This window comes from Chrysemys picta, chromosome 1 (genome assembly GCF_011386835.1).
Source record: "Chrysemys picta bellii isolate R12L10 chromosome 1, ASM1138683v2, whole genome shotgun sequence".
NCBI lineage: Eukaryota > Metazoa > Chordata > Testudines > Emydidae > Chrysemys > Chrysemys picta.
Window position 1 is genome coordinate 20,268,986 of NC_088791.1, and position 72,089 is coordinate 20,341,074.

Here is a 72,089-nt window from a genome sequence, read left to right on the forward strand (position 1 = left end):
TAACTACTTGCAGACCAGGCTACACAATTATGCCTGCTCCTTCTGAGACAGGCACACAAGGGAGGGATCTGCAATACACTTGGAGCCAAAGTAACGCCCTTCTCCTTTTGAGAATGATATCCATCTCCGACAGCAAATATAAAAGCAGTTGAAACGAGATTTCATGGGCCTCAATTCCCACAGCCTTTTCCGGGCATCAGATTTGATCACCATTATAAAACATTCTATGTAAGTAGCCTGGACACTGTAAAAAAAAAAATCCCAAACCTTTTAGTTCTGTATGATTTAGCAAGTAGAAAGAATCAATTTTGTGGAAGACATTTTGATGTGCACTGGAGAGCTTTCAAATCAGTTTTCCATAAGGTAAAGAAGGGACCGTATTTCTTTCTGCTGGGCTATTGTGCATTGGTTTTTTTCACCCTGATCTACCTATTGTGACACAATTTTCAACATTAATACAAAGGGGGAATTTTAAACAAACTATTTCAATTTATTTGCAATAATAAAAGTACTATAGAGTCACAGGAAGAAGAGGGCTGTTGAGGTACAAATTAGTGTGTGAGAAATAACTATATTGAAGCAATTAAAACCATATAAAATAGTTTCTTTCTTTAATGGAAATGAGATCCTCTTGCAGCAGCATTTTCAAAAGGGGAACAGAGATTAGATGTTCAAAACTGGACATTAATCTTTCTGTGGTTCTCTCCTTAGAACCGAGATTCTGAAGTTTGAGTCCATGAACTGCATATGTGTTTTTATTCTGGGGCCAAAGTTGCAGGTCACTTTTTATTATTAATAATAGATGGCTACTAGATAGTTAAGCCTCTTGTTTTTGTCCTATCACTGACAGACGTTTACATAGAAATCCAGTTAGGTCAGCACTACCACATTAAAAAAAAATGTTTCAGTTTACAATGTGCTATAAGCCATAGAATTTTCAGAGCAGATTCCTACATGAAATAGAAGCTACATTTATTGAGAAGTGCCTGAACCAAATACTTTCAACACACTTGGGAGGGGAAAGGGGGGATAGATTGGGGGGCATATGCATTTAGGGGGACAGATTGTGGCTGTCCCCCATCTGGGGACTGTCATGCAATGGTGGTGAAGAATTACAGAAATAATTGCTTTCATGTAACACAGAACAAGGAACTTATTGAAAGAAGGAAAGCAGTATTATCCCTGAAACTACTCTGTCTCTTCTAAACTTTTCCCCCTAGAACCTTCCCCAGACGCAGTACCGCACTCTGCTGTAGTTTTGAAGAACTATACATAGGAACTCAATGTGCAGTGAGAAAAACTGATGTTGTCCAGTATTTTTCCTCACTCAGTACAGGGTCTTCTGCTTATATTCCAATAATTAAAGAAGAAAGCCTGACACTTCTTAGATTAGGCCTATTTCAGCTTCTCATCCTTTAAATCGGGCCCACAAGCAGTGAAGCACTTCTAAAGTTGGCAGGGCTATTCTGCTCTGTTGACTCAAAATATCTGAGATTTGGGCTTACTTCAGTCACTGACATAAGGGTTGCCCTTTCACTAACAGAGTTATAGCATGTGGTCTTTTTGCTGCAGATTTCACTTAGCAACTGATACTTCTGTCCCTGCCATTTCATTCTCTTGTGGATTTTGGGGGCTTGAAATCATATTGTACCCCAAAAGCTTAGAACTCAGAGATGGCAAACTAGCCTACTGTCAGTGACCATGTCTTCTGGAATGCTTAAAGGAGAGAAAATGCCTTTTAACTTTTCTATGAACTATCAACTTGTGTGTCTAGCAAGAAGTAGAATTCCCATACATCTAGAAAAATAATCAATGCCTTCCAAATACCTATCTATCCATTCTCCTCACACAAGTCCTAATGTCATTCTTTCAGAAGACTGATCAAGAAATGCTTCATGTACTAGAGGCTTTTTGAGTTCCATCTATCTATTTTGCAAAACTTCAGTGCATGATTCCATGGGGCACTTTAGGCCCTGTCGTTTGCTGGGCTAACAGATCAACATCTAGGTTCCCTCCTGGCATCTCGTGAGGCCCTGGAGTCCCTTACATACTCTTTTTACTATGTCATCCCTCAAGGGCTGTGGGACTACAGTACAATTACCATAGGTCACCTTCAGCTTCAGAGAGTTCCCCTCTCATTACTTAGACAGGACAGGCAGGAAATGGGACTCCTGATAAGTAAATGATGATCAGGTTTTACACACTTGAATACAGGTTGCCAATGTATATCAACACTAGCGGCTATTTTCATCAGTTCTCATTTATGTTGGGAGACTGGCCAATCACTCCAACTATTATCCATGCGTGTTTCTATATTTTCCTGAATCTCTGGAGAAACTGGGTGTCAAAAACGGTCCACAGACTCTGATCCACCAGTAGTAGCTTCACTTGTGAGTAGACTGTGATAGGTTTAAATCTCACTGAATGCATGAACAAACTCAGCCAACTAAAATACCCCTTATTTAGGTCCTTACCGTTTATACAATGGTATGAGTGGCCTGTGGTCAGTCAGTGGCTTGAAATTATCAGTACTCTACAGATATCCTGTGAACCTGTCACACATCCATATACCAGCCAAATTTCTTCTCTCTAGTTAGGTGTACCTCAGCGGCTCAGCATTTGAAATCCAGCTGGAACAAAATGCTACAGGCTTCTATTTATTGCCATGTCAGTAGAGTAGAACCCCTCAAAGTTCATAACTGCTGGTATTAAAAGTGATTGTATCAGCAGACTTGGAAACCATTTTAAAATGCACTACTGGGAACGTGTTCAGTAGATTATTTAAAACTTCCTTCCTTTCCTGTGCTTTATGCCTGCTTGTTGTAAGCAGTTCATAAAGAGCTTGGGTTTCTGCAGACCATTTAGGTCTGAATATTTACACTTGTTCTAGAAATACACAGACTTAGAAGATGACAATAAGACTTTCCTTCAAAAATTAAATTATAGGGGCAAAATCCTGGCTCCACTGAAATTATGACAAGATATCCACTGAGGTCATTCTATCTATGTAAGGTTCTCAGGTGGTCCCTATTACTGTAGTATGTGAGCATGTCGCAGTCTTTCATGTATTTATCCTCACAACACTCCTGTGAGGTAAAGAAGTGCTATTATCCTCATTTTACCAACGAGGAACTGAGGTACCAAGAGACTAAGTGGCTTACCCAAGGTCACACAAGAAATCTGTGTTGGACTAGGGAAATAAACCCAGATCTACTGTGTCCCAGAATAGTGCTCTAGCAAATGGATGATCCTTCCTCTCAATGGAGCCAGTGTTGGAATGTTTTTTTTAATATTCACTATAAAATCTTATGCTTAAAGTTCTAACTGAATCTTGATTCCCAGTTTAAATTCTGAACCAAAATAAACAAATCTTTAAGCAGAAATATCCAACCTACAATGTTCAGATCTGAAGCCAGATCTGAACTTCTCCTTGGCTTGAAAGCTGGCATGGCTGGGGTTTTGGTCCAGCCCAGAATAGACATGACAGCCAGATTCAAAGCTTGGATCAAGTTCCCAGATTCAAGAGTAGATTTAGAGCCAATTTACACTACCCTGTACCAATGCAGCTGGGCCGCTGTAGCGCATCTGGTGAAGACACACTATGCCAATGGGAGAGCATCTCCTGCCAACATAGCACGGCGTGGACAGCACTTTAAGTTGATTTAACTTACGTCATTCAGGGGGTGTCATTTTTACACCCCTGAGCAACATAAGTTACATCGAGTTACGCGGTAGTGTAAACCAGCCCTAGGGTTTAACTTTGGACCCAACTCTACTTATCTGAGTATTGTAGCTCCAAAAAGCTGTGGGGTGGCATAGAGCTCCCAAAGGGACAGGGAAAAGGAAAGATATAAAGAACCACACACCTATAAAACATTTGAGAAACAGAAAAATAAGCTGTTATGCACTGTCTTACAGTGCTAGCTATTTCCACCAGGAACCTATTAGTTCACCTCCCTCTCCTGCCCATAAATCCATCCAACAGTGTAAAACATTATAATTTCAATGCTCTCACAAAGACAACAGGAAATGTTTCTTCCTGAATTACATATGCTTTTAACCAATGGCTCCGGGCGGATGTGTTCACCCCATCTACAAACCAGTGAAAGTTTGCTCAGAGGGAAAGAAGCTGAAGGATTTTTTTCCACGGTGATTGATAACTACAAACACCTGTATTTAAACCAACAGACATCTTAAGAATCACATGAAGTAATGAAGCAGCAACAAATCTTATGTTTGCCACTGTACTCCCTGACAACTTAATTGTACTTGACTGTATGATATTTTAATCACACGACTGGAGTAGACCCAGTCAGACCAAAATGAAGGACACATTTATCAATGTTTGTTCACCTGTTGGATCCAAACCAAAAATGCCAGTCCCTTTTCATCCACAGATGTATCTACATGCTCAGAGATATCTTATAGACTGAGTCAATTATTTTGACAGAGTAGAAATACAAGGTGGTCCTGTTCATTGTTTCTCTAGTTATTATGTTTCTCTTGTAAAACCGCAGATGAAAATTAAGAAATCATACAAAACAGAGCATGTGATTTTACAGAAGTCCAGGTAGCATTTCTGACTGTGAGCTGACAGCCATCAGTCAATAAGAAGCATACAGCTTTTTTGCTGTTAACACACATCCTGATGAGTGCTATATTGCTTATGTCAAATGAAATTTTAAGTACGGTATAAATAAGCCTTCTCTCTCCTGATTTTCTGAATACTTTCTGAGAAGTACAAAACCACAAAAAGATACTTTGAAATAAAGTACATATTTTTTAAAATATGAATGTTTGGGCCAATTTATTTCTGGGAAAAGGTGCAAGATGACAAAAATTGGAGAACAAAGGGCCAGATTTTTAAAGGTATTTAGGGCCCTAAATCCCAATCTAGCCCTACATATACTTTTTCCGACAGAACGGGTACAGAATGATCAAACTTCCTTCCTATGTGAAGGCAAACTCACCACAACCCTAGGAAAATGAGGTGCACACTTTTTACTAGGGTCAGGGTCATTAACCATTGGAACAATTTTCTTAGATTTGTGGTGAATCTGCCATCACTTCAGTCTTCACATCAAGATTGGATATCTTTCTAAAATATATACCCTAGTTCAAGAAGTTATCAGCTTGATGCAGGAATTACTGGTTAAAAATCACATGGAAAGTATTTCTTCACACAACGCACAGTCAACCTGTGGAACTCTTTGCCAGAGGATGTTGTGAAGGCCAAGACTATAATAGGGTACAAAAAAGAACTAGATACATTCATGGAGGATAGGTCCATCAATAGCTATTAGCCAGGAGAGGCAGGGATAGTGTTTGTTTGCCAGAAGCTGGGAATGGGCAATGGGATGAATCACTTGATGATTACCTGTTCTGTTCATTCCTTCTGGGGCAGCTGGCATTGGCCACTGTCGGAAGACAGGATACTCGGCTAGATGGACCTTTGGTCTGACCCAGTATGGCCATTCTTATTTTCTTATGTTCTGTGTTATACAAGAGGTCAGACTAGATACCCTTTAAATTATGCCCTAAACCCCATGAATCTGTGACTATTCTTTCCTTATTTGGCTTCCCTGCTGAGGATGTCAGCAAGTTTGCTACTTAGTACAAATTCTGTTGGTAGGATTTTTTGTTTGTTTCTTTGTTTCACTGTGTGGACACTTGCTCACAAACAGGGTCATCCAAATGTCCTGATTTTATCAAGATTGTCTCAATATTAGGGGCTTTCTCTTCTATAGGACCCTATTACCCACTCTCCCAGTCCCAATTTTTCACCTTTGCTATCTGATCACCCTACTCACAAAGAATTGAACTGAGACTATGAAACTCGTTTCCACATGGGCCTTTGACTAGCTAACAGGATAAGAAATAAGATAGCAAACTTTCTGATACTACTGAATTGGACTGGACTTGAATAAGTGCTTAATACATTAAATTACAAATTAAAAATGTATTTCATTTCCTCCTTGCCAGGTTAGAATTTATTATACATCTATTCCTCACCTATGATTGCAATGTCACAAATTCCAAAATCAATGACATTTTAGCCATAGTTCAAATATCATCTCAGAAATGAAACCAGTGATTTTGTTTGACAACCTAATTCAGCTGTTCCCCAGTAGCATTTATGGAGTCTTCTTTCTTATGGAGCATTATTATTATGTTCAAATTATACTTGGTAAGTGGCTGGTTTGGTAGTATTTTGAATAAGGCCTAAGTCCTATGCTCTGGAAATGAATGGTAGCTACTTCATTGGAAGTGCTGTTATAACAACAGGTGTTAATACAATGGCCATCTAAGTACCCACAAAGACACTCTGACTGCTCTGTTGTTATGGGCTAGTGTGAAATAAAACACTCTTTGGCAGTGAAAACTTTTTTGAAATTCCTTTGTATTACAGAGCAGCTGTACAAAAGAAGCGTTGATAGCCAGGCTACCTTTTCATGCCATGCAGTCCTAGATGAGCATCTTAGATTAGGGGCAGGTTAAATTTATTAGTCTCTAAGGTGCCACAAGCACTCCTGTTCTTTTTAGATTGGGGGTTTCCCAGGTAGAAAACCCAGGGGGGCTAAAAAGCAGGACCAAGGGACAGTGAATAAAATTTCCATGTCATGTAGTCCTAGCAGTTTGGACTAAGAGGCTTCCCAATGGGCTAAAGCAGGAACAATCTACATGCTCAGAGGCAGAGGAGTGAAATTCTGGTCCCATTGAAGTCAATGGGAGTTTTGCCATTGAATTCACTGGGGCCAGGATTTCAGTTAGTATATATTAGCAGTGAGTCCAAATAAAGACAGTAGCTTAATGAGCTGCTATTCTTGGTTAAAGGGCAGTGAGTCTTTAGCTGAGAACTCTGCAAGGCAGAGTTGCTGGTTCATGACCCACTCTGTTCAAGGAATCAGAACTTGGGTACATATGCTAAATAAACAAGTTATTCTAAGACAGGGGTTCTCAAACTTCATTGCACCACAAGCCCCTTCTGACAACAAAAATTATTACATGATCCTAGGAAGGGGGAACAAAGCCTTAGCCTGCCCGATCCCTGCCTGGGGCGGGGGCAAAGCCCTGATGCCCGGGACGGGGGACAAATCCAAAGTCCAAAGGCTTCAACTCCAGGCAGTGGGCCTGTAATCTCCGACCCACTGCCCAAGGCTGAAGCCTTCAGGCTTTGGCCCCAGACAGAGGGGCTTGAGCTTTGGCTTCAGCCCCTGGCCCCAGCAAGTCTAACCCAGCCCTGGCAAACCCATTAAAATGGGGCTGCGACCCACTTTGGGGTCCCAACCCACAGTTTGAGAACCTAAGAAATCTAAGAATACCCTGACTCTGTCGCTGATTTCTGCTGCAAGAAGGGAAATCCACTTGCAAAGACCAGCTAACACTCAACAAAGGAAGAACTAAAAGATGGCATCATGCTTTCTCTGAGGTGAATGGGTTCCTGCTGTGCTATGGCAAGACTTCGATGGGAAGGGGAAATGTGGTATATCATGTATTTGTAACTTTAAAGCTAAATGTCCCATTCTAACTAAGCCATAGATCCTACTTCATCAAACAGATATACCACATCTACTACTTCCTCCATCCACAAAGAAATCAAATTAGGTTGATTTGACATGATTTGTTCTTGACAAATCCATGTTGACTATTACCAAAGCTAAGATTTTTTCATGGACATTTTTAGTAAAAGTCGCAGATAGGTCATGGGCAATAGTGAAAAATTCACAGAAGCCCATAACCTGTCTCTGACTTTTACTAAAAATATCCATGACAAAATGGTCAGCCTGAGCAGCTGCAGGCAGGCTCAGAGCTCCAGGGTCCCCCTCCGCTGGCAGCTCCAAGCTGCGGGGTTCCCCCCTGACTCCCCCGGCAACCAGGAGCTCCGGGGGTCCCTCCTGCCATCTGAGAAGGCAGAGAGTTCCGGGTTCCCTCTCCCACCCACAGCATCCAGGAGCTCTGGGCATCCCCCCCGCTGCCCATGGAAGCAGAAAGCTGTGGGGGTCCCCCCTGCCAGCTGGGGCTGCTGGGTACTCGGGGGCCCCTCTGCCACCCACGAAGGCAGAGAGTTCTGGGGTTCCCTCTTGCTGCCTGCGGTGTCCAGGACCAGCAGGGGTCTCCCATGGCACCCATGGAGGCGAAGAGCTCCGGGGGCCCGGGAGCTGTGGGGGTCCTCCCTGCCACCTGTGGAGGCATAGAGCTGTGGGATCCCTCCTGCCGCATGCAGCAGCCGGGAGCTCCGGGTGTCCCCCACTGCCACCCACAGTGGTTGGGAGTGGCGGTGGGATGCCTGCCATCCTCGACGGCCAGGAGCTGTGGGGGGCTCCGGCTGCCTGGGATGGCAGGGTACCCTGCAGCCCCCAGCTGGCGCTGGCTGAAGTCACAAAGATCTTTGGAAGTCATGGAATCCGTGACTTCTGTGAACTCTGTGAATAAATGACAACCGTAACCATTACTTATCACCTTATTATCTTCTAGGTGTTTGCAAATTGATTGCTTGATTATTTGCTCCATTATCTTTCTTGGTACTGAAGTTAAATTGACTGGTCTGTAATTCCCTGGATTGTGCTAATTGCTCCTTTATATAGATTGGCACTATGTTTGCCCTCTTCCAGTCCTCTGGAATCACTCCTGTCTTCCATGAGTTTTCAAAGATAATCACTAATGGTTCAGATATCTCCTCAGTCAGCTCCTTGAGTATTCTAGGATGTATTTCATCAGGTCCTGGAGACGTGAAGATATCTAACTTGTCTAAGTAATTTTTAACTTTGTTCTTTCCCTATTTTAGCTTCAGATCCTACCTCATTTTCACTGGCATTCACGATGTTATACATCCAATCTCTACTAACCTTTTTGGTGAAAACTGAAACAAAAAAGTCATTTAGCTCTTCTGCCACTTCCAATTATTGTCTTCCCTCCCCCCTCATTGAGTAAAGGGCCTACCCTTTCCTTGGTCTTCCTCTTGCTTCTAATGTGCTTTTAGAATGTTTTCTTGTTACCCTTTATCTCTCTAGCTAGTTTAATATCATTTCATGCCTTGGCCTTTCTAATTTTGTCCCTACATGCTTGTGTTGTTTGTTTATATTCATCCTTTGTAATTTTACCTAGTTTCCATTTTTTGTAGGACTCTTTTTTGAGTTTCAGATCATGGAAGATCTCCTGGTTAAGTCAGGGTGGTATCTTGCCACATTTTCTATCTTCCCTACACAAAGAGAGTAGAAAGGAGGTGAGACCATAGTCCCACCTTCTCCCTCCACACACACCCAAAAAGCCAACCTCTCTGGTTAGGAGGGTATGCTGCTCCATCTTAAAGAATGGGTGTAATCTTCACAGTCCACAGGTGCTTTGTGAAGTTCAAGGAGGGCTTGTCTCTCTATGAAATGCAGTTCCTACAGGAGAATCCCCTTGAGCAGAACAGCACTGCTCCTCCCACATTTCAGGGCACAATCTAGCCCCCTATCCATACCTTTGTCTAGGAGGAAACATGTTGCCAAACCCTCACCACATGTCCATAATTCTCCTTACATACCTTTAACTGAATTGAGCACATGCTCAGAGAACTATAATGCTGATTCAGGAGGACACGTATCCTAGGAATACATAAGCCTGCAGGACTTAAAGGGGAACAGACAGGTTCTTAAAATATCAGGGTTGGAAGGGACCTCATCTAGTCTAACCTGCTGCAGAACTAATCCTCAGACAGATTTTTGCCCCAGATCCCTAAATGGCCCCCTTAAGGATTGAATTCTCAACCCTGGGTTTAGCAGGCCAATGCTCAAACCACTGACCTGTCCCTCCCCCCAGACAGGCCCAACTGCTAAACAGTTATTTCCAGGAACTGGCTTCTGAGTGATAGTCCTTCAGCACCTCAGCCATGAGGTATATATGACTTTTTGAAAAGCCAGAGGTTTATAAATGAATTTGCAAGTCAGGAGAATTGGCCTTTTCTTGACAAGAACAACTTAAACATCCATTTCAAGGACTGGTGGACATAGAAACATGTGTCTGTTGTGAGTGTTCTGGATCCTAAACTTAATTGAATTGAATTTTAAATAAAGAAACTAATTAGGGCTTTAGCTAAGTTTATATTTACTAGGGCATATTTAAAAAAAAGCTCTAACAGTATTGCAGTGTTAGGAAAAAGTCCAGAAATTCAGGCTTAAGATTCACAAGTTACCTTGTCCTTAACTCTGGTGCTTGCACATATTTATCCCGAGAAGGTCTTTCCTTACTGGATCACGTAACAAATTCACACCCCTATTCCTGCTAAATAATTTGCAACTGTTTGAACCTGAGCGTTTCTCACTATTCATATCAAGTTCCATGCCAGCCGGCCACAAGTGCGTGCCATATGAGCAGCTGAAATAATTATTGTAATGATGGTTGTGTGGCCAGAATGTACTCCCTATCACAGTGCAGCATGTGTCCTGCTTATGTACTCAGGCGCCTTTGTTTCTGGGATGTTTAGGCAGGTGGTTTGTTATGGTCTGTGAAGCAGATGTGCACCTATGACTAACAGATCATAAACTAGGAGAGGTTAATAAAGGGATAAGAGGTGTCATTCTCAAAATATCAGTGGTGAGGCATGCCCAACGGGAGTCCAAGGTGTAACCATTGTATAAGGTGTATTACATGGTTTGTGAGGCTTATTAAAAGTTAGAAGGTGTTTTTGTCTCTCTCGCACCTCTCCACTGTCTCCTTCCTCTCCCCTGTCATGCAGTTACAAAAATATTGTGGAAGTACGTTCTGTTATAAAAAAATTCCCCACTCTGATTTAAGGTGTCAAGCAGTTCAGTTTACCTGTTTGCATTTGAGTATTACAGCAATAACCCTGGAAAACAGCCAGAATATTTTTGGTGCTCCTTCTTTCTTTTTTTTTGGGGGGGGGGTAGGTAGGCAATGATTAGTTCAAAGGCCCAAATCCTGCAGTGTTTTCTCAGTCCGCATGCAGGGGAAAATCCCATTTTGTAGATTGGACTCAAATCATGAACGCAAATGTGTTACTAATACCAGAGCATTACAATAAGCCATGGGTTCAGGCCCCCTACCCAATTGATTAACCAGAGGTTAATAAAGGGTTAATACATTAAAAACTCTACATTAGAAGGGAAAAATATCACATTGTGGTGAGGGACCAATGAAAGGAAAGAGATGGAAGGGGCCAGAGTCTCAGCTAGTGTAAACTGCTATGATTCCATACTCAGAGAATCTGGCCCTGACGGTCAGAGCTCCCTTCGGCCTTCTATTATTCCTACCTTTGCCCTTCATTCACATTAAGACCTTCATTGAAGGTTTACCTTAATCTCTCTGCCTCTCTTTCTTCATCTGTACATTGGGTATAATGACACACAGCTGCTCCAGACAGGTATTGTGAGGCTCCATTTATTAACATCTATAAAGTGCTTCAAGTTCCTCTAATGAAAAGGGCTGTAGAAGTGCAAACTATGTTTGTATTATAAAATGAGATGGAGAGTCCTATGCTGTGTATTAATATCTCACCCAGAACAGCTCATATGCTTTTTTATAATGAGCCAACATACAAGGGGAAACTACAGATCCAAGATACTATAAAAGCAGCCATGTAAGAAAGAGGTTAGCTGTTAAACAGTTCACCCTTTCAGACCACACACTATATTAAACATGCATTTGGATGTCCACCTGAAAACACAAGTGTTCAAAGAATTGGGATTAAAACAAGAACCACGCAGGGAAAGTCTGATCTTTTGATAGCTTCTTAATACAGTGCTTCCACCATGAGAGTTTGGAACAATCTGATTGCAAGTTACCCCAGCTGTATTTTATTTAAGGTGGCGATTGAAAGATTTAACTCAGGGTATATCTACACAGCAATTAAACACTTGCAGTGGGCCAATGTCCACTGACTTGATCTTGTGGGGCTCAGGCTGCAGGGTTGTAAAACTCTGGTGTAGACATTCAGGCTTGGGCTGGAGCCTGGGCTCTGGGACTTGAGCCCAAACGTCTACACCACAATTTTACAGCCCAGCAGTCCGAGCCCCAGAAGCCAGAGTCAGCTGACTGGGTTTCATTGCTGTGTAGACGTACCCTCCGAGATGTGAACTAGGACCTTCCTTCTAGCTGAGTCAGTAGAGGCTGTACTAAACTTGTCTCAGCTGGAAGTCAGCCTTTGCATATTTTACCAACCCATTCATCTACCTCCACTAATTCACCAAACCAAAGAACATAACTCAGTAACTTTCCAACTGGCTTAGCAATGCCCAGAAATCTGAGAGATATGTGGCTTTTATCTCTCCTGTAAGAAAATATTTGATAGTACAAATATGAAGACTTCTAGCTACACCATCTAATGTTCAAAGCTTGCCACAATATCTGGGCATTTTTCCTCTCTGGATTATATTTAATTTAAAAGATCTGACATGCTTAGGGTATCAAATGGTGTGTTCCATTTAATATTCAATTACAGGAATTGACAGAGAGCTAGATCAGAGATGACACTGTTTGAAGTTGTCCTGGATTTGTTGGCTTTGACATGTTTTTTTTCATTGTTCAAATACCCACTGCCAATCCTGAAAACCTGAATGCTTCCCAGTGCTTCCTTTGGAGCATGCCGGTGACACCATACATGGAAAATGAGTTCTCCAAAATGCGCGCTTCTGTAGTGTTGTGGAATTAGAGAATGCGTGTAATGGAATGTCAAAGAAAATTTAGACATAAAGCAAACACACGCCTTCCAAATCTTGTGACATTTTATCCTGACTTGAATGATCTGGAATATCTGTTGGCAAACAAGCTGCATTTTCCAGGAAAAAACCAACAGCCACTTGTCATAACCTGGGAGCTATGGAAAATCTAAAATGATTTATGAGGATACACTCCAAAAGCTGAATATAATATGTAATCTGTAAGTCCCCCTTAAGAATATATGTGGCAATTTAGAGAGCTCCTTCTAATAGTGGGTGAACTGTTAAAATGCTGAGATAAGCCCTGAGCAGCAAAGTTCAGAAGTATTGAGATCCTGAGTTTTTATTTTGGCTATTAGAAAAGGGACATACAATTGGTGTGGCATTTTCAAAATTGCTGAACCTATTTGAACTGATTTCAATGGGAAGCTGAGTTAGATCAATGCAGAGTGTTTTTGAAAATCCACCTTTAGTGAGGCATCATGCGGCAGTTTTGTTCTTCAAGGGCAAAATTCTACTCCCATTTACCCTCATGCAATCCCCATTGATTTCCAAAGGATCTGCAAGGCCCTCTAGACCACTTAAATCCCATTTAAACTCTTAACATAGCTCTTAAGTTGAGAGTAAGGGCACAATTCTTTTCTCCTTTGTATCTGTCTAATACAGGGGTCTCAAACACGCAGCCCACGGGGTTATTTCCTGCAGCCGCCAAGCTCCCCGCGCCCCTCCCCACCCCCCAAAGTTATTTCCTGCGGCCGCCAAGCTCCCCTCACCCGCTGCCCCCCCCCCCAGCGCGCTGCATCCCCACTCCTCTGCCTACGTCCAGGCGCTTCCCGCCGCCAAACAGCTTAGCGCTTTCCAGGAGGGAGGGGGAGGAGAGGGGAGCCGCGCGCTCACGGGAGGAAGCGGGGAAGAGGCGGGGATTTGGGGAAGGAGTTGGAATATGGGCAGGGAGGGGACTGAGTTGGGGTGGGGACTTTGGGGAAGGGGTGGGAAGAGGCAGGGAAGAGGCAGGGCCTCATAGAAGGAGTGGAGTGGGGCCATGGCCGGGGGCAGCGGATGGGGGTTTTGTACCTTTATATGAAAAGGTGTCAGTGATGTGGCCCTCGGGCCAATGTATTAGTCCTTATGTGGCCCTCGTGGTGATTTGAGTTTGAGATCCGTGGTCTAATACATTGATGCCAATGGAGGTTGCCTGGGGAGGGAGGTGGGGGACAAGAAAAGAATTACTCCCTAAAGCACAGAATACTCAAACATAAGTAAACTTTTATGTGCCTTTCTAATAGCAATGGGCCTGGGACAAAACCTAGGAGCTGTTGAAGATTTTTTTATAGTGAAATTTGAACTAACATTTCTACAAATTGAATAAGGAAAAATTCCAAAATATTTTCAGATTTCATAACCGCACTGGATTTCAACAGCATTGTCACATTTTAACTCCTAATATCCAAATCCTACTCACCTTACTGAGAGTGACTGCTCCTTTCTAGAAGTCAAGTAGGCTCTGATTGAGTACCCAGCAGTCTGTATGTGAAATAAGAACAGCTATGAAAAGAACAATAAATAATTAAAACATTTTTTAAACAGGCGGCAGCCATCAGTGTTCTGACTGGCCAACACTGTAAGGGTCAGTCACTGATAGAGCTCGTCAAAAATTTTACGATGAATCACTTTTCTGTCAGGAAAATGTGAAATGTCATCAAAATTTTCGGTGGGAAACTTTTCTTTTTGTTAAAGTTGAAACATTTCAGTTTTACCTTTTTTGTTTAGACTTTTATTTAATATATTATAATGTAAAAATGTAGAAACAATAAAGTAGAAATGACATATTTCAACCTTATAAAAATGAAAAATTTCAGAACATTTCATTTTGCAGGAAATACTGAGATTTTGACTTTTGTTCTGATTTTAAACAAAACCAGATTTCAAAATCTCAGAATTTCCAAAGGGACAGAAATTCCATATTCCAGGCAACTCTGGCCACAGGGATTGTAGTAGGCTGTACTGATGAAGCCTTGGGTAAGATTCAAGGAACACTTTTTTTCCATATGAAACAAATAAATAAAGACACAGGTTGGGATTTCCAAAGGAGATTATGAAACGCAATGGGAGTTGGGAGGCTAAGTCTCTTAGGGCTGGTCTACACTGGGGGGGGGATCGATCCAAGATACGCAACTTCAGTTACGCGAATAGTGTAGCTGAAGTTGAAGTATCTTGGATCGAATTACCTAGGGTCCACACGGCGCGGGATCGACGGCCGCGGCTCCCCCGTCGACTGCGCTACCGTCGCTCCCTCTGATGGAGTTCCGGAGTCGACGGTGAGCGCGTTCGGGGATCGATATATCGCGTCTTAACAAGACGCAATATATCGATCCCGGATAAATCGATTGCTACCCGCCGATACGGCGGGTAGTGAAGACGTACCCTTAGGCTCCTTTGAAATTCCAGCCATAATGAAAGAATGAATGAACAAGGATATTTCAGTGTATGTCTCTATGTATAACTGCTTACAGAATTTTTGACTCTAGAATCATGGGACAGAGTTTCATAACATTATGTGGTCTGTTTCACTCAAAAGAGCCATACAATTCAGAGCTACAGCTGGATATCTGAAATGACATCCCAAGTTTCATTTATGTCATTGTTTGGAAACACACCGAAGTCCCATTACATTGTATTATTTAAAGTGACAAAGTCAGCTCAGTGTTTCAGCTCCAAGTCCTGTGGGCTGAATCCTCATATTGTTATTCATTCCAAATTCCTTTCGGGATCAACAGGAATTTTGGCTGAATGAGGAATATAAAACTGCAAAAGATTTGGCCTATAGATTTTTGAGTTGGAATTTCCTATGTTTTGTCTGTGTATGCCTGTGTTTTATATTCCATTTTCTGTTTTAGTAGTAGCATTCTTTTAAAAAATTAAAAAATTAAAGAAAAAAAATAGTGTTGAAAACTGCATTACCCGTGTTAGGTAATGAAATGTAGGAGAGTTTAAATTGATAATATCTGTTGATGTCAGGAAAGTAAGTTAGTAGGGTGTAATTACACTCAATCCTCAAGCTTCAGGGATCATCAGCTGGAGTCAGGGCCGGCTCTAGGCACCAGGCACCCAAGCACATGCTTGGGGCGGCACCTGGTAAGGGGCGGCAGGGGGAGCGCGGTGCGGCATTCAGCGAGGGCGGGCTCTGGTTGCGCGGGGCTCGGTGAGGGGGCGGCGCGGGTGCGGCGCTGGAAGGAGGTTCCAGCGGCGGGGGGTGGGGGGGCGGGGGCGGGCTCCGGCAGCGCGGGGCTCGGCGCTCGGGGGGGGGTGCGGCACGGGCGCGGCACTGGAGGGGGGTTCCGGCGGCGCTTGGCAGAGGGCGGGGGCGGGCTCCGGCGGTGGGGGGCATCGCGGGGCTCGGCGCTCGGGGGGGGTGGGCTCCGGCGCGCGGCGCTCGGCGGGGGGGGCGGCTCAGGGGGGCGGCGCTCTGCGGGGGGTTCCGGTGGCGCTCGGCGGGGGGGGCGGCGCGGCGCTCGGCTGGGGGGGGCAGCGCGGCCTGGCGCTCGGCGGGGTTTCTGGGGGGGCGGCGCTTTTTTTTGCTGCTTGGGGCAGCAAAAAAGCTAGAGCCGGCCCTGGCTGGAGTCAGGAAGACATATTCCCCTAAGGTACAGTAAGGAGCACTATGGAGATTTAACACTTTCCTCTGAAACATCCAAAATTGAGACAGGATAGTGGATAAGATGGAGCACTGGTCTATTCCGGTATATATCCTGAGATTATAAATAATAGCTCTTGTAATGCAATGGATCAGTGGATTCTGACAGCTCCTACATGGGTGCTTCACATGCACTGCACGGCATGCTAAAAAAGTCAGGAAAAGGAATAAACAGACTTCCCTGTTTAACTCATTATTTTTTAAAATATCAGAAGACTTTAGGGCTTGATTTTCAGAAGTTCTGAACATCCAGAACTCCAGCTGAAGTCAATATGAGCCACAGGTGCTCAGCGCTTCTAGGAATTAGGCCCTTAGTCTATATTATGCATTAAATATGACTAAAATTTTGCTATAAGAAACAGAGAGAGAGAGAGAGAGAGAGAGAGAGAGGCTATTTGTGGTAGAGGAAAGCAGAGAATTTACAGTACTCACTTGTAAATTCTATAATACCAACCAAGAACTAAAACGTGGCCTGACCCTCAACCCCATCTCAAATGAATGTATAGTATTTTATCAACGCTACTAAAGGACTGAAGGAATTTCCTGTTAGTGTTCACCAACAGGAGGAAAGCTCCCATAATCAGGCACTTACACAGTATCCTGCCATACTACACAAATAGTTTGGGAGTATAGAGGCTCTCTGTTTCTTTTGATCCCACCCCACCAATATGTGCAATGCTAGACATGTTTTGTCCTTGCTGTCCACTGTGTGCACAGAATAGGATTTCACTGTAAGTCAAAGTAACAGAATAATAGTGTCACATATTATTGATCTTTAATTTTTTGACCTTTTTAATTTTTGACGTTGGTCCACTTTCTCACTATCCCTAACCCACAGGGCTGAATATATACTGTGCCCATAGCCTCAGCTTCTATTCTGTGGCTCTGTTCTGTGCCATGATCCCACCCCCTATAGGGTAATAGCAGGTTTCAGAGTTAAGATGAATGGGGCAGTTCATACCTCTGGGTGCTATAGTCTCAGGCTGTGTGCAGACCCTCAGGAATTGGTTACACCTGGGTCAGGTTCTCAAGCTTTTTAATGGGAACAGGTTGTGACGGGTTGGATCACAGAAACCCCCTTGGGAACTGCCAACTGATGTGCCAAAACTACTTCTGCCCCTGCTTTCCCCGACAGCCTGGGAATCTAGCACCCGGTCTTGTTGAGCCAGACACGCCAGTCTGCTCCAGCACAGACCCAGGGTCTGAACCACGTGCCCCAAAGCTGCAGACTTAACTGAAAGCAACTTACAGAAGTGTTCCTGTCTTTAACACTCAGATGCCCAACTCCCAATGGGGTCCAAACCCCAAATAAATCCATTTTACCCTATATAAAGCTTATACAGGATAAACTCATAAATTGTTCACCCTCTATAACACTGATAGAGAGATATGCACAGCTGTTTGCCCCTCCCCCCTCCCGGTATTAATATATACTCTGGGTTAATTAATAAGTAAAAAGTGATTTTATTAAATACAGAAAGTAGGATTTAAGTGGTTCCAAGTAGTAACCGACAGAACAAAGTGAATTACCAAGTAAAATAAAATAGAACACACAAGTCTATGTCTAAGAAAACTGAATACAAATAAAACCTCACCAGTTCCAATAAGCTTCTTTTTACAGACTTGTCTCCTGCTAGTCTGAGTCCACCAAGCACTCACACCCCCTGTAGTACTGTCCTTTGTTCCAGTTTCTTTCAGGTATCCTTGGAGGTGGACAGGCTATCTCTTTAGCCAGCTGAAGACAAAACAGAGGGGTCTCCCAGGGGTGTAAGTAGACTTTCTCTTGTGGGTGGAGACCCCCTCCTCTCTCCTATGCAAAGTCCAGATCCAAGATGGAGTTTTGGAGTCACATGTCAATGCATGACTCAATTTTTACAGGCAGTAGCCATTGCTTACCTGCTCCCTTGAATGTCCTGATGTAGACTTCTTATGTGGATTGGAGCCTTCCAAGATTCATTGTCCCTTAAGTGCTTCTTGATTGGGCACTTAATTTGCACATTCCTTTCTCAAAAAGCTGACCAAACGCTTTACAAAAGGCTACTTAAAAATCAGGCCAGTACACAGCCAATATTCATAATTTCGAATACAAAATGATACATGCATACAAACAGGATTAATAGATTCAGTAGATCATAACTTTACAGATATAGGTTACATGGCATGATGTATCATAAAACATATTCTAGTTATGTCATATATACATTCATAAGCATATTTCCATAAAGCCTTATGGGGTGCACCATCACACAGGTATTTTGATCTCATCATGTGACTCCATGAGCTAGTGTCCTAGGCATGAGCCTATAAATCCTATGTCTTAACTAAGTCTTGGAGTCAGGAACAAGTACTCCCCAGTGTGAAGGACGCCTGCACAACTAAGACATTTAATACTCTCGCATGTGTTAGGGCAGGAGTCAAGCTAACACACTAGCATCTTGGTCACCAGTAGGCACTAGAGGAATCACACACGGCTCTTTTTATGAAGGAGCAATAAGTGGCAGTGCAGAAGTCATTGCCCCAGCCCCCTTCTGCTCTGGTGGGGTGCTCCGGGGACCTTTGCTTCAGCTGTACCCCAGCATACTGCTTCAGTGAGCTCGGGCAGGATTTTTCCCTCAGAGAGGGAAGAGTGCTGCCTTTACAGATTTTCAGTTGCATCCTGTAGCCGGGTGGGGGAGGGGAAGAAAATATAAACAAAGAGCAGAACTTTACCCAGGAAATGGGTGTTCTATATATTTTCCTGTGCAAAACCCTCCCTGAGAAATAATTGCTGGTTAACTTAATTGAGAGCCCTCCTCTGTTTTCCCCTGGAGACCTCACAGCTATGGTCACATTTCCACTTATTGCTTCACATCATGCTTTGCTCTGAATCCCTAAACCCAACAAATACTCCTGCTTTATTAAGCACCTGCTTGACTTATTTGAAGAATCTGGCAGCGATGGCACTAATCCTGACCTTTGACTTTTCCTGTCCAAAGCCAAAGTGGTTATTTCTGTCCATTCTTAGTTTGACCTCAAGACGCAATTCGTTAATTTTCAGATCCTCCAGCCTTGTTTTCTGCCCTCGTTGTTCATGCTTGTCATGTTTGTGAAATTCAGATTTGTTCAGACTGATGTAATATTCCCACAGCTATGGAGAAAGAAACCACAATTTGAACTGATATTAGCTCCCTACGTTCCCCCCCAAAACACAACTACGTATATTTTTTCCTCACAGATAAAAGAATGAATGACACACCAGACATTTTAGTCTACTGCCAACAAGCACATGCCCACAGACAAGACTGAATACTCTAGGTGCAAAATATACATGCCACCTTCTGTAGAACAAATACCATAAGCCATGATTCTAGCATTGCTAGTCCCACATTACGGTGAAAGTTGAAAAGGCCATCTGAACTTTTTCTGTGCCATTACTAATAACTTTGCTAATACAGAACAATGATGAATGCACTTTCTGTATATGTAAGACTCTGGGTGAACCTAGCAGGAAGGATATAGACCCAAATTAAAGAGGAGACATGGGATCACAATGGAAAGTTGATACCGAGAAGGCTTGGAGCTGCTGTTTATTGAATGAAGCTAACTGCCTGTGCATCTCATACATACATACATACAAAGTCAGAAATCTAATGTTTACCATGGTACCAAACTCAACAATGATCAGGGCCAAGCTGATTTCTAAATCGACCCATCTAAATAATCTCCTAACTCATTTACATTAATAGGCATAGAGAGAGGTCATCAGATGTAACATTCTAATTCAGTTTAATCCTTTTGATCATAAGTATGTGAAGATTTCACTTGTTACCTGGTCTGGTGACTTGCAAGTATCGCTAGTTGTTCTGCTTTCTACAAAGTGCAGGCCAGATCCTCAGCTGCACTCAATGTAGCTGCTCCAATTTACAACAGCTTAGACTCTCCCCTGTGTGTTTTGTCTTCTTTACCAGGCTGGTGAGTCATTTCTGTATTGGTTTTTACCTTCAAAACTGAGTTTGTCTCCAGAATTAGTTTTTTCTCCTTGCTCTGCCCTTTTAGAGGGGGCTGTCTCCAGCAATGGCATTTGTGAGACATTGTGGACCAATCCAGCAATCCCTGGAAAGGCAAAGTTCCCAGCAATTCAATGGAAGTCTGTGGTGGAGCAAAAAATTGAACCAAGGTCTCTTAAGTTCCAGGCTAGCACCCTAACAACTGGGCCATCTTCCCTTCCTCTAGCTATCACTGATCTTTTTTGTTAGGTTCTTGTCAGGGTCTTATCTTTCAACCCTTACTGAAATGACTACACAAAGAGTTCTATTGAGGTCAGTGGGACTACTTGTACAATGGGCCCTTAATTTTATGTTTTTGATCTTACTCTAGTCCTTTTATAAGGTATGAGTTTGGAGGCCTCCCACATAGAATAACTGTTCTGGAAACATATTGTCCTGGAAGCTATTGATGGAAAAGTAAGTTTTGCAGAGACAATTTGATTTTGATAAAGGCTTCATGAGTAGAGAGACACACACAATAACTTGGTTGGTTAGGGGCTTAGCGACACCCACTTTTGCCTGATTCAAAGCAGTTTTACACCGTAGCTCTGTGATTCAGACAAAGCAGGGATTTAAGCCCAGTTTACCTACATTTCAGGTCAAGGCCCTAACCACCAGGCCATAGCATGACTTTTCTGTTTTGCTTTTTCTCTACCCTCCAAAAAGCCTTTTGATGTCATCTTTGGCAGGGAAACAACATCTCCACAGCTTTGTCAAACCCACATATTTCAACAAAATTTTATTTAATCAAAAATGTTCCCGGCTGCTCTACTGAGCACCTCTGAAAATCAGGCTGTAATAGTTTAAACATTTTCAGTGCAAAAATAGTAAAATGGAAAGAGAGAGATCAATGTGTAAAACTTACGGGAAGAGTCTTGCTGAACAGTGAACAAACTGAGATGAAGACAGCCAAAACTGTAAAAACAAACCCTAAATTCAAACTTTTGGTGCACACATCATGGCTATGGCAAACACACTGTGCTAGAGTGAAGCTGTGCAGAATGCCACCACAAAGGCCTATGGTACCACTTAAGTCCTCTTTAGACCCTAAAGGTGGTTCATTGGGTTCGAGTACATAGACAAGCAACATTCACAATCGTAAGCATTCAAAAACCATGAGTCAGGTCCCAGACAATCATGGGAGTGGCTTAAAAATAATACAATTTAAAAAAATTAGAGTTGTTTTTATTTGCCCTCTTGTTTCTGAGCCTTTCAGCTACACTCTGGTCACATTTTCAGGCTTTGCTCCACAGCCACAAGGGCTAGAAAACACACTTTTTATTTAAAAGAAATGAAAGCTGAAATTCACACTTAACCCCTTGGCTCAGGGAGGATTTAAGAAAACATCAGATTTTGTGAGACTCATGATAAAATCATGATTGACTGGCAAGTATGATGATGGAGTTACACCAGGCATGAATTTAGCCTATTTTGTAGCCTATTTGGTTTACCATAAAATATGTTGGTTCAAGTACAGGAAACCGCTATTTGCATTAACAGTCTCTGTTTTAAAATCTGGGCCAGTTTAGGAGAAGTATTTGTATAAGACTTTTACATGTTTCCTTTCATTACTTCAGTTATAACTTTTATCCATACCCACTATTTATGCTCCTAATGGATCCCACAAATAACACACTCAGGTTCTATAAATAATCAGCTTTGCAATTATCCTTTTAATATTAAACAACGTTACTAGACATATTGGAAATGCCATAGGACTCTCAGGCACTGTGGGATTGCAGACCTACTCTGGCTTTTGAAACTTGCTTTATTTTTGCTTTTCTTTAAAGCACGTTGTTTTGATGAATAATGCCACCACCAGCCAATGACTACAGGAAGTTATTGTCTTTGGCGGTTATCTAAATAGTTTCTCAATTTAGGATAAGTTCAAGGTGGAGAAAGCTAGAATCAATACCAATAATCTGGTGTACAGAAAACAGACAATAAAAAGACTTTGAATTATCATTGCTTGAGTGGGGCTAGTTACCTTAAACTAAGGTGATTTTTACTTGATTATAAAAATCTCCATAAAAATAATCCACAATATAATGTCAAAAAGAGGTGATTTTTGTCTTTCAGAAAGACAGTATCTATTAAATTATAAGCAACTTTTATTTACCTCTTTTCAGGAAAAAAAAGACAATTTCTTTTAATTCTTCCTCGGACATACTGTTTTCTTGAGTACAAACTAATATCCCCAACTCTTAGTCTACTACTGTCCCTTTGCAGCACCACTCTGTGAATTCAAGGGGCCATATGTCCGGGGGAGCTAGACACCTGGGAATTCCCATGGTTAAGAATATTTTTTTTAACTTTGCTATTTTCTCCTTTTGTGTGCCCATATTTTTTCCCTTTGCCCTGTAGCAATGGTCGACAATGTTGGTTTTAAGTACAGCTGTCAAAACTCATTGAATTTAGACAAAAAGTTTCTCAATTTTTAAACAGTTATAAGTTTATCTTCAGAAAGGTCCATAGGAATCTCAAAACCAGAGAAGACTAATGGTGTATCCTAGATTAGTATCTTTTCCCTGAAAGTAATTAGTGCCAGATTCTTCAGAAGAAATAAACAGAAGCCCTTGAAAATACAGTACAAAACTATACCACAAAAGGAAATTTCTTCCTGGCTCCAGCTGTTGATCCCCAAACCCCTCAGATATGGTGGGAGGCAACAAAATTGCTGTAGATTGGATAAAGGCAGGTATCGTTACTTAATTATGGGTATATGGGCAGATTGGGCAGTTCAGGCCTGGCCTTTTTCTGATTCTAATACCTGCTGATAGTTATAGTCATCCCAGACATTTAGTTACATAACCTAAAAAAATCATATTGCTGACAGTCACATCTTTTACCAAATTAGGACAGAAACTCTATGCCACAGATCCAGACTCCAGGGTTATACACCAAAGCCTTAATGTACCATATGTTCAGCTTGAGATTTTGATCTTACACAGTGACAGTTGGATATGATCTTTATTAGTCTTACCTTTGTGGAGGTTAAATGCACAAATGAAACCAGTATGTGTAGATTTAACTAGATTTTTAAAGATGATATGAACGAGGTGGCAAAATGGACAAAGAAAATACCAAGCATCTTGCCTCTGGTGACTTATGTTTGATTTGATTCGGCACAGAAGCACACAAGACCTTAAAGGTTTAGGTTATGTTTTTGCAAGAAGGCTCTATTGAAGACATGCACACAAATTACTGTAATACAGGACAGTTGTCAAAAAGGACCAACGGTGATATAGAATAACAAGTCCATGATATAGAATCTTCAGTTCAAAATGGTCTTCTGCTAAAAAAAACACTTGTATCTACAAAATATCTGAATTGTATTTACCAGTGTTTCCCTACTTGGAAATTAGAAAAAACAAGAACAACAAATTTTTCAATCAATTCCTGCTGATCAAACAAGCAATATATTAATACCAATGATTGGAAAACCCTCTCTGTAGTGTTTGGAATCCTTAGAAACACTGATGAATTCTATGGCCATAACTCAGTCTAAATCAAAGAAATAACTTCCATCAGTTTCTAATTGCTAGACTACAATGTTTAAACAGATGAAAATCAAAATAAAAATGTACCTTGATCATTCTAAACCACTGCCTTTAAATATTTCAGAGTAAAATTTGCTTTTTATCAGTTCATTCTATAAAGCCCAACAGTCACTCAATGTTTTGACCAGTGATATTATGGAAGCTGAAATAATGGGGATGCCCCATAATTGCACTGTCTGCCGCAGAAGAGCTTACAAAATTAGATGTGACTGACTAAGCACAAGCGCCCATAATATTTAGCAATAAAATCTATGAGAACTATGCAGCTAATAATATTTTTATTTAATATCGTTTTAATCGGGACTGATGGCCCATTCGGATAGTTGCTGTACAAATATAAGATATGATCTTTTACAATTATATAGTTCCTGCTCAGAATTTCAACCCAAACTTAAGAGAGTCACACTGATAACATATGGCCTGTTTCATCATCCCTTGTGGCCGGATTCTTAGTTACATTGCATAATACTTTATTGCCAATAGTCCCATTGAGTTCAACAGTACTACTGGGGCAGTAAAGTCCTACTCAGCACAGGCAAGGGAGAGGAAATTAGGTTCCAAGCTAGCACAGTAAGAGGATTCATTCTGAGGTTCAGTTTCCAGCCAACTCCTGCTGTGGTTGACGAGTGGTTTGAATTCAACACCCAATGTGCTTCAGCATTTAAAAGTATAGTCACCACAGCTCTTTCAACTCTACACCATGCAACTGAAAATTTAACAAAACACTGAATGGCCATTTAGGAAGGTAAATAAAGAAAAACACCACAACCACATCCATCTGAAGCTGCAGGAATATTTAGGTAGTTGGAATGTAATTACCAGAGTTGGAATTTCATCGTGGAGTTAAAGTCCCATGGAATCTTTAATTACCATCAATAAAATTCAGCCCGTGCTAAACTTGATTAACTGCCATGGTTTTAAGAGAGACAAGGTGGGTGAGGTAATATCTTTTATTGGACCAACTTCTGTTGGTGAGAGATAAGCTTTCAAGCTTACCCATACCTCTTCTTCAGGACCTGTGGCCTATCCACAGACAGATCTTTCCCACAATAATACAAACTGGAAAAAATATGAACACTTCCATACAGCTCTTGATCTCAGAATGGGGGGGCCCTCATCTTGTTTTCTGTCCACCATGATATCCATTCTACCAGGTCTGAAACAGGAATGGGAAACCCCAGCGGTGTACTGGGAAAGCTTTGTAACATAAGACGGATGGGCTAGTGGCTAGGGCTTCAGCCTGGGACTTAGGAGACCTGGTCTGCCACAAGCTTCCTGTGTGATTGTGGTCAAGTCACTCAGCCTCTCTGTTCCTCATCTGTAAAATAGAGATACTAGCTCTTCCCTACCTCACAGGGGTGTTGTAAGGATAAATATGTTAAAGACTGAGATCTACAGAAGAAAATGCTATAGAAATAGTAGTAGTATTGGCCCTGATCTCACAGCTGATTCCAGACTGGTGCTCATTGACTTCTGTGCTGAGCCCTGTTAAGAGTTAATATAATGGTTGCATAAAAGAAGCCATTTGCTAAACAGTTTTTATTAGTCCTAGAAAACCTATGAACAACACTGCATATTTCCCTATATGTAGTACATTATTTGTTAACTATATATCTACATAGATACCCACATCCCTTTTGTAGAGCACCATTGCAACCAGGGCCGGCTCCAGCATTTTTGCCGCCCCAAGCGGCGGGAAAAAAAAATAAGCCGCGATCGGCAGCGCTTCGGCAGCAGCTCTATCGCCACCGCTTCATTCTTCGGCGGCAATTCGGCGGCAAGTCCTTCCATCCCAGAGGGACTGAGGGACCTGCCACTGAATTGCTGCCGAAGAGCAGAATGTACCGCCCCCTTCCATGGGCCGCCCCAAGCACCAGCTTGCTGCAATGGTGCCTGGAGCCGGCTTTGATCGTAACAAGCCCCAGGGATCGTGTGGAATGAGCTGAAGGACTGGAGTCTTATTTTTTAACTTTCAACTTTCCTGAAATCTTTTCAGGTTTGTTAAAGCATTTCTCTCCCTTAATTAAATTATAATATAATCTTCACTCTTACTATAAGCCACATTATTATCTGTATTTCCCAATCAGGATCATTGTGCTACGCACTGTACAAACACAGAGTAGAAAGAAAGTCCCTGCTTGACTCTAATTTAAACAATCCTCTTACAGGAGAAGCTTCATTAAAATCAAAATATGGATTTCTAATTAAACAGAAGCGTATAATATGACAACAACAAAGATTTTTCTTTGAAAACAGTTATTTCCCTGAGCCTAGGACTATTAGAAAGTAAATATAAACCACACAATGATCCTGAAGGCACATTTTGCTACAGACAAACAGAACTCAAACCTGCCCTATTTGGAGTTTTTTTCTAAACCTACAAGATGAAACAGGTCCCATCACCAGAATAGCAATTAGATAGATACCTGAAGGTAAGCGAAAATGAGGCCGCCCGAAAACAGCATGGCAAGAGCTGTGGAAGCTGAGCTGAAAAACCTGGGGCACAGATGGGGAACCATTGAAAGACTTCCAGAAACAGACAGGGGTGGAGGAGCTTCATCACTACCCTAAATGCCAGAGGCGTAATGGAAACATGATGATGATGATACAAGCCAAGTGGGTTCTACATTTTGAAAAAACAAGTTTCCCATCGCTTGTCTGAAACCCTGACAGGCCTTTGTAGTATTTCCCCCCCAATAACTGTTATCTACTAAACTTAATCCTAAAACCTGAGATGAACAAAAAAGCTCTCTGTGCAGTTTAAATTAACACAGTAACAGCATAAAAGCTGCATATTGTAAAGCTTTAAGACAAGACCCAGAAGATCTGGCATCTCTTTAAAAGGGTTCATGTGTGGAGACAGAGGCATTTAAGAAGAACAAAAGGTATCTTAACAGGAACAGAATGGTAGTTGCATCAGTGGAGATAATGATGTGGCTTTTCTACTTCTCATTTATTGCAGAGGACTAAGATACACTGCCACAGTTTGTGGCCCGCAAAAAGGCAATGAGGAGGGGGGTAAATTTAAATTATATTGGGGAAATTATGTCTACCATTAAACTTTACCCTAATAAAGGGATCTTAAAAAGGGAGACCTGGGTTGTAGTAAGTGAAATAATATGGTTTCTATTTCCATAGCCAAGGAATATAAACTGCAACATGCTACCTGTGAGAACGTGCCGTCTCCCTGAGAAATAAGGAAGGGACAATCTAACAGGAAATAAAAGTACTTACTGCTGGAAGGAAGGAAGGAAGGAAGGCACAACAAACAGCAGGCAGTTGCAGAATGGCTACTTTAGACCTGCAGCTGTTTGTTTCTGCCACATTTAAAGGGCCAGTTTCCAGACAGGTATGCTGGGGAAAAGTTCCTAGAAGGCGGTGATTCTAAAATAGAGACTATGTAGTCACAAAGGAAAGTATTTTGGAGGGAAGGGTTTGTTGGTTTTGTGTTTTGTGCACTGTGCTTAAATTGCACTACTTTAGAGTGCAAAGCAGGAATAACATTTTGACCTGATAGTGTTTTACACGCACTTTCTCCCCATCTTGCATCTTGTCTAGTCATTTACAGCACTGCAAAGAGAGTGAAAATGACTAGCCAAGATGCCTGGCAGTGGCGATTCAGGTCCTGTGGTTCTCAAGAAACTGTCTTTATGCAGAATGAACAGACTCTCATATTATTGTAATAAACCTATGGCATTATATTGTGGCCCTGCTCCGTAAGTTCCCTGAGACAGAAAGTTTGAATATTGTGAAACTTAACAATAAGCCTAACATCTTCCATGTTTGACGTCTATGGGTCTAATTCTCCATTTCCCTTAAGTTTGTGGAATAATTTAATCCCATGCAAAGTTAGTGCAAAGTGGATATAAACTGCTAATATCCTGATCTGAGCGAAAGTCAGGTCCCTTCTATTTATCTAGATGTCCACATGGAATTGAAGGCATCAAACAGTTATTGATGAATTTATCCTCATAAAGGAGGAAAGCTGAAGGGAGAGAAAGGATGGTCTTGTGACTGGGATGTTAGCCTTAGACACAGGAGACCTGGCTTCATTTCCTTCCTCTGCTACAAACTTCCTTTGTGAACAAGGGGAAGTTGCATAGGCCTCATCTACATGGCAGAGTTTTGTCAGTAAAAGGCAGATTTTGGCAGCAAAACAGTGGAGGTGTACACACTACAATGCCACTTTTGGTGACTTTTCAGTTTTGGCAACAAAATAAAACCACCTCGATGAGAAACATGGAGCTTTTTTGCAGCAAAGTTAAAGCGACAAAGCATCAGTGTAGATGCTGCCATTCGTTATATCGCCAGAACTGGCCTCCCCCAGTATCCCACAATGCCCGCTATGACCGCTCTGCTCATGGTTTTGAACTCAGCTGCCCTGCAGGCATGCGCTTCTCCCCTTTCAAAGCTTCCTGACACCACTGAGCTTGCTGCTCTGCTCTGGGAACAAAGAACAAAACATTAACATGAAATGCTGCTGTCTCCCGCACTATGAACACAGAGGTAGACAGGCAAGCAGGGGCATGTGTGTGTGTGTGTGAAAGAGAGAGAGAGAGAGAGAACCCGCTGTGCTGTGCAGAGCCAAGAAGGGAGGCGGGGCTATTCCCGGGTGTTCCCCCTCCACCTGTCTTAGAACTGGTTGCTGCCAGTGGCTGTCTGAACGTAGAGACAGCATGCCAACACACACACTCTCCCCCAACATACGCACTCCCCCAACCCACACTCTATCTCTTACATACATCCCCCCACTCTCTCACACACTCCCCCAACACACACTCTGTTTCTCCCCCCCCACACACACACATACACACACCCTCCCTCTCGGACACTCTCCTCCCTCCCCTCCCACTTAAGTTGAAAAGTGACTGACAATCTAGTAGGATGCCGATGGAATGATGGGATTGAGAAACCTGCATCATGTGACGCTTTACCTGCCCCATGAGGCATTACAAACCCGTCTCAAAGCACTCTGCAGCCAGTTGCACAGTGAGATAACTAACCACAGTGCACTGCTCTCTGTGTTGATGCAAGAGTGCTAGTATGGATGCACTCTGCCAACACAAGGAGCATAGTGTGGACATGCAACAGCACGTTAATTAAAACGCTTTAATTAAAGTAGCAGAACTTTTGGCAACAAAACTCTGCAGTGTAGACATAGCCTTTTTCTCTCTTTGTACCATCAGTAAAATGGGACTAATGTAGTTTATTCCCTCACAGGGGTTTTTGTGAGGATAAACATATTACAAATTCTGAGTTGCTCCAATACTTTGATAATGGGAGCTACACCTCTACCCCAATATAACACGACCCGATATAACATGAATTCGGATATGACGCAGTAAAGCAGCGCTCCAGGGGGGCGAGGCTGCGCGCTCCGGCGGATCAAAGCATGTTCGATATAATGTGGTTTCACCTATAACGTGGTAAGATTTTTTGGCTCCCGAGGACAGCATTATATTGGGGTAGAGGTGTATTTAAGTACTTTAAAGAAATAAGGCCTTAAACACATGGCCATTTTTCCTTCCTTAAAATCAGTGTGTTCCCTAAGTGTCCCCCCGAGCTCCAATCACCCACCTTCAACCCCCAACCACCCAAAGCTCCGTTCTCTTGTTGTGCTTTGAGGCATACAGCAAGGTTTTCACTCTGATGCTGAGTTCATGGGGTTTACTGTTAAAGGTAAGTTTTTCTTGTTGATGATGCTCCTCTTTGTGCATTGACTCCAGCAAGTGGGTGCTTATTTGGTTCCAGACCATAGTCCTGTCTATCCTCTTGTACTAAATGTTATTCATGATGATTCCCATGAGACTGATGGATTCTTCAAGCTCCTTCTCCATGCCCCAGTTGTTGATGTCCCATGCAAAAACAATGTTCCAGATTGCATTCTACAAACCCTCTGAGTTTTAGATTGTCAAGGCCTAGAAGGCATCTGCTAATTCGAAAATTTCACATCTTCTGTGAAGCTGCTCTCTGTATTAGTATTAACCATCTGTGTAACCATTTTCTGAAGTTTCACATTTCTGTTTTTCTCCATTTGTACTGCCTCTCATTTGAGTGTATGTGCTGCACTTTCCAGATGCTTGTCACAGCTAGCCTGTCCAGTAAAAGCAGCGTGCATGTTCCACCTAGTACACGACTTTCCTCCACTGTTTGTAGGGTATTGCTGTGCTCGTTGCTTTGCACTTATTTTAGCTACTTTACTCATTTTTTTGTTGCTGCCTCTGTAGCATTTTACTGCTGCTGATACTGCCAAAAAGTTGAGATCACTTCCTGCTTCCACAAGACAGGTCACTGGTTTCATGGTTGAGTGGCAAGAAATGCCAAAATTCACAGGTTCCATGACAATGGTAGCCACTGTGACAAAATCTTATCCCTACACGTTTAACTGAAGTAAATGGCTTATTCATGGCAGTAAAGTTGAACACATAAGTGTTTGCAAGATCGAGGCCAACAATTGTTACCTCTAGTAAAATCTCGGCACACAATTAATCTGGGAATGCATGAGAGGAGAAGAAAGGGGTTACAGTAAGTGGGGTGTGTGGAAGGAAAACCTTCGAAACTGTGCTGGCAACTATATTCCCTGACAAATGAGGTGTTTGTGGTTGTTTTTCTTACAAAACCCAGGAAGATGGTGGTAAAATTGGGCCCCCCAATGCAGAGGCTGGCTGGTGTGCAGACAATAATGGAGGGGACCACACATTGAATAATAAGGGGGGGGGAAACAAATAGGGAACAGCTGGCTCATTGACTATGCACTGTCCCTCCTGCGTGCTGAATTAGGCATGGCTCTGCAGATCTAATAGTATGTAACCATGTAATTAAAGTTTTTATTGTAAGGAGCATTAAGGTTGTAGAGGGAATCTTAATGTTGGCACTGCCTGACTTTAAAGTGTTTAGCTCCATTCGACTGTAACACTCTTTTAAAGATGCATGTCAATCTGTTCCAAAACATGCTTAGTTGTAATTCCCCCCCCCCCCCACAGTTTTAAGAATTAACTCTGGGTCAGAAATGTGGATTTGATACATCAGTGTAGAGAGCAAAGGAGAGAGCTTAAACTTGAATAACGCTAAATATAAGGAAACTTGTTGAACACCCTCAGCCGGTTTTGAAAGACATTGCTATGGTGTCACTGTATCACTCACTGGTGAAAGTGTTTACAGATTTCCCCTCTGTGCCCATCCACAGAGGACAGGAATTGTTACAGCTTGTAGTTGTAGACACTGGGTGTTTTAGCTCAAGCTGTAGCAGCCCATACTTTTAGCTCTGATGGTCCCCCATTCAATCCTTTATGTGATAACCAAGATGATGTAACATCTTACCCTCTGTGGATCAACACAGAGAAGGTCCTGAAACACACACTCACTAGTGGGCAACAACTGTACTGGGTTACAGGTTTCAGACTCCTCATTGTTTGTACTGGGTTAGGAACTCCACTTTCTGCCACTTTTTAAAAACTGTGCATTAGCTGCAAGCAATAACAATACAGAGAAAATGTGGTGACGGGGAGCCCCTACGGGCAACTAGCTGTTCTTTCCCTCACTCCAAAATTGGATCAACTATATTACTTGATAGAAACCTAAATTACTACCAGTGTCAAGTAAACTTTGAATCTCTTGTCATTAACATTATAAATCTCATTGTGTGTGAATAGGCCCCCAAGTTCTTCCAAACGGCCAGATTTCACTTTTTCCCTCCTTTTCTCTCTTTGAGTAGTGCCTTATTTTGTCAGCAGCCCCAGTGATTTCACAGAGACTAGACGTGGAGTAATGTACTACTCGCTGTGAGCAATGGCATACAGAAAGTTTAGAAAGCTAATCAGTTTCATAAATGCTGTTGTGTGAGCTTCAAAGAGCTCCTTGCTTGTGCAAGGGGCTCATAATTAAAAGGACATGGCAAACCGGGTACTTCACTAATTGTCTTCAAGTTTGACCCCATTAAACCTTTTCAGATAAAATGAAATATTTCAACTTAATTAGCTTTCCTGTCTGCGGGTATCCATGAAGTAGTGCTGTGCTTTAGACCCGACCAACTAAACATGTGGCCGCAGAAAGCAAACTGAGGACTTATTTTTTTTCCTCTTTCTCTCTACTCTGTTGAGCAGCCTGTACATTGCAGTGGATAAATAACAAAATATCTCATCCTGCCAGAGTTCAGACTGCTTTACCAGCTGCACACAGGGCCAAAGCCTGGTCATACTGAAGTCAATGGCAAGTGACTGCAGTGGAACCAAGATTGATCTCACACAGGGTTCACATCATCCACTACTGAAGTGCGGCCACCTGTGGGGTGGGGTGGGGAGGGGGGCACAACAGCTGTTTAACAGTGCACAGTAATACAGAGCAATTCTTTAGGCTCGGAATGAAGAACACCATATCCAATTGCAACTACAGGTGCAATTTAGGTAGGCAGAATGTTATTACCACAGTTGGAATTAGGCTTTGAGTCTCAAGCATAAAATACCATGGGAGCTCTCGTGTCCAGAGGTCAGAAGCAGCGTGGTCTATTGGATACAGCATGGGGCTGGGAACCAGACCTCCTGACAGTGCCACTGACTTGGTGTATGGATCCGGTAATGATGTGTTGGCAGTATGTTTACAAAATATTCCCCCTGAGTCTTTCATAAGCCCTGTGAGCCATGGGTGCCTGTTCTGGCAGACAGAAAGGGACTGGGGAAGGGATTTGTTTCCCATTCAAATGAAAATATATCACCCTCATAACCATAATCAAAGAGGGAGGCAACACAACCTAACAACAAAATTCCCCAAACTCTGATGTTAAGGACCCTTTGCCATTTAGTGCAGACTGGTCCATTCCAAAAGCAATTGCAATTTGTATTTCAATGAACCACAGGGATAAGTGACAGTGCGTGCAATTGAATCATGTTCCACATACAGAGCCAATTTTGGGCATGGCTTTTAGGGTGACAATTCAGCACCTATTGGGCCAAATCTTATTAGGTGCATACATGACTTACATCCAACTGCAGCACTGTCAAGCCTTCTGTAGGACTTAAGTTCCTTATAGGCTTGTGAAGCCCCTTCTTCATGAGGGAGTGAAATTTACCTCACTGCAGAGGGTGTGCACTGTCACAATGTACATGGACCTTGAAAGGAGGAGCACAGGTTGCAGGAGGGAAGACACCAAGGAACCAGTCTATGTGCACATGGCTAGAATGTTAGCAGTTGTACCTCCTATGTGCATAGCATCATAAGAGCCAATTTAGTTTTTTTGAAACATGGAGTCCTCTCCTGTTATTACCCAGCATGTGGTATATGAAACATGCACAAGGTCTATGTATCACTTATGTCCCACTTAAGCCCTATCTCGAGACTAAGTGAGCAGGCTGTCTGCACAGGGATGAATCTCACTGACAGTCCTTATTCAAGTGAAACTTCAGTTGAAGTCAACAAGATATGTATTTGAGTAAGATTTGCCCTGTTGACCTTGTATTAGTTCCTTAGGCCAGGTGCACACTACAGAACTCTTGGTCCGCAGTGACAAGAGATGTGACCACTGACTGACATAGCTGTGCTGGCAGAAGTTCCTAGTATAGATGCAGCTGGCAAAGTTGTCCTTTTACTGCTATTGCTTGTTTTGTTCAATACTATATGATACTATAAAGGTAAAATTGACTCCCACGCAGAGAGTCAGTCTATGAACCACTTAAGCCCTATAACATGGCCTTAAATGGTGCATAATTCTTGTGCTGGACTTCTAAAATAGTGTGAATTTTGCCCTAAGTGAGAATATTAGCCTTACTAACAGAATGTGGGGCATTAATCAAATTCCTTTTGGTCAGTCTGTTTGGCTATGACTTTTCTCTTGAGAGCATTTGGGGAGCTTTTGAGCAGTTTCCTTTCTTCCCAGCCAAAGTTATCCTGAGATATTTAAAATGTTCTCTCTTTATTGGGGGAAAAAAACATGCATCTTCGTACAAGTGATTGAAAAGATTATAGATCAATCTCTCTTGATTTGTATGTTTCATAGATTTCTCTGTTTCTGATCCAATAGTAATGTATTCCAGTTTTTACGTCAACATGTTGACAAGCAACCTTAAAGTGACTTTTTTATGTTTAGTTTACAAAGAAATCTCTTCCATTTAAGTCATGAAGACATCATAAAAAAACAGAACTTAAGGAGCTGGTTGAATTTTTTTTTTAAAGTTAGATGAGTTTTGGAAAATTTTAGAGCAATTTTCAGTCTGTCATCATTTGTAATATTTCCATTTTTCCTGAATTTTCTTGTACAACTTTCATTTGCAAACTGAAATTTTCAAAAAATGTCTAAAAAATCCTTTGTGACTAAGGGCTTGTCTGCATCTGGAAGTTAGTATGGAGTAATAAGCTAGGCTGTGAATTTAAAATGCACTAACTACCCATGTGGATACTGTTATGCTTTAAAGCACACGAAGGTGCTCTTAGTGCAGAATAAGTATGTCCACACAGAGAGTTAATGTGATGTATCTAGGTGCACTAGCTACTCCACACCAGCTACTCTGGGCTTTTTCCCCATGAAAACAAGTCCTAAAAATTGGCCATGCAAGCCCCTCCTTCCCCCCCCCCCAAAATATACATTTTGAAAAGCAGCAAGCAGGCAAATCTTTTCTTCACACATTTCCATTGAAGTTTTTTGGAAAAAAATGAAAAAAAAAATTCAAAAATATGAAAACGTTTTTCCAAACAAAATTTCATTTTTGAAAAATGGCCACACTTTAATAAAGTATTTTTTTCCTTTTAAAATTTTACCATTTGTAGCTATCAGATTTTTAGAACTTTTGATAACAAATTATATAACTTTAGGTGATGCTTTGAAGTATAGTAAATGCGAGTTTTGTAAACTGATCCTGGATTTCAGCCTAAAGGCATATATATGGTACTGTCCTATGAAGTGCTAAGTGCTTTCAAAACTCATTAAAGTTGTGAAGCCCAGAAGGCTTTGCCCAGGGCAGCCATGATATACCTTTGCAGACAAGTTATCTGCCTAAGCCTTCTGTTCCAGTCACTGTTACCACATATGTTGAATATTCAGAAAATGGCTGGTTTTGGACATGATTCCATTTAACAGCAGGAGTAGCAAGAACAAAATGATAGAACACAAAAAGCAGCCAAAGGCACTTATATATAATAAGAGTAATAGGGCAGAATATGAAACACCACCAAAATCGAGACATGTCTGGGTCCATTAAAAATATCATGACTGCCTATGAGTGGACAGATGACTTTCTTGGCACGGACTATTTGAAACCATTAACTAGCGGTCCATAGCAATACTAAAAGTCACCTGGAAACATTTTTCTGGTTCTTACATCACCCAGAAAGTTTTTTGTTTTAAAGCACAACAGACATTGATTTTAAACTGGGGAACATTACACAATAACAATACAATAAAGAGGAAAAAGACCAACTTTAAACAAGAGTTTCAAAATCTCATTATTGAGGCAAATTTCACCTTCCGATCTGTGATTTGTCTTTCCAGATCTGGTTTACATCTGTCAGTCACTGAATTGTTTTGTGTCAAAACATTAGGAAAGTTTGTGGTAGACACTAATCTATACAAACACAAGTGCCTAAGAAAAAACATTGTCTGAGATGAGAATATGTTAAGGGGCCTTCTAGTGTGTTTAACTTTATACACCAAGCAATGAGTCAAATCCTGAAATCTTCACTGTTTTTCCTAGTCTGTTTCTTAATGTCAGCAAGAGTTTGCCTGAGTGAGGACTGAGTGAAAACCAAGGAAGGATTTGTCCCAATAGCTTGAGACAACAGACTTGGATTGTAGGTTATAAAAACAAACCTGAACAATTAAGAGCCCAATCCTGCATCTGTTGAAGTCTGTGGCAGAACTCCCATTAATTTCAATGGGGGCAGGTTCAGGCCCTTTAGCTGAACATTGGTGATGATCTGTTGTCCCAGTATTATAATTTATTTAAATATTCAGCACTGTGAAAATGTGTGCCTGGCTAGGACACTTTTAGGATTATCATAATTAAAATACTATATGGAAGTAAATAACAAGATCATTTTTCACAGCCTTAAAATTCTCGCACTAGCTGTTCTTTTATCCTTCCTTTTTTCTTTCTGTAAAAAACTTGTTTTATAAACTTCAAAATTTGGATTACAATTACAAAGGATTTCACAGATTAGCTAATCACAGAAGCCTAATTCTGAGTAATATTTGTGACACTAAGGTAAAATATAATAAGGGACCACTTACATTTTCATAAATTGTAACAGAATATATAGGAGAGACATGTGGATTTGATTTTTCTGTCACGCAGGTGTAATTCCATTGCCTTCCATACAGTTAACTCCTGATTCTCCTCTGTATAATGAATCTCTACATAGTTATCTACATTCTAGGCTGCGTCTTGGAATAACTTGCTATAATTACTTTGATTAGGTTCAGATCTATATTCTACTGAAAACAATGGGGCTTTAGTCACTGACATCAATGGCTGAACTGTCTCTGCAATTATTTTTAACTCATATTAATCAGTTGCAATAACCTTGTGTTACACATAAAATAAAATGCATCCAATTATTTATTTAGGTCCCTACAAAACCGTCATACACATCACAGCAGTTTAGTAGGAAAATGAATGTCCACTAATCGTTTATTAATTTTTTATAAGGAATTTGTAAATGGTAGATGCATATCAAGACTTACATAGATTTCATTAAAATTTCAGAGCGTTTTAGACTATCGGCCCAATTCTGATCTCACATGAATGTAAACCAAGAGTAATTCCATTAAGTTTAATTGCACACATCAGTATAATTGTGATAAGGATCAGGGTCCAATGTCTAGTTGAGGACTGGCAAAATCAAGGATCTTGGCTCCTCAGTATGTGTGTAAATTTAATTGTTTGTTCAGAAAACTGTTTGCCTATGGTATGAATACGTATTCACACATGTCCCTAGAATGTTTTCCAGCAAAGGAACCAGTTTATCAGAGTAAGTGTTAAAAAGCTTTATTCCTTTGTCTGCTAATCCCACTGTCAGATTTATTTTAACTGACTTCTGGACTACTACTATATTTAGCAACTTGTTGAATCTTAAAGCTTGTATCAGTTTTCAGCATTCTAATTACTATCCAAGCTGCACTGGCTGTTCTGACAGCCTGTTTCAAACTCATGAAACTCAGGCAAACACCAGTTACGTTCTGAAGTGGGGTGAGAGGGAAGTTTGGGGTTTTTTTGGAGTTTTTTTTTCAGGGGGGTGACTTTTAGGAGGGGTGTTGGGGTGGGAGAAGAGTACTTATTACTCATTGGAACAAAGTATTTTTTTAAAGTCTGCACTAGGGGATCTGTTTAAAACCTTCAGTTATTAATGTGGAGGTAACTTTTTCCATGCTTAACCCAATCTTTGGGTAGCATTACTGTTTATTGAGTCCTTTAAGGAGGCTGGGTTCAGTTTCATTTTAACTACGAGCGTGTTGTGGCTCATTGTACAGTTCAGCAGCACAATGGACCGTCAAGTCCTCATTTTGAAAGTTAAGTAGACCCAGGTTTGTGCCTTTAAGTTATATATGGACCGGAATCCTTTCTTGTCTGGCTCTTGTCGCTACAATTCCCTGAGTTAGCTCGTTCTGTTCTCCTTTGAGCTTGTCTTTGGGATTATACATTACAGAAGGATCCACTACTCTTACTCCTGACCTTGGTTATTGACTGAATAACAAACAACTGTCTAAAGAAATCCCTTCTTACCCTCCCTCAGTGTTCCATGGACTATCTAGCTAATTTACTGGTCTCCAGTGCCCCTTGTATCATCTACTGCTGTGTATGAGAAGCAGTGTGCTAGTTCAACATACATCGCTTATAAAATGTATTGAACCACAGATTTTTATCTGCACAATATTATTAAATACCCCTCCCCGGGGTGGTATGTATCCAATATACATAACGACTTCGAGGATATTGAATTTATTTCCCCAGGATAGAAGTGGCCTCATTCCTTGCTTGGGACTTCACTCTGCTACTCCACCCAGGAGTGATGAGGTCAGTCCTCTGAGAGGAATCCTATTGCAAGAACACTTAAAATAAAACAATAGCTCTTGAATTTAAGAGCAGTAACATTTTAATTCAATCTTTTAATGCTCACAGTCCCAGTGGTGCAGTCCTTAGGCCCTCAAGACTCCTGTTGAAGGTGACTGGGAGTTTCGTGCGAGGATTGTAGCACTAGACTCTGCAAAGCTATTTAAACCGAAAGGAAACCAGTTCTGTTCAGCTCTCAAGGAAGATGGAAAAAAGTACTGAACAAACACAAACAGCTTAGTTAGGGCCAAATCCTGCGCACCTTATCTCATTGAGTAGGGGCACTGAAGTCGAGGGTTGCCAACTTTGGTTGGACGAATTCCTGGAGGTTTCATCACATGACATAATCTTTAATTAAATATTAATCTTTAATTTCTGGAGACTCCAGGACAATCAGGGAGGGTTGGCAACCCTAAAAAAGTCCAATGGTTCTACTTTCATGAAGAAGGTAAGTAGGGTTTGTGCTGTAATCAATAATTACAATACTGAGTCCTGTCTTGCTCCCATTGACTTCAGTGGTAACAGGAGCAGGCCCCTTGTCAGTACATGTGAGCATCGGCCTAAAATGGATTAGTTGATGCTAGCACCTTAGCTTAGTCATGGTGTGGCACCATTCATTTCCAGGAGGACCAAGTCGGAGAGATGGTACTCTCTGGACTGATAAAATACAACAAGGAATACATCAGTGGGTTCTGTATGGTGACTGCAGTCATCCTTAGGCAAAAATTTTTGAAAGTGATTCAAGATTTTAAGTGTCTCATTTTTTGGGTGTCTAACTTGAGATTTCTTAAAGGGGCCTCATATTTACAGGATAACACCCCTTCTGGAGTCTCAAATTGGGCACCAAATATCAGGGCAGTCAAAATCACTAGTCACTTTTGCAAATCTTGGCCTAAGGTGCTATTGCTGTACAAGCTGACTTCTGAGCATAATGCTTACTACTGTGAAAAGACATTATAGATATTAATAGGCTACTCAGAGTAGTAAGGACTAAGCTTACTAATAAAAGCCTAGGACATCAGTCTCTTTGATTAAAGGTCCTGTACAATGAAACTCCCCTCTCATCTTTTATAATATTTAACACTTGCAGAGTACACTATCAAAGTACTGTACACAAACTACCTAATGCCTTCTAATTAACTAATGTATCTCTTAAAGAAAAAACAAAAAATCTAAAATTAATGACACAATATCCCTGGCTTTATACAATACATGCACATTCTGTTTTAGTTTTTTGTTTTTTTTTTTTACAAGAACTTGAGTCAGCTGAGGTTCCTTTCTACAATCTGAAAAACACATCACCATATTTGTATCATTTATCAGAAAGGAAATGTACGATGGCACAGATTGTGCGGACACAATTATTGATCAGGAACTGAATGCACACACACATTGGGTAGCGGATAGGGATAATCTCCAGCATGCAGAGCCAAAGTTCTTGGTTCCTTAATGAATTGCACACCAATTACATGGCGTTCCCACAGACTTTGCTCTCAAGACATGTAGAATGCATGAGAAACAAGTAAAGTCTGTCGGTTTAGTATCCATCAAAGCTTTCTTCCATGTGAGGAAGTGGCTAATTTGTCATTTCACACTCAAAGAGGCGTGAAAGGCAGAAAGGGGGAGGTTTGGTAGAGTGGGGGAGAGGGGCTGCAAAGCATGAGAAGAGGCAATAGCCCTGATTTTGATCTTGCTTACACTAATGTAAATTGGGAGAAAGTCCAATGAAGCCAATGGAGTTACACTGGTGTAAATCAGATCTGAAGGAAGCACAGTGTCTCTTGCTCATACAAGAAGATTTATCTTATTAAAGCGCAGAAAGTAAAACTAGGAACACTTTACAAATGATGTTATTGTAAATCGCAAAGCTGCTCATCTCTAACTTCTACTTCTGTTTATTTACATGTGGGCACTTTCTGTTTTTATTTAATTCTAATAAAATAGTATTAATTCCAACAACAGAATGCCTTGTTTGAAATACACAAGAGCTTTTATGAAACAAATACACAAGTCTGAGGAATGTCTGCTCTCTCCCCATTGTTATACCTGGCGTAAGAGCACTGTCAGTTTCTTTCTGTCACCAAATATGTTTCCCTCATTGTCTTTTGTCATCAAGTTTGGGAGGGTTTTTGTGCGTGTGTGTTCTCCGCTCCTCTTTTTTTCCACAACAAACTAACCATACTCCAGAAAATGAAGCCAGCCGGGGGTTAGAGTTGTAGGGGTGAGTAGAGACATTAAGGGTAAAATCTTCAGCGAGACAATAGAGGTGAAGGCAGAAATCCCATTATTTGTTAATAGGGTTTGTGCACATATCTTCCACGCGCTGCTTAGGACATTTACTCTCGAGTATCTTGCTGGCAGTTTCAATTTGAGTCAACATTTCATTTCAGCAGATGGACTGCAAACTAGAGGCTGCTTATGCCCTAATGAATAAAGCTTTATATTTCCTCCTCTTAAAATGTGATTACATTTTTTATGGGGAAAACGAGCGTTACTCTTAAACTGATATTTAATTTGACTTTTTTGCTTTGCTTCTATGTGCCAGCAAATGCCACCCATGTACCGAAATATATGCCCAATGGGTAATTTAGTATAGTTTTGCAGATCTGTCACAATATAGCCTGTATCTATATGGCACCTCCCATCCTTACAAGATCAAAGCACTTTTACAAATACATCCACATACCCCTGAACTGCAGCCATCTCTGGGGTGGAATGATTAATAATGCACTATAACACAGACTTTAAATCTCATATAAAAATTATGCTAGGGAAGCTGTGTAACACCCACATGTTCATGAATCAGCTTCTTGTGATCTAAGTGTTAGCTAAAAAATCTGAATTTCTGGGGAAAAAAACCAGATTTGGAATTATTGCCTTGAGTGCGATGCTCAAATAAGGAACTTGCCATTTGCTAAAGTATTCCAGTATTACAGTGCAGTCATATACAGACTAATAATGACTGTGCATTATCTAATCTCAGTATGAAGCAATATTAATTAATAGGAAGGATGCACAAAACAGAACACAGTATTTTTGCATGTTAAACGTCCTTTCTTTAAATAGACTATAAAACTACGTAGATGTAGGCCTGGCATGTGGGCTGCTGACAGGTTCATGGTGCCTTCGATTTCACTTTTTCTTCATCTTCTGCATGTGCTTCCATTTTGCCCCACCTTTGTTCCGCTGCCGCCGTTTCTCCCGGTGCCACATCTGTTCACAATATTCATCCAGGCTGAAGCTGGGGCTGCTGACGAGTTGGATGTAATCCTTGTACCTCAGCCGCGACTCAGTAAGCAAATCTCTCATCCATCTGTCTTTGTCCTCCGTTTTCTGAGTGCTTTCCATGTGCCCGTTCTCTATGACATTCAAATTTGACTTCACAATGGTGTGAATGAACATGTGCTCCTGTGCTTTGCAGTAATACGCCCCTGTGTCCTTTCTCTGCAGGCTACGGATCAGCAGCCCGTATTCCGTTTTGATGATTCTCTCGTCAGCCTTCAGCTGTGAGATTGGACAAAGCAGAAAACAATGCATTAAAAGCACAGGAAAAATAAAATTTGAGTACATTATAGGTGGGGAGTAGAGGAGACAGAGGGGACAGTTGGCTCAGGGACTGACAATGCAGCCTTTTACCTCTAGGTCACTGGCATATAAGTACCTTAGATAGACAGATGCATATGGAACCATTTGAATTTCAGAGTTCTACTATTCAATTGATAATTATAGTCTCATCAGCATGCCTTAGTTAAAGGTACATACAGTCTGAGAGGATAGAGTCACCAAGAAATAATACAATTAAACAGACCAAAACCATGGTAAGGTAGCCTACTTTCTCGAAGCAAGAGCTGGATAGTTAGCTGGACAAATCCCATTAGATTGCAAGCTGTTTGGGGCAGGGGCTATCATTTTATTCTGTTTCTACAACACATAGCACAATGGGGTCCTGGTCCACGGCTGGGATGCCTAGCCACTATCGCAATACAAATAATAAATCAATAGTAATAACAATTAAGTCAATAAGTCTCATTCTGATCTGACACTGGGTTTACAACAGTGTAAACTCTCTTAACTTCAATGTAGTTATGCTTCATTTATACCATTGTAAGTGAGAGCAGAAAAACGTGAATAAGATTCAGGGAGCTAAAATCCAGTGCAATTCTTTTATCATGTAGGGTTCAGGATCCTAGAGAAAACCTAGAAAAAAAACAGAAATTTAAAGCTAAGGCTGAATTTCTGTGCATTATGTACCCTATTCACTGCAGCATTTGTGGAATTGTACTTGAGATTGTGAAGGCTGTGGAAATACTTGCTATATCTAGCACAATATGACATGTTAGCCACTGGGGTGCTGGTGGCTCAATGCAATTAGTACCTGCTACTTTGCAAATCTGGTAACCTACAAGTGATTTACAAAATTAATTAAGCTTCACAATCCCTCTCTGAGGCACGGATATGTTAGGATCCTTGCAGATGGAGAAACATGGATGCTAAGTGATTTGCCCAAGGTCACACAAAGACTCAGTGGCAGAGCTGTGAGTAAAGCTCTGTCTCCCAATCCCTTGCTCTAATTCCATACCCCAGGGTACATTCCCTCTGAAGCACTGATGTTGGAAAAGGAAGCTGGCAGTTCACAGAGTGTGCAGTGTTCTGCTGCCGCACAGAGGCTGCAGGGGAGAACAACAGCGAAGGGATTGTGGTTCAGTTCGATTAGCTCACAATGCAGCATGCACATTAAGCACATCTTCAGCACCACTGGTGGCATTGTTATAATACACAAGGATCCTGTTTAATTCACTATTGTGCTGAGTGCCTCACTGGGAAAAAAGAAAGAAATCTGGAAAACGTCCCAGACTATACATCTGCCCTTCCAGCATATTTCAGAGGAAGATGATCAGGGAAGCATAAAGATGAGTAAATTAACTGTATTCACAGTGGGTAGACTACACACTGTTTTTATGTGAAAAATCTGTAAGCAATTCTTCATCCCTAAATAATATATATAAGTCCTGCTTGCCTGGCTTGCTACCATACCAGCTGAAGTGCTCTTCAGCCAGATATGTGCAGCTGCCTGTGTGCCATTGATGACCCATTCAGAGAGCACAAGTCAGCTACTAGAAAGGCAGGGTGGTCTACTGAACGGAACTCGGCTCAGCTGGGGCTTAGTGGTGGGTTCTGTTTAGTTCTGTCACGGACACACACTATGGCCTGAGGCAAGGCAGCTCCGGGCTTCAGTTTCCTCATTCATAAATTGGCGACAATAATACTGACTGCATCACAAGGGGGAAGTTAGGCTTATTTAATAAGTGTCTGGCAAGTGCTTTGTGATCTTTTGATACCAGGCACTATACAACCCCAACGTTTGTCTGAGTTAAACTAAATTAGTCATGGTCAAAATACAAGTACATTTACAGCAGCTAACAGTCCTGCAATAGCGGGGAGATGGACTAGGTAATTCAATAAGTCTTTTCCTTCGCTAGATTCTATCACGTAGGGCAGTTTTACCAAGCTTTTCAGGATGGCATCCCTTTATTTGAAGTAAAAAAAAATTTGCAAACCCCTTGCGCTTACTGTAAGGTAATAAAAATGTATCAATGATAACAAAGATAAGCCTATATAATTTATTTGAGTGTGTGTTTCACGCTGCTAAGAGACAATACTTGACCCTGAAAAGTAAGGCTGTGTGGGCAATGGTGGAGAGAGATTTTCTTTGGTTTAGATTATAATAAAATTTTCAATACCTCACAAACCTCCCCCATCTCCCCAATTGCCTTTCATGATCCCCCCTTTCTTCCCCCATAACGATTGTGACCCACCAATTAAGAAACATTGACATGGATATCTGCTGGGTAGCTGAGGAAGACAGAGAAATATAGGGTGGGATTTTCAAAACTGCTCAGCATTGGCCTTTACTCTGTTGCCATTAGAACCCATATGGATTTCAACAGGAGTAGAGTTAGACCGAGTGAGCTTTCTTGAAAATTTCATCTAGACATGGCATTGTATTGTGTCAAGTGATACCACAACATTTGGTATCCTGTAAAGATAGAATGTGAAGGAGATCTTTTAAGTTTTTGAAAAGGCCTATTTTAAGGGCAAGGGTTCCCTCATTTTTTCCTATGATTATTTCTAAGGCCACCCAAAGATGTATTATTAAGTGCCTTCCAAAACAGAAAGAAAACAGAATGCCTTCTCCTAGGTGCTTAGAAGGCCAAGATTATGCATTTAATCAGCATGGGCATGGCAGTATGAGGAAAGGTTTTTAAATAATTCTGGGAAAACATGCCTTAACCTGGTTAATTTCATGTAGGCGTAATGGCAACGGTGGATCTTAAAAAGGGGCTTGAGCTCATGCCGGGAGTAGGGACTAGTGTGCAAGAAAGTGCAAAGAGGGCTGTGGGTAAAGTTGATGACCAGGGCGAAAAGTCTGGTGTCGCTGGTGGAGCAGAAGAGATGACACAGTAAGAGACAACAGGCTCAAACCACTGCTGAGCCCAGGTAAGGGAGTTTCAAAGCGGCATCCTGTGGCTCCATGGCAGCATAGTTTTGAGCAGATTGAGGGCTGTTCTACACTATGTCCCAGCTGCAATGTCCTCTGAAGAGCTGTTTGTCAGCTGGGGATCACCAGAGTACAGCTTGCGCTGGCCACATCTCTGATTTGGGTGGTAGAGCGCCAGTTACATTGGCTTTGGGTAACCAGACATCCTGATATTATTGGGACCATCCCAATATTAGGGGCTTTGTCTTATATATGCAACTATAGCTCCCCGCAAAAAAGTGTCCCAATTTTTCACACTTGCTATCTGGTCGCCGTATATTGGCTATACGTCAGACCTCCTACAGTAAGGGAATCTCCAGCTGGCTGGCTAAGCTAGCTGTACATTGATTCAAAGAAACCACAGTGGGGCTCAGCCTGTTGTCAAGTAAAAGGAAGGACAGAGCTATGGAGGATCTTGAAGAATCTAGAATTGGAAAACAGCTGTTTGGTCACTTAGTCCATCTCTGTACTAATTATTACCATGTGTTATTTGTAATACAGTAGCCTTCATATGCAGTTTGACACAGCATAGTTATAAATGTGCTAAACATTGAGGTTCCCATCACTTTCCTTGGGAGCCCACACCACAGGCTAACATCACTAAAGTGTTTGTGTCTCTTAATCCTAATCCATCTCTACTTCTACTTTTAATTAATAAGGTTCTTATTCAATGTCCCATTTACATGTTGATTATTGATTTATGGTGATTTTCTGTGTCTTCATTGTTCATTCCTTTCTTATTCTCTGACAGGATGAAATTATGGCTCTGATTTCACACATATTGAGCCACAATTCATTATTGTTTTCCCTCCCACTTCTCTTTTTTGGTATCCTGTTTATGTTGTTTTACCCATAGGTTCAGAACTCTTCCTGACTTTCCTCTCTACTTTTTCCCCCACAGGACTCTGGAGTTTCATAAACACCTGGCATTTCATTACTTGGTAGTAGATCTTTAACCTTTCACTTGAATACTTAATTTGTTCTTTAGTTCCTGACCTGCAGACGTAAAACATGTTTTATTAAATTTTGAGTATAGTGAAAAGCCTGGTTACGTAGGAGATGTCGTTTTATTTCTGTCATATGTGGTTTCATTATTTTTCAGCATATCATAACCAATCATTCTGCTGGGGCTATAACGAGTTTTGTTCAGCAATTCAGAAGACCAGAGATTCCAATTCAATAATATGATTAACTTTAAGCAGGTATTTTTAAGCTGAACATATGATTAAGTGTTTTGTTGAATCAGAGCCAATATTGTGAGCCACAGAAATTAAGCAGTTATCAACATTTACCGATGTAACTTTTCTGGTGTCATGTAGTTGCTTTGATTCAGCCTGCAACTAGGTTGCAGTGTGCATGCTATATCTTCTCAATGACAAGGTAGCAGAGTTGGACAGCATTCTGTATATTCTTTCAGCAACTTTTAAATAGTTTTTGATCCTTGATATAAAATATTAAATAAAATGTGCAGAAAATGCCTGGCAAATGAATAAGAGGTTCATTTATATTAATTGCTTGAATTTTACAGCATGAATTTAGCAATGGGGGGAACACGCATTGCCATAAGGATGGCAAATCTTGAAACAGTCAGATGGAAAACAACTAAGGATTCAAAAGTGGCATGGCATCACGTTAGGTCACCATCTTCTGTCCTTTATAAATGGTGTGTTTAGATGGCTCCCTTATTACAAATAATTCACATGTGAACTCTTTCACAGTTAAAACATTGCACCTGTCTGTGAGAAGATAGCGCTTCAAAGCCTGCCTTCCCTCATTAATCAACATGTGAAAAAGCACTAGAGGTAAAGCTGAGCTAACCATGGGTTAAATGTTACCACTGAACAAAGAAAGGGTGGAGAAACAAAAATAGGGAGCGTTCACTGAGAATTCTCCTTGGTCTTCATTATCAGTGGCCTATATCATCATTCCATTGAGAACGTGGATATTTTTATTATGTGCCATGTTGATACTGTTATATTGAGAAAAATAATAATTGAATTCAAACTCTTTTTTACAACATCTATTTGAACTTAAAAATCTAAAGGAAAAATGAAGAATGTGTGGGGACATAATAGAGAGACAAGGTGGGTGAGATAATATCTTTTATTGGACCAACTTCTGTTAGTGAGAGAAACAATCTTTTGAGCTTACACAGAGCTCTTCTTCGGTTTTTGGGACATAATGTCATTATGTATGGAGAGACATCAGTTCCACTATAGGCAAGGTTGAAACTAACTTCCCATTGGAAGGGTAATTTTTAAACTCCCACCCTACGTTTACCCAAATCAAATCAATCTCCCTGAATTTCCACATGGCATATCTCAGCTCAGGATATAATTTTTTCTTGGAAATTGTGGAAAAAATAATGGTCTGATTTATGGACTTCAAGGAATTAAAAAACAAACAAACAACAACAACAACCCACCACCGCCACCTAATTGGTTAAAGTAAAATAGAAGTGTGAAAGAATCATTGGTCAACAAAATGAAACAGTTCAAACCTTTAAAGAGTAAGTTGACCCTGCTGTCAACACCAGGAGATTTCCCCAAGAAAGTACATCACACCACTAACTTATGGTAAAAAGCAAATTGGCTGCACCTTTAATTAAATTCAACAGCAAATTAGTCAATAACTACCTTCTAGGACATTCCATCCCTGCCGGGCAGTGTGTATTTCAATCTGGCCCAGAGTTCCCACTAATCACCATTCACTGGCCCCCAAGACAAAATTCGCTTCTCAAATAATTGGGCCTGATACAGGATGGTGTATTCTTAAATCTTCACTCGATAATAAGGTCTATGCCCATAAGTGCTCTTCTCTGCCAAACTTAGCCCTCTTCTCCATTCTGCTTTCCTCTGACTCTTGGGTTTGGGGTTGAATAGTCACAGAATCTATCTACAATCACCACCAGAAACTCATGCCCATGACGTTGTGGCCAAAGAAAATAGGCTGTAATCACACAAAAATCATCAGCCACTGACTAAACCAACAAAGACCAACGCCTCACTCACCAATTCACCACCAAAAATATCAACAAAACAGATAACAAACAAATATCTACAAAACAGAGATAACTGCCAGATGCAACTGAAGCCCAATCCCTCTAACCAGGGCAAAATGCACTTAGGGAAAAAATGCATCCCTATCTCCAATATGATGACCACAGCAATAGAGTTCAGTATCCTACCAAACACATACCTTTCAAAGAGGATTACCAACCAGGCTGGATAGCCCAATCCATGGCTAACATCAACCAGCGAACATGGGGTGGGACAGTGGGAAAGAGTGAGCTGATGGTGAAGAAGCTGAAATATGCGGAGGCTCCCCAATGTGTTATCTTCCATCACCCACATCATGCATGGAGTTAAACCATATCAATTAATAGGCTGTCGTTTCAAAACATATGGCTTGCTATGTCCCATGGAAAGGGACATGACAGCCTGGCAAACCTGTGGCCACAGGAGACTCTGGGTCAGAGACAGACGAATATTTTTAAAAACCATAGGAGGCCAATGTTAATAGCTTTGCAGGGAACATTGGGTTTGCTTTTTCTGTCCCAGACACCTATTATGTACATAACACAACACATAGGAATTTAAAAAGGAATAAACAAACAGCCAAGCTTAAGCTGCAGGAAATTCAGCACATTAAAGCCTTACGAATAAATGATGTACAGGTTTTTTTATTAATCCAAGTCACAAAAATGTTCTCCGACAAGTCAGTGACTAACCTTCCAAATATGGGAATAAACATGATCAATTGCGTGAGCAACACTAAATACAAAAGCACCAGATAATTGACTCATGACCCACCAAACCGCAGGGAAACGCACTCCCCCTGGCAGCAGAATGACCTGGTGACAGCTCCTGTACCACAGGAGATCCTGTCCCCTCCCATAGGCCATTCTGACTGGAAGTAGGATTCTGAACCATGACCTTAAAGGTGAAATGCAGGAGACATCCTGCTGGGCCAAAGGCTCCCAATCTAGTCTGGATTTTGCCCTTTCTCTCCCCTCAGGAAGCTGTATTGCATGTCATGGACAAAGCGTAACCATCTATTTGTAAAGTGAGGTTTAAAGATCTGCTGAAACATTCCAGCTACACCACTGTAACTAAAAGTCTGTAACTTAAGTTCCAGGTGCACTGAGTCATTCACAAAGCATGGTATCGTCATCACAATAAGTTATACCTTTAAGACATGCACTACAATAACATACAGTGTTACTAGAGAAATATAACGCAGGAAGAGAGAGCAGAATATAGAATTGTAATGGGAAAAGTTATGGTAAGGTATTGACTGAGCAAAGATCAGGCTACATGTTAAATACAGTTTCCTTATTTCTGTTACATATGGTGTTTTAGTCAAAGTAAAGTGCATTAAAACCCCCTCAACTTAATATCTCTCTATCTTTGGATTTTCTATAGAGGCCATCTGTGTGGTATCCAACACTGAGGGAAAAATTTCAAACATGGGTGCCCAAAGCTAGACCATCTCAATAAAAAGAGCCTGTGGTTCAGAGATGCCAAACACCAACAGCAGGGCCGGCTCCAGGCACCAGCCTGGCAAGCAGGTGCTTGGGGTGGCCGCTCCGGAGAGGGGTGGCACGTCCAGGTATTCGGCGGCAATTCGGAGGACGGTCCCTCACTCCCACTGGGAGCAAAGGACCTCCCGCCGAATTGCCGCCACAGATCGCGATCGCGGCTTTTTTTTTTTTTTGGCTGCTTGGGGCAGCCAAAACCCTGGAGCCGGCCCTGACCAACAGGAGTAGTGAGAGCTCAGCATCTCTTAACAGCGGGCTGATTTATTTAGGTGGTTACACATGAATTTACAGACCTTACTTTAGGTACCCAATTTGAAAATGCAGCTTTATTATTTTTTTCTTTATCTTTAAAAATAACAAAAGAAAGAAGAGCATTGTAGTTGTATTGGTCCCAGGATATTAGTGAGACAAGGTGGATGAGGTATTATCTTTTTCTGGACCAATTTTGATTGGTTCAAGACAAGCTTTCAAGCTTATACAGAGCTCTTGCCAACAGAAGTTGGTTCAATAAAAGCTATTTCCTCACCTACCTTGATTCTCTAAAAGAAAGAATTATTTTTGTTTTGTTTTGTTTTGTTTTGAAATGCACCATCAGGATGATTTTGAAAAGGGAAAAAATGGTTGCACCATTGCTTACGATAAGAAAAACTAGATTGGGTCAACATACTAGCAGATGGAACATAGGAACAAGCATTCACCGGCAAGGAGAACATGAGCTCCAGCATCTATTTTATCAAGATAAAACATCATGTGTATACTCCCATGGATATACTGGCAGCATGTGATAAGAAACTCTTTGCTTGTAGTTAAAATCCATAACACAGAAAAGCAATTTGGAGAGTTTTCTTCTCAAACGTGCCCAATGGTTAATGTAGCATTTTATCAAAACTTGACTTTTCTCATATAAACACGTCAGATTGTTTACATAGTGCGAACCTAGTAAACATTGCCTTGAAAGGCTGCAAATGTGTGCTGGGTGCATATTAGAGATGCAAGTGCCATAAACCCCCTCCTTATGCCTTTCATGCCAGATCCTTGGTTCTATTTTTTGAACCAGCTGTGGAATCTTGTGGTGTAGGGGAGTCCCTGGGTGGCATAAAACCTATATGGCTCACTCTACACTACCTGTTCTCATAGCCCGGCTTAGGGAGTGGGGCCATAGCATTCTGGCATATTGGCTATTTGGGGCTATTACAAGTTGGTGAAAGTTTGCTCAGCCCTTAGCCTGTTCTCATGTAACCAAAGGCCAGTTTGGCCTTAAGCCAGCTCAAAGAACAAGTGAGATGGAAAGGTTCTTTAAAGACATCTTTGTTTTGCCCACCATCAGTTGCACTGATTGAGTCTTCGATTTCTAACAAAATCTGTGTTTTTCCAAAGTGGGTTGAACAAAATCCAGGGAGGAAAACTAGTCTTGTTAAAGCATCAGACAGAGAGCCAGGCGTTTCAATTCCTGATTTAGCTACAGGAATGGACATTAGTAACCCACCAACCCTGTTGTATCTCAGTTTCCCAACATGAAAAATGAAGATGATCATGCTTAACCAACTTTGCAAAGCATGTTCAGATCTAAGAGGTGTTAAACATTATCAATATGAAATAAACCCTCTTCAGATGTAATATTTGGTTAATTAATGTTTGTAAATTCTTTTGAGAACCTTGGTTAGGTATTACAGAGGTGAAAGGTAGTTTTTATAATGACTGTGGCTCATCTAAACCCCAGTTCCAGTTACCTGGAACACAGTTAAGCATGTGCATCAATCCCTTTGAAAAGAATGGGACTTAAATAATTGCTCAGTTGTTTTCATAAATTGGGTTGGATGTAATCATATACTTAAGCGCTTTTCTGAAGAGGGCCACTAGTGAGGTAAGGAATACAACTTCCTGCACAAGAGAGTCAAAAATAAAACAATTAGGGCACGAATTACAATATTTCTGGTGTGATAAATATAGGTCTTCCAAGCCATGCATAGCACAGTTCTCAGTTTAGCCACCTGTGTCTGTTGGTGTTCTTTGGCCATTCTCAAGACATACCAGCAGGCCTGCTGATCAAAATACAATATAATTTTTCAAGTATTGATGGATGTCAAAATCAGCCACAGCTGGAATTTCTCATCCCTTAGAAAGAAAGAGATCAATCTTGCCATCACAGTCAATGGGAGAGTTGCTAGTGCCCACAATCAGTGGAAGGCTGAGCCATAAACCATGGTGTATATTTAATAGTTCCTGTAGGACTCTGATATTTAAACTCTGCTTGAGCTTGAAAAAAAAACCAAAAAACAATTCAATCTGGTTCAGATCCAAAGGCATCTGGGATGAACATTGAACAATAAAGCTCATCTAAAACCTTCGACCATCTTACCTCCCCCTTTTCACTACCACCACAGTTGTGATGACTACGCAGGTGGTAGGGAGTGGCCTGAGATGAAAAATAGCTTCTATGAGGGCAAAAGGCATTCTCTGTGAGGGGTCCTTAGGTTTGAAAGTCAGTCCAAACCAGTCCCAATGTGTTGACCTTCAGGACATGCTCTAATGCCCATTTGTTTTTCACTAGTGTGAGAGGACTCCATGGGAAATTATAAAGATTGTAAGGCAGGAAACATCTCGGGTGCTGGTCCTAAGGTTCTCAGATACTAGCGTGATGAGGGTGATATGTAAACTTATAGAGAACAGAAAATTCTGAATATGTTTTTGGCTGCTGAGTTATTCCATGTGTTAATTATTGGGGGAAAAGGTGTTATTGGAGTAGTCTGTCTTTTTAAAATGCACCCAGGAGTGCTTAGAGCAAAGGTTAGGTTCTCTCTCTCTCTCTCTCCCTTTTTTTTTTTTTTTTTTTAATGAGTTTATAAATCAGAATAAATAAAATAAATCTGCCCGTAGTACAGTGCAAATGGCCTCTCTCCCACCCTCTTTATGCCCTAAATAGTGATACCAGAACACTACGTGATCCCTAAGGTGAAGCAAGGAAAAGAAAAACATCTACTAATCCCAATAACTCCTGCCTTCGAATACTCAGCTGAATTTTCCACCGAGGAAGCTCGCCTTGATACCTATAACTTACCTCTTCTTGATGTTCTTCTCCAAAGCGTTGAATATACCACCTAATAGAGGCTTGCTGGGACTTAGGAATGCATTCCAGAAAAGTTGAATTAAATTCAATGCCAAAAATCACCTTTTCATCAGCAGTTTCATGACTAATGCCTGGAAAGCAAACATGGTACTGAAGATTAACCCTGACCTGATTTTTAAAGCAATGATAAAATAGACTGATTCAGAACAGATGCTATAGGAGCAAGTGAATTATAAAATAAGCAAAAGGAAACTTAACTTTTAGCTTAAAATCTAACAGCTAGGACTTAGAGGCAGCTGCTAACTTTCCTCCAATGCAACTGTTTTTTAGAGCAGTTAATACGATCTGTACCACTGACTTACTTAACTTTAAAGAGATACAGCCACTGCTGGTGAATTCAATATTTTACCTGCATTTTTCCTCTGCTCCATCCTCTGTGCACCCAGTGGAGACTAAGCAGAGTAGAGGTGGGGTAGTCATAAGTGCTGGTTGTAGTTCCATCAATTCGGAGAGCCACCAGGGACTGCTTTAGCACCCTGCATACTTTAGAGCAGCCTCAAGGCTAACTGAAATCACTCCCTTTTAGTGGTCATCTACTAGGCAGTTACTGCTGGAGCTCAGTGTGTTCCAGATAGGGCACTGAACTAGAAGTAAGGAGACTTGGCTTCTTCTCTTGGCTCTGCCAATGACCTTGAAAAAGTCACTCCACCTCTCTGTGCTGTTGTTTCCCCTCCCAGCCTTTGTCTGTCTTGTTTATTTAGATTGCAAGATCTTCAGAGCAGGGATTGCCTCTTGCACTCTGTTGGTACGGTGTCTAGCACAATAGGGCCCCAGTCACAACTGGAGCTGGGAGGTGCTATCATAATATAATTATTATATATTATTAATACTTATTATTATTAATCTGCCAGGGGCTGGAAGTGGGATGACACAAGGCCATCTGAACCTGTTTTACAGCACCAGGGGAAATACCCACCTAGCTGCTAATACATTCCATTTTTGTATAATACATAGCCATACATTCCATTTTTGCCACCATATTTGGGCTCAGGATTGAGTTTATATTAGTGCAACATCTAAGTAATTTTGTATTTGTTCATCAAAGACAATAACTTCAATAACCATTTCTCTACAAAGAGATACCTGACAGCAGCAGTCGGGCTGGCATCCCTACAGTAACCCTATGCTCTGTGGCATATCTCAGATACCACTATGTAGTAATTGTGGAGTGGATCGTGAGAGTGCAATCCCAGCCCCACTGAAATCAATGGGAGTTTGGCCGTTAACTTCAATAGAACCAAGATTTCATCCTGACTTTTTAATGATCCCTGCAGTATATATGCACAGTGAGAGCCCAGTATACCATGCAACAGACTGGTCTTTGATTTCATGGCAAACAGCCCTAATTTTGGCCGCAAAATATGTTGAGTTCTGCAGCAGGCTTCCAGCACCACAGTGACGTGAAAATTATCAGAGATTGATCAAAGGGAACGGCTTCTACTAGGTCAAAAATTAAACACGGCAATACTATCAATACCGTTGTGATTAGGGATGTGAATATTGGCTAATAAGTTTAACCGGTTAAACAATTACAATTATATCATTTAACTGGTTAACCGTTAACTGAGGTCACTCCGGCTAGCCTGGCATAGCGGGGGCTGGGGTCACTCCAGCTGGCAGCACAGTCCAGCGTGGCCGGGGCTGGGGCCGCTTCAGCCTACCTGGGGTTCCGCCAGCCCAGCCAGTGCGGCGCAGCCAAGGCTGTGGTCCCTCTGGCCGGCCGGCCCGACTTGACCAGGGTTGCGCCTGCCGGCCCCATGTAGCTGGGGCTGGGGTCCCTCCTGCTGGCACAGGGCCGCCGTGGTTAACGGTTAAACGGTTAAGGTCAGTTAACAGTAAGCCTAATGCTAACTGGTTAACCGTTTAACCTTTTACATCTCTAGTTGTGACTGGGCTGTTCATTTGAATAATTGAATGTAAAAACCCCAGACTAACTCAAACTTCAGTTTTGAAAGCTTTTCATTTATTTTACGCTGCCACAGAAATTGCAGCGTAACCGCAGGATTTAGCATTGACAGTACACTTTGTAAGTGAACTGCAGCAGTTGCCAAGGGAGAGAGCCAGACTGTTTGGCAGCTGGGAGAGGGGGATTTCTTGTTGAGGGAAGGGGAAGGCTCTTGTTAATGGGGGAGTGTTTAAGTAGCTGCAGGGAGGGGGAACTGGAGGGTTTGGCAGCTGGAACAGGGGTTGGGACTTTTGTCAATGTGTATGTATTAGGGGAGGAAGAAGGAGCATTTCCTGCTTCCTCAGAGGATTTCTTACTTGGATCTCTCTCCAGATACTCTGCAAAGGAGCGGAGGTCCTGGCATCTCACTCATGGTGCGGTATGGGGTATTCATATCTATTGCCTTATTTCCCCACTCATGTGGGTTTCTGGTGGTATCTCCCTCCCATGGAGTATGTGTGTGGGGGAGTTTTCACCATTTACTTCTTTTAAGTTCCCATGGCTCAGTGAGACTAACTGCTGGATGAGGGCTGAATGGAGAGTATTTGGGGATTCTAACTGCCTCGGCATTAGCTGCCCAGATATCTCCAGAGGCCTAGTTCCAAAGAGCATAGTAAACAGACAGACACACTGACCGTACACATTTTGTTGGAGGAAGAGGCGCAAATAGTTACTTTCTTCCACATCCCAGCACTGGGTGACTGGATCTCCATATCTGACATCTTGCCTCCTGGCTCGCCTATAACAAGAGCATTAAAATGTGTAACACTTGAGGCATAATTGCTGGAATTCAGTAACAAAATGCAGAGGAGCTCAGCAGATGTGGGACCGCAGCACTTCTGCCCTATCATTGGCAATTACAGCCCTAAGTAAATCCAGCCTCCCTCTCAAGTGGCATGTGGCACAGAGAGATTTGTACAAATGGCACAAAGAGACAGGCCGGTGATTTAAGAAAATCACTCTGGGCAGAGAAATCTGCCTAGAAGAGGGTGAGGAGGGCAATCTAGTGGCAGAGACAGCTTCCAAATCAGCTATAGGAGCTCTGCCAGATCCAAAGGCAGAACAGATGTTGTGATCTGGTGGGCCAGATCATCTTGGAAACCATCAGAACTCTCAACACCCTACGTCATGTAAACCTACGAGCTTCAACAGACCACATTCCTGACTCAATTCAAGGCCAACACAGTGTAATGTCAACTACTGAATTTTCTAAAACAAGCAATGCTGGAAAAGCGTAGGTGCTGCTTCAGATGGAACAGTTTTGAGAACAGCAGCTACAGCGTACAGTTTGGGGAACTTTATGTAGAGATGAACAGAGCAGACGATTGGGAGTCAAGATTCCTGGATTCTTTTCCCAGTTCGACTATTTAACTTGTGTAGTGATCTTTGGGAGAATTACTTAACCTCTCTGTGACTGTTTTTAGGTTTCATTAAAATAATATTGATAATGCTTAACTCTTACAAACTTTCATCCATAGATCTCAAGAGGATAAATCTGATTATTTTCATTCTTCAGATGGGGAAACTGAGGCACAGAGAGGCAAAGTGACTTCTTTTTCAGGTGAATTGTTTATATGCCAAAAAATGCAGTTGCAGCCAAAAAATCTTTCGTGTGGGAGAGTGGGGGAGAATATTTTGTAATATTCTGATTCAAACTAAATTTTGTTTCAATTTTTTGGAACTGCCAGCAATCTGACCTGGGAAAAAATGCCTTTGCAACCTCACATGTGACAATCAGTTAAATCCCATGAGCACGAATTATGAGGACTGCCTACAGGACAGTTTCGTCGAAGGGGTGGAAGAGGAGGCTGAGGAAAAACCTTGGAATAGTGGCGTGACCTGAGAAATTCTGGCTGACCCAGTCAGAATGCTAGGAGGGGGAGCTAATGCCAACTCAGTAACTCTATTAGCCTTCTAGAGTACAGCATGAAATCCCTCCATCTGGCTCAGGGAGAGTTCAGATATGGCTCCCGTGGTCCTTTCTCTTTTGGGAGGCTGGTGCTGCAGCTGGTATTAGCCCAGCAAAGCACTTGTGTAACCTATACCAACACACTATGGTTCTCTGTTCTTCGCTAGTCTATGGATAGAGGTTTGTAAACTCTAAAGCACTTGAGCCATGAGACCTGTGTCTTTTAGTTCATCCTTTCAGTTCCTGCTGCCGATGACCCACCCAGGGGTATCATGTGAGAGTCACACTCCGCATTGTGATTGTGCCTGCCTCCCATGCAGAGGCACAAGAATGGGAGGCTCCTTGAATCACTTCCCTCCTTTGCACACTCATGCAGAGCCAGACACAATCTAGCCCTTAGCCTCATAACTTGGTATCTTAAAACATGTAGCATAACAATAAGTATCGTGATCTTGTTATGTTAGACGCCCTAGAGCAGTTATCGCTATTCATATTAAAGTGCTGCACTGTTTTCATAGCACTCCCACCAAAACATGGACAAGGTTATGTCTACAATTTCCCTAAACAGCATGCTGAAAAAGTGCAACTTGTTTTCGCTGGCCTAGAAACTCAGTGGGAACCTCTGAAGCCCTTAATGTAGAGAACATGAGTGGGTGGATTTTCCATAGGAACTCTATACATATTCTTACCTTTTAGAAGTTGGTGCATATCTGGAACATGAGTTTCCATCCCAAGCGCAGTATGGGTCTCTGGCAAGGCAGCAGTCTGCACAAGCCTTCCCATACGTGTGACATCTGTGCAGGGAGAGCTGAACCAATCCATCTTTGGAACCAATGTACAATTGTTGCTGCAAATCAGGCAAGGCAAATGAATTAGAAGCATTCTTCAAGCAATTATTTTAAATGTTCTCTTTCTCGCTACCCACCCTCGCAATGTTGGCCCAGATTGTATTGAACGGGAGAGAATTTCACATTCATTGTAAAATGTTTCTCAGGGCACATCCATTGTAGATGACATGATGTTGGAAAGGGGCAATGGAACTGGAAGGACAAGGATCTAAAACACTGGTAGGATGTTGGCATGAATATACAGTATCAAAAATGAGCAGCAATCCACAACAAAAGTAACTTTACTAATAATTTGATAGAGGAAGATAGATCTTGATGTTAAGTTCAACAGCCGTGGGGGTCATTTCTGGTTTATGTCTTATGTTCCTAAAAGCTCATGCTTCAGAGTTTCAGACGGTCACCTGCACAGGTCAGGAAGGGATTTTTTCCCCTCCAATATATTTATCACCTTCCTCTGAAGCATCAGGGATGGCTGTGGCTGGAGATGGGATATTGGATAAGGTGATCCAGGGCTCTGAGGTGACATTGAGCATTCTCTCTCTCAGGTGCTTGGCTGGCTGATTCTTGCTCACAGGGTCTAACTGACTGTCACATGTGAGGTTGCAAAGGAATTTTTCCCCAGGTCAGATTAGCAGTGACCTTGGGGCTGTTTGTCTTTCTCTACAGCATGTAGGTGCAGGTCACTTGCTAGGATTACCTGGGTATATCTCACCTAATCATTTCCCTGCCATTGCAGGGATCTCAGGTACTGTGCACCTCGGGCTCTCGCCTACTCTCTGCATGTAGCACATAACATTCAGTTTCTTGTGGGCTGTAATACTTTGTTCTAATTTCAGTTGTTGGATTTAGTGTGCGGGTCCTGGGTGGTGTTGGTGGCCTGTAACATACAGGAGGTCAGACTAGATGGTTTGGTCGATGGCCTGTAACACACAGGAGGTCAGACTAGATGGTTTGGTGGACACTTCTGACTTTAATCATGACACTGACCTGGAATTCATGATATCTGGATGACCTCGGGCAAATAACTATACCACTCTGTGCCTCAGTTCAGTATGTAAAATGGGGAATAATAATACTTCCTTTCTCCCACCTTTTGTGACTTGGGTAGTTAGACTGTAAGCTCATAGATTGGGGACTGCCTCTTACTATGTGTACGCACAATGCCTGGCACCGTGAGGCCCTGATCCCTATTTGGGATCCCTAATGGTGCTGCTTTTAATACTGCTACTATAACCAATAGTAAAATAATACTAATGTCTCGTTGAATTGATAGATTATACAGAGTCCAATTTTTGTTGTGTCTGGAAAATATGTGTGTATTAACTTAATTCACAAATCCCACATCCATATGACTAAGGATTTGCATCCATGAGTAATTACCAGTTTGTGCATACAAACTACTATTTGCAAGCAAATGTCAATTTTCCAGGCAAACTAGTTCACACTATACTTTCCAGATGCAGCTTAAGTGGCAGCCTTTGAAAGTTTGGCCAATAAGCAACAGATGTCACCAGCAAAGCAGCAAGCTAAATGCTCAAAATACCAAACTATTCATATGAATTAAACAAGTGTGTGAATTACCTGCTTCAGTGACATCTCCATAGTTGAGATAAATGATGGATGCTGAAAAATTAATGAGTGAATGTCAGTGCACCTGTTTATTGACATTTGCTTCTGTCTTTAATAGAAAATATGACATCTCTTAACACCTACCTAACAACAAAATAAATAAAACTACAGATCAATTTAATTGGTTTATGCAGATGTGAAAAAAAGATCAGAAATTATGACTGCCAGCAAATATTCTCTGCTACTTGCCAGTAGATAACTTTTATCCAGGAAGATTGTAATTCACCCTGCACAGAGTGCCAGCACCAAGTCTAAAAACTCCATTTAAGAACTATTCTGAAGGCTTAAATGGGATGGAAGGGATGCACTTTACTCCTCTGCACCAAAGGTGAATATTACCTCTAGTGAAGTGAGTGGATGTTGTGCCAATAACTGTAGTAAGAACAGGATGGTCCTGGTATATTATTTATGCTCTATCACATAATGCAACATCTAAGCCTATTGTTTAGTGTTGATGTGACTTTAAGAATAATAAATGGTTTGCAGCTGCTCTCTCCTCTTCAATTTTCTGTATTAAAAATATGTAGAGGTAACATTTATAAAGTAGATGACTGTCTGCTGAGCAAACCCCAACCCTTTTAGTGTTAAATATGATATGCCATGTTTGCCCTTGACGTTATGGTATAAGAATGCAGCAAATTGGTGTACATACTGAAACTCCTGATTACTTGGCAGACTGTCGAGCAATCTTGGTATTTTCAAAGTAATATTTATAATTGGTGTTCATTGCACTGGAAAGAGGACATTGAGAGCCTTTAGGATTCTCATCCTATAGATGATGAATCAAAAGGCACATAGAGAGATTAACTCAGTAATATCAGTTTTACAGAGTCCGTACTAATGCTGGGTGAACTCATTGTGTCTGATTTCAAACTCTGATTTTGGGTTGGAAAGTTTGACTACAACCCCACTGTTCTTGGGCTTGCACTGCCCAAAGGAGAGAGTCCATGAAAAAAGGGCAGATGGTGGGGAGAAAGGAAAACATGAACAAAACAGTAACGTGAAAAATGAAGTAGAGCTGGACACAATGAAAGGGGAACAGCAAGAGACTGCCGAAAAGGAGGAGAGAAACACTTGAATGAAAAAATAAATCAGCAGACACATTCTATTCTCCATTACAAAATCAACTCCATTTCATCAACAGAGTTAATCAGGATTTATGTCAGTGTAATAGAGAGAAGAATTTGGCCCAATATAGATACCATTTATGGGCAACTCACTGGTGTTGGCATGACTTAGTGGATTTCTTCTCTCTCTGACATTCTACCGGCCAACTCCAAGAACACTAAACCTTGAATCAAGCTCCAAAAAACCCACCCCAAAACAAAGCAAATCAAGAGATTGATTTAAAAATAATTAGTGTTTAAAAATAATAGATATTAGGTTCATTTTATTTGCCTCGTGGTTATTGTTTCTTTGTTTTAAATTTGATTGTTTGTGTTTTCAAGGTTTTCTCCACAACCATGAGGCTTGAAAACATTTTTCAAATGATAACGGGGTTCGCAGGACTCCAGAAGCTGAGGCTTTAGGAAAAACACTACAAATCAAGCAGTGTTGGTGAGACATGATAAAACTGCAAGAGTTGGCAGCAGTTTCCTAGGAGCTTGAAAATTCATGGTCTTTTTGATTCAATCACCTTTGGAAAACCAAAGGATCTCAATGTTAAAAATAAAATAAGTTTGGGAACTTGCATTAGTTCTGAGAAATGAATTGCTTCAGAGGTTGAACTCCACAAGGTTTAAAACTCCCCTAAACTATTCTCTGATGCTGTTTAAACACCCAATGGCTGTTAATGCTTACCTTGAAAATCTGCAGCTCTTCCACAGTCCACTTCTCCTTTGTAATGCCACAACTTTCAGACCGTTCCTGTGTCTGAAACAAAGGTATGTAGTATACAAAGCAGTGCTTGTGTTTCAGTATTTAAGTACGGTTCTGTTTCTAACTGACTTCATATTGACTCCCCTTCCCATTCTTTTTCTAAGTGATGCTCTAAACTTCAGTTAGAAAGAAGATAAAAAAAGAAAGAAACTAGACATCAGAGATCATGCTTAATATATCCAGGAATTTACTTTCTAAATACATCTATCCATCCTAGGTACTTGTATGGCCTCTATCACTATAGTGTCTGTGCAACTCACAATTTTTAATGGATCTTAAACAACTGTTTTTTCTTAACCTCAGAATACTCTGTGAGACAGTGCTATTATCCCCATTTTACAGATGGGGAACTGAAGCACAGCAAGACTTGCCCAATCTCACAACAGAAATGTGTGGGGGAAGCAAAGAGTTGGTCTAAGGTCTACTGAGTCCCACTCTAGTACTTAGCTACTGGATCATCCTTCTTTTTCAGTAAGAACTTATCTATTTAAACAGCTTTAGGGACCACAAAGGTCCTTTGCTGAATAGGGGGTCTTAGTGACTACCTACGCAGTGTGGTGTGATCAGACTTAAAACGGAACTGAAGTGCTTTTAAAATTACTCTAAACAGTTGTTTAAGATCCCAAAGCATTAAGCACCTGCTGAGGCCCAAATGTGGGACATGTCGTGTGACAGTGACCCAAAGTCAGGGATACAGAAATGTTACTCACGCAAGAAATTTAAATTGCAGTGGGATCCTTTATTTTAGTTTAAATAACTCTTTGGATCACCTCAGCTCCAAGATTCTGCATTTCTGCTGTAAATCAATTCCAACCATAACAGTGAAGGGACACCAAAGTTGTGTGGCATTTAAGTATTTGGGATTGCAATGAGTGGCGCCCCTGAAAATGAAGCCCAGTTGAGAGGTGTGCCTGAACAAGGCCCTTTGCAACACTCACATCCCACTTGGCCTAAACACGGGACTCATGAGCTGCATAAAGCCCTGTGTGTGGGTTGCACATTTTCCTGACAGAATACAGTGCACATAGGGAGGCAGGTTGGAAGTCTAGTGAACTGAGTATTTGACTGAGCGTTAGGCATGCTGGAGTTCTAACCCCACCTCTGTCATTGACTCCCTGGGTGGCTTTCAGAATCTCTGTGTCTCAGTTTCCCAAACTCATCAGGAATTAAAACACCTCCCTACCTCAAAGGGAAGATAAAATTCATTGATATTTGCAAATCCCTATTAAAGATATCAGGCTCGATCATCTACTCGGACTCCCCAGTGCGGTACATTCCAGTTGGTGGAGTCCCACCACTGCAAGGGAGCTAGCCAACCCTGCCCCCAAAACACATAGGCTGGTGAAGGGACATGGCCTGGATGTCTGGAAGATGCAAGGCAGGACTGAATCAAGCCCATTCAGTACTAAATATTATGTATAGTTTTAAATCAACATATAAAACAAGTAGTATTAAAACGACAAAAATACATTTTAAAGCAAAGTAGGAGACTACAGCTGACGACTTCGAGTGGAAGTTAGAAAATGTCACTACCTGCCTTCTGTGTTAGTAATGTCAACACCCTTATCTAGGGTTGCATAGATACAAAGGGCTGCAGGTGGAATATCTATACATAACAGGCAGCCTTTCTAAATTCTCCAGCAGCGTTGGTTGAACACAGTCAAACATATTTTAAGCTTCTGATCTTCTGGTGACCAAAACCTCCCAAGTTATTTGGTGTATTTTTATGCACTCATTATATAATCTTTGAAATATTATCTTTCAGCCTGAATTTCCACAGGATAGATTTAAATATAAAATGAAATAAAACCATGTACTTCTGAAAAAAGAAGAGCTCACTTTAACAGGTGCTGTAGCTAATAATTTTCTCTCCATTCCAATTATGGAGCACCACCTAGTGACTACATGGTACCTAGCCACCTCTAAATATCTAAAGAAGAATTGCATTGAAGAATTAGATGTCAGTGCTATCTATCAATAGCTAACCCGACAGGAGGTTCATTCTGTATGAAAAACTACTGCAATAGAGGATAGCACAAAACTGAATGCAGATTGTAGAACATGCCAAACATTATTCTCTGTGTTAGGCAACAAATCTACCTTTTCTGAATCTATGTTTAATTTTTTCATAACTTTTCAGCATGTGGAATGTGAATGATTGTGTGTGTGTGTGTATGTTTCAGATGTATCTTTTACACTTGAATTGTAGGGGTTTCACAGTATTTGAAAGTGCATGATTATTTTCCTCCTTTAATTGCTGTCAGAAAGACTTAATTCAGAGGCAAAGCAATGAAGGTTCTCCATGATTGTGGCAGTGCTTGTTCCTGGACAGCCAACTGTGCTGTGAGAGCAAGCCACACTAAAGTTCTTCCTCATGCTAAAATCCTAGTCCATCTCACTCTCGGTCATGCTGATGGGATCCAGCAAGCTAGTGAAGATGCTTCAGCAAGGTGGAAGGCGGGGCTGGCTCCAGGCACCAGCGCAGCAAGCTCATGCCTGGGGCGGCAAGCCGCGGGGAGCGGCCTGCCGGTTGCTGTGAGGGCAGCAGTCAGGCTGCCTTCAGGGGCATGCCTGCTGGAGGTCCGCCGGTCCCGCGGCTTCGGCAGTAATTCGGGGCAGGGACACTGAAGGCGTAGCACCGGCAGACCTCCCGCAGGCATGCCACCGAATCTGGGTGACCAGCGGACCGCCCACAGGCATGCCGCCGAAAACTGCCTGACTGCTGTGCGTGGGGCGGCAAAAACCATAGAGCCACCCCTGGTGGAAAGTGAATAGGCCTGCTTTACAGGCTACCCTGACTGCCCTCTGAGGGCACGGCTACTCTGCGTTTAGCAGTGTGATAAGTGTTCTGAGCCGGATGAGTCATCCTTGTCCTGAGTCTGACCTGTCATTACCTGTCAGAGTCCTAAGGGTCCAGACAATCCACACGCAAGGGTCTAACCAGGTGACCCAAGTCAGATATGTAGGCTCCTAATTAAAGCAGAAACTCCAGTATGCTCAAGGTCACTATCAAGGCCGGATTTCCAATTAGGTACAGTGGGCACGTGCCTGAGGGCCCCAGTGTTCTAGGGGTATTGCCAAATATGAGACTTTCTAGCCAGGCATAATTTCTTTTTTCTGCAGAAAATGTGCTGCAGTTCCACGTTTCTCCCACCAGAGGCAGCTGTGGCACCAGAAGAGCCTGAGCTGGCTGAGACTGACTGGTCTGGTGTGTGGCTGCAAACAGCTAGCAGGTGGGCGGTGGGTCCATTTTTTCCTCAAATGAAAAGTCACAGCAGCCTTCTTGGAGCCAAGTTAGGAGGCAGAGTGGGCCACACAGGGCTGATGGGGGGTCACAGGGCCACAGGGCTCCAGGCAGGGCCAGAGGGGACATGGGAGCGGACCCCAGGCAGGGGGTCGTGGGGTGGGGGGTTTCCAGGCAGAGCCACAAGGGGACGTGGGAGCAGCCTCCAGGCAGGGCCACATGGGGACATGGGAGGGGGTTCCAGGCAGGGCCACATGGGGACATGGGAGGGGGTTCCAGGCAGGGCCACATGGGGACGTGGGAGGGGGTTCCAGGCAGGGCCACATGGGGACGTGGGAGGGGACGCCAGGCAGGGCCACATGGGGACATGGGAGGGGATTCCAGGCTGGGCCACATGGGGACGGGGGGAGGGGACGCCAGGCAGGGCCACATGGGGACACGGGAAGGGGATCCAGGCAGGGCCACATGGGGACACGGAAGGGGGTTCCAGGCAAGGCCACATGAGGATGCTGGTGGGGGGCTCCAGGCAGGACCACATGGGGCAGCACAGGGCTATAGGCAGGGCCACATGAGGAGCGGGAGGACACTGAAGATGCTGTGCCTAGGGGCACGTAAGGTGTAAATCCGGCCCTGATCACTACCTTGTTGGGGATACCCCCAGCTGCCTGATAGTTCTGACAGACTGCCCCTGCTCCAGACTGTCCCTGCTCCAGCCTGCCACTGCCCCTGCCCCTGCTCCAGCTACAGTTGGTCACCCAGCTGTCTTGCTAAGGAACAAGCCTTCCAACCTGGGATTACAGACTTGTGTTAGTGGGGCTCATGCTAGTATTCTAAAAATTGCTGTGTTGGCTGAATCTTGAGCTCTGAAGCCACGGGTGGGGGCTTAAGAGCCAGAGCCACAATGTCTTCAGAGCTATTTTTAGGGTGCAAGCATGAGCCCAGCTAGTACACGTCTGTGGAGCGGGGCTAGGAGGCTCACTCCCAGAAATAGTAGAGACATGCTCTGAAGAGCCAAGGAATGGAGGAGTGTACAGACAGATACCTCTGTGGGGGATGAGGAGATACCAGGCCACCACTAAGACAATGGCAGCATGTATGTGGGAAACCTAGACAGTTTTCACGGAAGCAGGAGGGTCCCACCATAACCTTTTTGCCACACTTCTCAATGTTTCTGTGGCAGGGAGTTGTAAAGACGGGATTCATGGTTTGGGGGTTGAAATTCAGTGTTTTTTTGCAGAATGTCACATTGATTTGTTGTCATATATCCTGGATTATTTGCCTAACATAGGCAACGAAGAACCTGAACTCTGCCTTAGCAAAACCTGCAACATCCTACCATAACCCAAAGTGGACAGTCACAGATGATGAGAGAAGATGGGGGCCGGTTTAGGTGCCTTGTAAAGCATGAAGTGGGTGCATCCAGGCAAAGAAGAACGCCGAGTATAAAAAAGGAACACAGGCTCAAAGTGTGCATGCTTCATGAAGCTTTGAGCAGAGCTGCACCCATGAAAGAAACCACAGTGTAGCTGGTATTATGGATAAACTTCACTCCCTGTCTAAATCTGTTCCCAACTCTCACACTCCCACATGCGCACATACACACAAATGAAACCTGGGCTTTGCGTGTGGGAACTAAGCAGGGTTGGGGGGAGGAGAAATCCCTCTCCAAGTGCAGATACTCCATGCCTCTCCTGAAGCACTTTCCACCTACTAGATCCAAGTAAGCGTGAATCTTTTGGTTCTGCCCCTAGCCATACCCAACACTCCCCTTGATGCCAACATTCTGAGCCAGCATGTTGGCACGCAGGGGTGCAGTGGCCATTCTGCACGACCACTTCACCCAGACCTTCCCATGCCATCCGTCTCTGGTAAATTTCACCATGCATTAATTCTCCTCCTTTTCTCTGACGGAGTGAGTTACTATGAATACTGCATTAGGTTGATTACTTCAGCAGACACAAACCTGCATGGAGACAGGATATGGTTGCTTAAGTGATTCCTATAGGTATTACAGTACAGTATGTAATTATCAAACATGTACGGGTTTTAACTTCTATTCTCTTTCCATAGCAGCAATAGAAATGGGAATAAAGAAACAAAATACAGACGCTTCAGCTACTCTTTACAACAAAGCAGTCCCTTATGCCCTCCAGTCTCACATATCACTTTTTTTTGGTTCACAAACCTACAAAGAATAATGCATTCCTATAAACTGTGCATTCACTGAAAAACACCACAGTGAATAGTTCAATAAACCAGAACAAACAGCCAGACTGTGCAGGTTCCTCCACAACAGGCTTAACTTCCCTCCTCTGTTTGTTATTTTATTATCCTAGCAGGGCCACTGGTGCTCTTTTAGTTAAGGTTTTGTCAACACTTCTATTATAACGCCTCATTTTTAGGGATTTATAGTTTTGACTAAAGTAATTCATTACCGGCTTAAACTTTACGTTTTTGAGCCTTTAACCGAAAATCAAATGGTTCTACAATTAAAAAAAGAAAAAAGCTTTTCTGTTCAGATTATTCTGTTTTGCTACTGTACTATAAACCAGTTAGGACCTGATCCAAATATCATTGAAGATAATGAGTCTTCAGTCAGATTTAGAACATATATTAAAATAATTTCCATGTAGACCATAGGCTCCCATTCAGAAAAGTAGGTGCTTAAATCCCATTGCCATGGGGGGGGAGTGTGAACCACCAGCTGAGGGAGGGTAGCCTCCAGCCCTGCCACTTCCACCCAAGCCCAGGGGTGGCAAGTTTGTATAATTTTTGGTGGTGACCAGAATGGGTCCTAGTGCCACGTGTCCCCTTCCTCCGCCACACACACACACACACACACACACACACACACACACACACACACACACACACACACACACACACCTTGTAAGCCAATATATATATATTTAAAATAATGTAAAAATAGACTGGAAACAGTAAGCGTTTAATAGTTTCCCTATATTGCACAATGTGGGGGTGAGGGCTCTGACTGTGGGTGAGGGCTCTGGAGTGGGGCTGGGGATGAGGGCTTTGGGGTGTGAGAGGGGCTCAGGGCTAGGGAAGAGGGTTGGGGTGTGGGGGAATGAGGGCTCTGGCTAGGGCTGGGAATGAGGGGTTCTGGGTGTGGAAGGAGCTAAGGGCTAGGGAAGAGGGTTGGGGTGCGGGGGGGTGAGGGCTCTGGCTGGGGGCGCGGGCTCTGGAGTGGGGCCAGAGATGAGGAGTTTGGGGTGCTGGCAGGCTGCCCTGGGGCTGGAGCCAGAGAGGAGGACTCCCACCATCCCTCTCCCCACCGGCAGCAGTGAGCTCCAGGAGAGGGCCTTCCCCCTTTCCCCCCAGCAGCACACTCAGTCCGCACCACTGTCACTGCATGTGCTCCTATGGCCCCTCTCCGGTCCAGGAAGCCCCCTCGCCTCCCCTCTGGTGGGTGCTGGGGGGAGAGGGGGCTGCCATCACGTGTGTGCCTCCTCCCTCTGCAGTGCTGCCACCTCAGCCTGCTGCTGGTGCCGCTCCCTTTGGTAACCAGCAACAACAGTGGCTGGAGAGGGAGCGCAGCACGGGGCGGCAGGGCAGCTGCCCAATACCCAGGGCGCAGGCAGGGACGCTCCGGGGGAGGCACGCGGGGGTGGCAGGTGGGGCCGGGGGATGCTCCGGGAGAGGAGCGCAGGGTGGCAGATGGGGTCAGGGGAGAGACCCAGCCCCGAACATTGGTGGTGCCGGGCCCCCGGGCCCTGAATATTGCTGGAGCATGGGCACCATGGGTCCATATAACTCGCCGCCCCTGCCCAAGCCCCGTGCCGCCGGAGCCCCGAGCCCACACCACCATGGCCACCGGCCCTGTCCCGCCCCAGACTATCTCCCCAGCCCCAAAGGAGCACCTAGAGGGCAGGTGGTATGTGGCCCCGGCCATCCCAGGCCCGGAGTGCCAGGAAGGCGGGCGGCATGCGGCCACAGCCCCTACAACTCCGAGCGCAAGGAGGGCGGGCGGATGTAGCCTACCCAGACCCGGAGTGGGGCTGCACTGGGGACTGGAGCCTTACGCAGGCCAGAGAGCAGTGGTAAGCAGGGGGCGGGGCTACGCCTGGCTGTTTGGAGAGGCACAGCCTCCCCCAGCCTATGTGACCCACCGCCCATGCTCATTGCATTCAATGAAGTAGACATATGCTTAAAATGTATGTGTATACAATTAGAGTGTATAGCCCTGTGAACATAGGATCGGTCACTAAGGGCTAAGAAAGTGGTACAAGCCTGGGAATGACTCTGTAGCCTGGTGGTTGGAGCTCTCGTCTGGGAGGTAGAAGAAACAGGATCCAGTCCCCCTGCTCCAATACCTTTTTTCATTATTTAGCCACAGTGGAACAGCTTTAACAGAAGAGCTTGAGAAAGCCTACTGTCAGAAAGAGGGGAGACTTGAATGGGGGGTGATTCCTACTTCCCAGGTGAACACCTTAACCACTAAACTATAAATTATGAGGAAGGGCCTTTGCCCATCCCTCCCAGTGTTTTGTGTAAGCTTTGCTATAGGAGCCCAATCCAGTGGGCAAGTTCTCTGAGCACATTTACCAGATCAGACCCTGCAGATGAGTTAGGAAGAGAATTGCTTATCTTCCTTCAGTTCATGCATTGCTCTGAGGTTTAGGTGTTCAGACCCCTGGCATGGGGCTGCAGTGCACATGCTCAGAGGTAGAAATATAGGTGCCTAAGCAAAAATGTAGATGCTGAGTGATTTTAGGCACCTACAGTGTTCAGGAACAGCTGAGAGGGGGCTTTGTGAATCCTAGAGGGGCCTGATTCTGGGATTTAGGTGCTTAAAGTGACAGTTAGGCACCTAAGTCCTTTTATGAATCTAGCCCTAAGTTAATAATTTTCTGGTTTTTAGAACAGGGCAGGCTGAGAAAAGGAAGAAAAATAATCAGGATTGTAAGTGTTGTTTTTCATGTTGTGTAGTTTAAGCAAAATTGACCTTTCTGTTGAAATTAATTGAAATTTCAAGGATGCTATTTGACTTAATTCAGCTGGACCTCATTGCATAATTTGTTCTCACACTTCTTTATTAATTCACCAGTGTGTGCAGCCAGCTCTTATAAACTTGTCAATTCCTTGCTGAAAATAACAGGTTGGTTTTTAAAGAAAGTAAAGTTAACAATATCCTTGGCCAAATAAATCTTGCTGTGTGGTCCACTGCCACTTTTGTTGACTATAACCTACTAATTCAAAAATTCAGGGTTATTGAAAAATATCGTAATGCGGACCCCAGGTGGTTCACTAACATGCAAAACAATATTTATGAAAGATCAAAAGTTCAATGCCAGTGAAAAGCAACCATCTATTACATGGCTTGGTACTATAATAAATATTTTCACATTGTCTTGTACAGGCCTGTATTTTTTATTGGCCAGAAGCGGCAGAATGGCTGGATGTAAAAGAATTAAGCTATTAATTGTTAAGTTCACTGTCACATGTCAAAATAGCAGATACTAGGTATCTCAAAGCAGCTGAGAAAATCTTGTTTGAACACTGAGTGAAACACATACATGCTCAGCAAATAAAGGCTCTTTGTCTCTCTTAGAAATTCTCCTGCTCAGCATTCGTTGTTTTACTACAATATATTGGCAATGGCAAGCATTGTTACCTATAGAAAAGCACTTTTTGAAAATATTTAGAACTACAATTAATGCTGCAGCCTTTTTGTATCAATTGCATTTGTAAGAAGCTGGAACTTGAAGTAAGACTCTAGGGATATTCACAGGTCTGGTGTTTTTGAATTGCAGTTTGCACATAATCTCTGTGTAAATCATTTTAAACCTTCCTACTGATACACTAATATGCAATGCAGACCACTAAAAGGTTAGGGGAGGGGAAAGGACAGAAATGAGGAGTACTGGGACATGGCATTTGGCTGGTTTTTATTGAGAAAACAAGCATAAAATCATTTTAAAGAGCATATAAAATAAGATCTCGGAATGGCAGTCAGACCATTCAAAAGAGTCTACATCGTAAAATGTAAGCTAGTTCCTTATTCTTCATTTAAGGCATACAGACTTACAGCATTTTATTTTCAAACCTGGGTTCCTAAAGTTAGGCTCCTGAATCTGTGTGTAAGCACCTAAATGAAAGTGAGCTGATTTTCAGACTTCCAGAGCACTTACTAGTGCTACTGAAGTCCATGACAACTACAGATACTGAACACCTCTGAAAAGTGAGAGGTGAATCAGGGCCATAAATTCTATTCTCTGACGTTTAAATATCCCAGTTACCAGACTGGTTGGGGACAATGGGTTTACATTATAGCAATGACATACATCACACAGAGGCAGCCATTCCTTTGTCATTGACTGGTCCCTAATAATTCTCCCCATACTAGAGTGGTCCTTTAAGAAGAAGATTGCAGTGAGTTTGGACCTTTAGGCATTGCCTACAAAGGCCTCCGCGGGTCAGCTGTGGTGAACCAGCAAGACTTGGACCTCCAGCAGCTAGAAAGGCTGGGAGCAGGCAGAGGCCAATCAGGGCCCAGCTGGCCAGATAAAAAGTGCTCACTGCTTCTATCAAATGGCAGTTCTGGGTGAAGCTAGGAGAGGGAAGAAAAAATCTTTCTCTGCCTTAACCCAAGAAGCCAGGCTTGGCCTGAGCCTATTTCTGACTGCCCTTTGTATTTACATCAATGAGAAACTTTTGATTTATTTTGGGCAGTGTAAGGTCCAAGTGGCCCATCCTGAATTAGACATTAATTGAACTCCTGAAAATTAAGTATGCTCACTTTGCCTACTAGTTCAGGCAAGCTGGTGACAGAGAGTCTTTGTGCCTGCAGACCTGCTGGAGCCGGGTGGGGTGACTCATGGTTAGAGTGGCGCTCAACCTATTTACCATTGGGGGCCACGTATTCAGCTCTCTGTTATGTGGGCCACACCCACACAATATATAATACCAGTGACCATGATAAATAACCCGGGGGGGGGGAAGTGAATCAACCGGGTTCTGTACAATAGTCAGGATTGTTCTGGGTTGTTGATCACTGCCGGATAATTGTGAATCCCTGAGCTCAGTGTTTAAAGTGGACTGAAGAAAGATTGGGGGGGAGGGTTTCTGAATCGATGATAATCCCATCTGAAATAAATATTTATGCACTTGGTAGGGCAGGTCTTAAAGTGCACCCCTCGGTGACCCAACTCCATTTTTAAGTGTTTTTTGCCAGGACTGAGACCCCTTGCAACTCTGCCCACTTTAAGCCTTGCCTGATCTGGGCCCACAAAACAGCTGCATTGTCAGCAGTGTGTCCTCTTCCGGGCTACTGTGCTGTAGTGCACACAGTAGCTCTATGCCTGGGCACCTCTTACCTGGTTAGGGTTGCCAGGTGTCTGGTTTTCGACCGGAATGCCTGGTCAAAAAGGGACCCTGGTGGCTCCAGTCAGGCCGTTAAAAGTTTGGTTGGCAATGCAGCTGGGCTAAGGCAGGCTCCCTGCCTGCCCTGGCTCCGTGTGGCTCCCGGAAGCAGTGGCATGTTCCCCCTTCAGCTCCTAGGCATGGGGCAGCCAGGGAGCTAAGTTGCAGCTGTGTGCTAATTGGGCTGCAATTGGCCCAAAGGCTCTGGGTTGAGAACCATTGGGCTAGAATCATCCAGATATTGCGTGTGGTAAGCATCAAGTTCTCATTAGCTATTTGAAGGTACTTGGGTGATTTCCATTGTGGGCAAGCAGCTTGACAGTATACACCCAGAGTCACTCTTTCTGACAGCAAAACCAATAGAACTCTAGGGTAAGGATTTTAGAAGTGGGAGCCAGACTGTGAGACTTAGTGGTGCAGCAACATAAGGACCAGAAGGGTCATCTGTAAGGGTTGTGTCCCAGGGACTGCAGTCTTTTGTTGCATTTAGACTGCAGGCTCCCACCCTCCTGTGGAGAAGAGAAGGACTAGAACTGCTGCAGGCTGTGCAAATTGTACACTGTCTTTTGCAGAGACTCAAAGGAAGTTAGAAGGAGACTGTGGGCCTGTTGCTTGTTTCCCAGACTTTAAGAAGCTGGTGTGCCTACAAGGGCTTGGACACCATTTCACAGCATCTGAGAAAGGTAAACCTCCCAGAGAAGAGCTCTAGGGGGTGGATGTGGATGTATGTGCATCATTATGTTTTTCATTTGAATTTTTGATAGTAACAAGCAGGGCTGTCCCTAGGAGGGTGCAGGGCCCAGGACAAATCAACCTCCCCCTAGTCTCCTCGCCATCCGCAAGGTACACTTGCCTGCCTGGCTGCCACTCGCTTCCTCACCTCTACCCCACCCACCCATCCATCGTTCTCCTCCTCACCCTCTGCTTGCCCGCCTGCCACTCGCCTCATCACCCGCCTGCCCGCCGCTCACCTCCCCGCTAATCTCCTCGCCATCCATCCAGCATGCTCCCCGTCCGCCTTCCTCCTCGCTGTCCGCCTGCCTGCCTCCTGATTCCCCTCCCACCTGCCAACCTGCCGCTCAC

General features: G+C 42.6%; 1 pseudogene; it reads right to left on the reverse strand.

Moving 5' to 3' along the window:
- Nucleotides 1-39,749: 39,749 nt before the first annotated feature.
- On the reverse strand, nt 39,750-58,477 carry LOC135980999 (semaphorin-3D-like; annotated as a pseudogene).
- Nucleotides 58,478-72,089: the final 13,612 nt, after the last annotated feature.